At 32.9% G+C, this 69,772-nt stretch overlaps 4 protein-coding genes and 1 long non-coding RNA gene across 7 annotated transcripts; 3 read left to right on the top strand and 2 right to left on the bottom strand.

Annotated features, from left to right (window-relative positions):
- The first annotated feature begins 37,717 nt into the window (after window positions 1–37,717).
- LOC108472812 (uncharacterized) lies at window positions 37,718–39,264 on the top strand. Its single transcript, XM_017774370.2, has one exon. It carries the CDS (start codon window positions 38,050–38,052, stop codon window positions 39,073–39,075), a length of 1,026 nt encoding a protein of 341 aa, XP_017629859.1. The 5' UTR covers window positions 37,718–38,049; the 3' UTR covers window positions 39,076–39,264.
- A 9,002-nt stretch (window positions 39,265–48,266) lies between these two features.
- LOC108473563 (DNA damage-repair/toleration protein DRT102) lies at window positions 48,267–49,450 on the top strand. The gene has a single exon (XM_017775220.2). It carries the CDS (start codon window positions 48,376–48,378, stop codon window positions 49,300–49,302), a length of 927 nt encoding a protein of 308 aa, XP_017630709.1. The 5' UTR covers window positions 48,267–48,375; the 3' UTR covers window positions 49,303–49,450.
- Window positions 49,451–49,596: 146 nt separating this feature from the next.
- LOC108472101 (zeta-carotene desaturase, chloroplastic/chromoplastic) lies at window positions 49,597–55,125 on the bottom strand. 2 transcript variants are annotated; one of them, XM_053021181.1, is made up of 15 exons: window positions 55,024–55,125; window positions 54,465–54,557; window positions 53,897–54,021; window positions 53,555–53,689; window positions 53,298–53,370; window positions 53,077–53,150; window positions 52,769–52,873; window positions 52,221–52,465; window positions 52,015–52,102; window positions 51,763–51,805; window positions 51,516–51,672; window positions 51,243–51,371; window positions 50,860–50,932; window positions 50,192–50,356; window positions 49,597–49,978 (listed from the first exon to the last, which is right to left on the bottom strand). In XM_053021181.1, exons 2-15 carry the CDS (start codon window positions 54,538–54,540, stop codon window positions 49,817–49,819), a joined length of 1,650 nt encoding a protein of 549 aa, XP_052877141.1. In that variant the 5' UTR covers window positions 54,541–54,557; window positions 55,024–55,125; the 3' UTR covers window positions 49,597–49,816. The 2 variants fall into 2 exon arrangements, with proteins under 2 accessions (XP_052877141.1, XP_052877140.1); XM_053021180.1 differs by lacking the exon at window positions 55,024–55,125 and having other exon boundaries at window positions 54,465–55,003.
- A 5,441-nt stretch (window positions 55,126–60,566) lies between these two features.
- Window positions 60,567–61,300, top strand: LOC108473034 (uncharacterized). The gene is made up of 2 exons (XR_001869632.2): window positions 60,567–60,782; window positions 61,136–61,300. It is a non-coding gene; the product is annotated as an uncharacterized LOC108473034 (long non-coding RNA).
- Window positions 61,301–61,760: 460 nt separating this feature from the next.
- Window positions 61,761–64,311, bottom strand: LOC108471198 (L10-interacting MYB domain-containing protein-like). Of its 2 annotated transcripts, none has more exons than XM_017772806.2 (3): window positions 64,063–64,311; window positions 62,794–63,153; window positions 61,761–62,700 (listed from the first exon to the last, which is right to left on the bottom strand). In XM_017772806.2, the coding sequence occupies exons 2-3, from the start codon at window positions 63,151–63,153 to the stop codon at window positions 62,035–62,037; spliced, it is 1,026 nt and encodes a 341-aa protein (XP_017628295.1). In that variant the 5' UTR covers window positions 64,063–64,311; the 3' UTR covers window positions 61,761–62,034. The 2 variants fall into 2 exon arrangements, with proteins under 2 accessions (XP_017628295.1, XP_052878331.1); XM_053022371.1 differs by lacking the exon at window positions 64,063–64,311 and adding an exon at window positions 63,402–63,617.
- Window positions 64,312–69,772: the final 5,461 nt, after the last annotated feature.

Raw genomic sequence — 69,772 nt, 5'->3', positions numbered from 1 at the left:
AAATTTTTTTGGTATTTTTTGAATAAAGCTCTATCTCTAATCAGTAGGCTTTTATTTAATTGATGCTAAGTTTATAATAGAATGGGCCTATTGGTATGGTGGTTAAGTGGAGTGATAATATGATAGAGGTCTTGTGTTTGATTCTTTACTTAGGCAAAGGATTTATTTTGCTGCCGGCGGGAGGTAGGAACTTGAATTAACCAGGTTTCTGAGTAGTTTGGTGATAGTGGGATTAGTGGAGTGATTTGGGGGATTAGGCAGTATCTGAATATTTTTTTTTTGGCAAAAACTCAATCTTACTCTCTGACGCTGTTCCTTCCTCTTTTCTACATTCTCCAATTTTCTTTTCCCTATTCCTGTTGAAATCCTTATTATTTCTCCCTTAATCCATCATTTTCTCATGAATCTACATCTTTGTTGGCACTCATGCGAGTTCAATAAGTTTTCTTTTTTCTTTTCTATCGCGGAGTTCATAACAATTGATTAGTAATCTAGTTCTTTTGTTATTAATGGCATAGGAGGAGGCCTTGATCAGTGATTTTCGTATCTCTTGTGTTAGCGACTCTAATGAAAGATTTCGTCGGCGGTAAGTTGAGTCTCCATTAGTCCCTAGTTATCGAATTCGTATATTAATCCGCTAAATCAATGTTAGATTCACTGATTATAGGTACTAAAGTGCTCGGGAGTGTTTAGGCATAAAAAACGATATAGGTGTGTACCCGAAACACAGAAAACGAGAGTTGATGAAAAGTCAAAAATCCAGTTTGTCGACGCCACACGGGCGTGTGGTCGCCAGTGTCGTAGGCAGTTTGACGGTACACGGACATGTGATCAACGAGCCAGGTAGGCCGTGTGCGACACACGGGCTCGACTGGGTTGGGCCGTGTGGGCCACACAAGCGTGTGGGCCCACACGGGTCAACCACACGGGCGTGTGTGATTCTAGGCCAGGCCGTATGATCCACACGGCCAAGACCATTTTGGGCCGTGTGGGCCCACTCGGGCAGGCCACATGGGCGTGTGAGTCCATTTTTCTAAAACAGTTTTGAATGGTTGCACGGGTCGCCCGAGTCGACTGTGACCTACTATTGGGTCGATAAGCATTATTTGGACCTCTAAACTTGTGATCTATTGTATGATATCTGTACTGAGTCTGATAATACTGAACTGATTGTGTGAATGATTATTGCATATTCGCATGCCATTCATTGGATGTTGCATTGCATCGGGGTGGGTTGATGATTTATTAGAGGAAGTGTCTGAAAGGCTCTTAAGCCTGTTATCTGGCAGCTCAGCTGCAAATATCTGTTTATGTACTGCGTTTTGGTACAACATAGTGTGTAGGGATGGGTGGGTCTGTAACACCCCCTAACCCTAAACTGTCGCCGAAACAGGGTTATGAGGCATTACCGGACATATCAAACAACTTACGAATAATTCACAATTAATATAACATTCATAGTATAATTTAATAATTAAGTTCCTATATTGAACTCTCAAAGCCCAAAACATGTATTAAAAGTAGAACGAGACTTGTTCGAGTATTTTAGAAAATTTTCCGTAAATTATTTTTTTTACAAAAATTTCGACAGTATTTCTGCTTATTTTTACCTAAAACCTCCTGCAAATTCAAACCAAAAACAAACCAATACCAATGTTTCGACCAAAGAATTTTACATCTTAAACACTACTAGATCATGCTTAATCCATTGATTTATTACTTAAAATTTAAAGTGTTAACATATAAGGAACTAATTCATATCTTTCATTTCATTTCAAAATTTAATACCAAATTTACTAATTTATAACTTTAAACTTACTTATCATCCAAAGTTTCATAACTATCTATTTACAATAAGATCATTTAACCTATATATATATATACATGACTCATGTACAACCACCTAGTACATGCCACTTAAACAAAAAGAAGAAATACATCACCAAAATTTTCTTGTTGGAGTCGGGATCTTTCTGGATGTTGAACTGGATCTTGAACTCTAATGACATGCGCACGGAAACAACCGTACGCTGAGTACTTCATACTCAGTGGTATTACTATAAACCAAACTATTTAACATTAATAAATTACAACATCAACCATAAGCTTTATAAATCATTTAAACTAATTATACATAATTATATATCACTTCATAAATCTTAAATTCATATTTCATTTTTTTTTCACATACTAATTCAATTCATAATATAATTCATACATTCTTTCTCGTACTTTTTAGTAGTGCCAAATCAATCAATCTCATTTTCAAATTTTCATTTCAATTATTTACCCTATTAACAAGGCTCGGACTCTGATAGATACGCGGATTCCACCCAAACACACTAAAATATCCAACACAAACACACCTAAAATAATATAAATCCTCCATAACACACCAGTATAATATAGTCTCCCAAATACACCGGTATATCATATCCTCCCAAACACACCAATAAAGCATTAAATGCCTCTTCGGATAAACTGAAGCATATAATAACAGAATCATCTTCTTGGCCGAGCTACAAATCTCCTCATCACATCACAATCTTATGGCATGCCATTTGTATCCAATCTAATCCGACAAGTTAATAGGGTATTATTTTACTTTTCTAATTTCGAATTCATTTCCACAACAATTTCAAATATTCAATCAATTCAAAACATCTATTATCTCAATTCACATATAATTCAATATTCACACATATTCTTACTTAATTTCAAATATTATTACTTACCTTATCTTAGATGTCCCATGACTACAAATTCAATATAACATTTAATAAATAGTTTGAGTTATAGTACTACAGACCCGGAATACGCATTTACTCCTCAACGATCTTTTCTTTTTCTTTGGATGCCGATGCCTCGTTTTCCTTGTTAGCTACGAAAAAAATAATAACAATTTACATTATTAATTACAGCATTAATTTAATAATTAATTGAATTTTTATTCAATTTATTCCCTAATTCTAATTTAATCCTAATTAACTCTTTTATTTGTTTAACTTAATTTATACTTCATTTCTAGTCAATTTCCTTCCATATTCACCCTAACAATCTAATGTTCATTATAAAACCCTAATTTAAAATTTCTTTCAATTTAATTTCCTAAAACATAAAACTTATAACTTCTTTTACAATTTAATCCCTTTTTCAGTTCTAACTTAAAATTTATTCAATTAAATCCCTAATTCTTCTTTTTGTTCAACATAACCCATGCTTAAAAACCCAAGAACTTCCAAAACCTTAATTTAATTTCAACAAAACTTTGTTTTAAAGCTTCTAAAACATCAAAATTAAGAGAAAATGGCTAAATTTAGCTTACCAATTAAACTTGAAGCTTTAAAATCCCAATTTTTCCCCTTTTTTTTTTCTTTCCCTGTTTTCATTTTGTTCTCTGCTTCTTTTCTGTTCTTCTTTCTTTTACTTTCTTTTATTCTATTTACTTATTTCTTTTAGTTATTTTATGTTACTTCAATATTAAGTAAACAAATTATTTTATAACAAATGTACCAATATTTTTATTACAATTGTCATTATTCAATTTGTTTATTATAAAAAATCTTATAATATAATTATTATCATTTACTTATTATATAAGAAATTATATATATTTTACACATGTACCAATAATAATTATGCACTTGTCTTATTTCATAATATAATATCAATTTAATAATTATTAACATATATAAATATCTTTTACTTATTATTTAAGAAAATATACAAATATATATATTTATTTTTTACATGTGTATAAATACACATATCACACATGTACACTTTTATCATCATACATTTGGCACAAATTTTAATTTATTTATAATCTAATAACAAAATTTTAAATCCAATAACAATAATAATTAATAAAATCTAAGAAAAATCTTAGCTTTTTTATCCATTTTGCCCAATTATTACAAATAGCTTAATTGCCATTTTAATCCCTTTTTCTTTTATTGTTTTAGAATTAAACTTTTAACCTTTACTCAATCTAGTCCTTTTTACTAATTACTCTGAATTAAACTTTTTACTAATTACTTTGAATTAAACTAGTTTCACCTAAATAAAGCCTAATTAGACATATAACTAGACTCATAATTATTCCTAATAATTATTTACGAACCTGTTTCACTAAGACGGAGGCCTGATAATGTACTTTTTCGGTGCCCACGGATTTTGAGTTATTACAGGGTCGATTTTATCCCCACATGGTGTGTAGGATTGGATGTAGATGGTGTATAGAGGCTGAGAGGTAGGATTCTGATATTTCGTTCTGCATCTGTATCTGATTGGGCTAAAACCCTAATTTATATCTGATTCTACTTCTGAATGGGCTAAGGCCGTAACTAATTCTGTAATGGGCTCCGGCCCTAAACTGTTTATTTCTGGCTTCTGATGATTATTATGTATGTTTTCTGTGGAGATTATACACTGAGTTTGCAAAAACTCACCCTTTTCTATTTAATCTGTATAGGTAACCCCCAGTCTTGACGGATTGGTGTAGCGGAGGACATGATGGTGGCCACACGTAAAATTTTAGACTAGCTTTCCATTTACTTCCAGTTTTTATTACTTTTGGGGGGTTTTTGATGTAATTTTGGACTTGGTTTGTTTGGTTTTTATTTGGGACATTATACGATTTTATTATTATTTAAACTGCAACTCATCAAAACTCAGTTTTCCTTAAAACTAAGGTTTTCGTAAATAAAAACGGTTTTTCTTAAAATAGAATGTTCTAAAACTTCTGCGTAAAATAGATACGTTTTAATCACAACAAAGACCATGTATTTCTACTCCGTGGTAAAACAAAGATTAAGTAACTAGAATGGTTTTAACTCGTCAAATCCGATTTCAAACTCCATATCATGTGCGCTAGATTCAGTCATAATGCCTGGGTCGGGTTTGGGGTGTTATAGTATTAAATGTCAAAATTGTGTATTAGTTGAATACATGAAAAATGAGTACGATACAGAATACTGTATGGTATGCAATGTATGAAATAAATTGATGATGTGATTTAAATGTGATGTATGGTTACAATGTATATTGATTCGATGTTACCCTAATAATGGTCCCAAGTACCGTTCAATTAGTTGAAATGTCATAGGTTGAAAACTATCGTTGCCGGACTATTCTGGATGGTAGAGTGTTCATATATTGAATGCCATCATTGCCGAACAATCTGGGATGGTAGAATAAGTAAATTGTGAAAGCTATCGTTGTCAGGCCATACAGGATGGTAGATGATTGAATTAGAGACCCATAGTTGTCGGGCCATCCGAGGTGATAGAATATTGAAATAGAGAGACCATCATTGTCAGGCCACTCGGGATGGTAATATATTGTATAGTGTGAACCATTTTTGCCTGGCCACCAGGGATAGTATAGTAAGTATAGATAGAAAAAGTCATTGTTGTCGAGCCACCCGAGATGACAAGAATTGTAACGCCCCAAAGTTCTTGTCTTTGAATTGTGAAATTATGTTAAATGATTAATTTGGTTTAGTGACTAATTGTTAATTATTTGTGTTTGAGGTCCTGTGTTCAAATCTCTTCCCTTGAATTTTTAGTATTTTTCCCTAATCCCTGACTTTGAATATTAAGCTTATCTATTATTTTTGCTCAATTATTGACAATAACAAATCTATTGGTTCAACGGTAAGGTTTCAACTTACCCAGAAGTCCCAAGTTTAAATTTTTTTATGTTTAAAACGAAATTTATTTTTATTCCCTGTGGTGTCGCCCAAGTATTAGAATGTTAGTTAAGTTTAAATTCTTAATAGTTTGATAAGGGAATTTGGTTGGATTTAGTAAATATCTATATCATTATTTTAACAAAAAAAAAACTAAAAACTAACATTCCCTTAAAATTCTCCTTTTTTTTGTTTTTTCGTTTCATTATTATCTCTTTTTCTCACATTCTGATTTTGTTTTTCTTGTTCCTTTCTTTTCTCCATTTTTTGTTACAGTAATTTCTTTTCTGCTATTCCTTTGTTCATTCTTTCTTCCTCGCTTTTCCCTTATTTTTCTTCCTTCTTCTCTACTGTCGAATTGGGTTGTGCTAACTTCCACTTTTGGAGTTCATTGTTGGCCATGCATGGTAAGGGGGAATAGGTTTTGTAATAGTAGTTTCTTTCGATGATATATGTGTTATCCACTTACTTCTTGTGAATGTCATTTTTCGATTTGTCGTAACAATGGACGCCTAATCATTTTTAATGTATGATTTTGTTTACGTGAAAATCAAGTAGCATATTTTCCTTTGTTTAGTTGAGTATCAACAATCTTCTCTTCAAAAGGTAAGTTATTTAGTTTACAAGGATCAAATGTATTGTGATTTTTGGGTTGAATGCTTTAGAAATCAAGGGTCAGTTCTTGTTTTTGTCACTAATTTGTAAGTTGGGTGTCATTTTAGGTAGTGAATTTGTTGCTGTTGTGTTGGCATCGAAAAATATTCAGGTGTGTAACTTCAATCTCGAAAATCTATGAATGACACGAAGCCAAAAAGCTTACTGTCGACGTCACATGGTCGCGTGGGCCTATTTTTCAAAAAATTTTAGAGAGGGTCAGATTTTGAGTGCGTTTCGAGGTCATCAATAATTTAAGGTCTATTAGGTGATAATCATGATTATGATATATAAAAATTGTGGATTTGTTATTGTAAGATTAATTTCTGTAAGCATGTTATTCATGTAACACTATATCTGATCTGAAAATTTTAAGTGTATTGATAATCTGTTTCTTATATGTAAAGCATGTAACATCCCGAATTTTAGATTAATAAGAGAGCTGAATTATTTTTAAAATAAGGAAATAGCCTAGTGGTTAATTGATAAATAGAAAAGCATTGAATGAAATTAAGGTTCCAAGTTTGAATCTTTTCCCTTGCAAAATAATAAAATTTTGCAAAATCGCTTTTTTTTTAATGTGTGTGTCGTCATGTCCTTTAGACCTAGGTATAAATATTATTTTTATACAAATTAATCATCAATCCCATTCTCCTCACCCTAGCCGTCCCTCTATTCCTCCACTCATTCTCTCTTTTCAATTTTTTTTTTACTTTCTTTCTTGTTATCGTCGCCCAAACCCTTGCCATCTCTTTTCCTTTTTTTTTCACAAGATCTTGCACCACCTTCTCCTCAATCTTGTTTCCATTTTCCCTTAATTTTCTAACCCAAAATTTGAAATTTTGGATCTCCAAGAATGACTCTCATTGTTGCCAAGAAGTGCTATTGTTGCCCCTATCACCTAGTTTGTGTAAGTTCTTTTTTTTTTTCTCAAATTCTAGATGAATCTTGTGAGATAAAAACTCAAACTTAAAGATCTAGAATTTGGGGGATTTTAAATATTTAATGAGTATTTTTTTCAGCCTTCTAAGTGATCTTAACAGTGGTTTCAAATCAGCCTTAATTTGGCCACCGTTGGTGGTGATACCGTGCCAATGGGCAAGAAAAGAGGCTATTTTTCTTTAATTTCTTCCCATATTTTTCTAGAATTATCTTGGGTTCTTTAATCCTTCCTAATCAGCATTTAATCATGTGTAAATTAGGGAAAATCGATCTTGATCAATCGGCGACTCAGATCTGACTTTTCGGGAAGTGTAAGTATGGTTGATTGTAAACTAGTGTATAGTTTTGGTTTAGACATTGGGGAAAGATTGTTAATTGATCAAATAACTTTAGCCAAAGATTAGCTACTAGTTTTTCATTATTTAAATGTGTTAGGTGCCAACTTATACTCCCAAATCAGCAGTAAAGCAGAAAGACGTTTGCACGTGCGATTCGCATCAAATTAGGGTAAGAAACCTAAGTAGTTTAGATTTAAAAAATAAGTTATAATTATAATGACTAGATTGATTCCACAAATGGGTGTTTGGGGGCTTTTTAGGAGGCATATTGATTGATTTTAATATTGATTTTTAGTTTAGGTTAAATTTTAAAGCTTATTAGAGAAACCACAAGATTTGCAGGTGTGCTGCGGAAGAGCGTAAATTAAGGTGTGGGTCCTAAATCAAAAACTTGAATGCTAATAATGATTTTAGTGATATAATTTATGGTTTAGCTTGGTGATCAGGCTTGGATGTATGTTGAATTCTTAAATGTTTATGTAACGCCCCAATTTTCGGGAATTCTGTGAATGTTGGCAAAATTTCATGCTTTAATTTTGTCATTTGTGAGTGAAATTATGAAATAGGACCTATGTGAAAATGTTTGAAAATGCTATAGGCTAAATTGAAGTGACCAAATAAATAGGAGTGCAAAAATAGGAGGATTTGCATGACAAACCTCCCATTTTACATGAAGTGGCTAGCCATCATGTTGTTGTAGACAAAATGTACACTTGATATCCATAATTTATGGTACAAATTGATACAAATTGATAATAGGTTAGGTAAATGTTTCATGATAATGGGTTAGGTAAATGTTTCATGATAATAGGTTAGGTAAATGTTCCATGATAATGGGTTAGGTAAATGTTTCATGATAATGGGTTAGGTAAATGTTTCATGATAAGAATATCATGTCTTTTGTATTAAAGAATTAAATGGATGAAATATGAAGTTTTATTAAAAGAAAAGGGTGAAAAGAACAAAGTTTTGTCCATCTTTGTTCATCATAGCTGAAAGTTAGAAAGAGAAAGGAGAGGAGAAAGCTCTTGAGTATTCGGTCATTAGGAGGAGGAAAATTGAAGGTAAGTTCTTGGTACCTTGCTTCTTATTTTGAGGTTCATGAGTTCTTCTAAATTCTACCTTAACTCTTGAAGTATATTTTGATTTTTAGTTGTGTTGTGAGCATTTAGTCATGAATTAAAATGAAGGAAATGGTTGTTGTTTCATGTTCTTTTGATGAAAAATGGAAGATAGGTGAAGTTGAGCCAAACAAATGAGCATGCATGTGCCTTAGATGCTAAAGGGAAAAATCGGCTAACATGTTGTGCTTTAAAATGATGAAATGAAGATTATACTTAAGTAAAATCATAGATATGTGATGATTGATTGGTGATATACATGTTTAAATAACATGCATGCAAGATAGGTGTATGAAAGAGTGATTTGGTAATAAATCTGCTTGGGACAGCAGCAGTAATGTGACTTTGGAAAATCACCATAAATTGTGGGAGATGAATTAGAAGCTGAATAAATTATGTAATTAAAGCTTATTGAGTCTAGTTTCTAATGAAATAAACAAAAACATATTTTGAATTCTGTACAATGAGAAATTTGATTCATAATGAAGAGTGGTCAGATTAGTCAAACAGTGAAACATGGGAAACTTTGAGAAAAATCTGGTATTGATTGGCTAAACCAAAATTCTGAAAATTTTATGGATAAAAGATATATGAGTCTATTTTCAGGAAAATTAACGGCACTTGATTTGGAGTTTCGTAGCTCCAGTTATAAATGATTTAGTGACTGTTGCTCAGGAAGACAGCTGGCAGTGAAATTATGATTATGTGGTAAACATTGACAAAAATTTGTTAATGAGTTGCTTATTGATTTCTTATAAGCTTACTATGATCTGTAGGTGTGGTTGGCGAATATTGTAAGGGGTTAATCGTAGTTTGTATTTGAATAGTTAGATTAACGTGTTAGTAATCCAATTGTAGGCGGTTCGTGTGTGGATCTCGTCGGCATATAAATGCAAGCAGTGTGTAACTAACACCCTCTTTCTTAGTCTAGATCGGCAAAAGCCGAAAAGCCAAAATGCCGAAAATTGGTATTTTGTAGATTTGTGAGTGTGCGAATGCTCGTGAGGTAAATCGATTAATATTTTTGGTAAGCTGCAATGCTTGGACGCAAAGTGCATGATTTACGTGCCTCGATATTTTTGGGCTTAATGGGCCAAAATTGGAATGATGGGCCAGCGGGCCCAATTCGTAAGAACCCTCGATGCGTGATTACGTTAGTACGTGAAAAGTAGGAATATGCATGAAAAACCCTAAAAGCAGCTAAATTACTATAATACCCTATGTATGGAAAATTCTTGTTATACCCTAGGTGCAAAATTACGAAATACCCCTAGGGTTAAATTGACCTAAATGCATGTTTGATTGTTGTTATTTCTTGCATGCCATGTTGTTATTATCTGATGCATGGGATTGGGATATTGACGGAGGAATCTGAAAGTGGCTTGTCCACGTCTTGGAGGCTTTGCCTCAATTCTTGATAATGAGTGAAAGTAGGCAAGCAAATGTGGAGTGTTAAATTTGGGTGGGTTGAGCTATTCCCACATGGAGTGTATGGCTGATGCGGGTGGAGTGTAGTGGTTGGTGGGTTGAGTAGTCTCCCAAATGGGCTTGCATATGTTTCTTGATGTTGCATGTATTTTGAAATGGGCCTATGGGCCATCATTATCTGAATAAGGGCTAAGGCCCGTTTATTATGTCTGAAAAGGGCTCGGCCCAGTACCTGTGATGACCCAAAATTGACCCTAGTCGGAAGGTGGTCTCGGGACCACAAAACCGAGGCATAAAAATAATTAAAATTTATTTTGATGCCTATAATATGTGTGTGCTCATGTATGACATTTTATGATGATTGATTTAGTGTTATAAGGGTGAATTCCACAAGAAAGGACTTAGTAATGAACTTTGAAAGTATGATAGGAAATGTGTGATGACTAATTAAAGCATGCATGCAAAATAATGGACTTGCATGTCAAATTCCCCTTTATAGGTGGTGGCGGCCATGACAAGGAGGATGGGCTAAACATGTCATGAAACATGTTTTGTTGGTGCATTAGGGTGAAATAATAAACAAAGGTGTATGGGTGATAAAAAATGAAAAAAAATGTGTGTGAGTGTGGTAATCCCCCATTGCCGTGAGTTGTAGAGAAGGAAAGAAAAAAATTTGTTCATCCTTTCTTTGAGCCAAAACCAAGGAAGAAGGAGGATTTTGCTTCATGCTTGGTTTGGAAGAGATCTAGAAGGAGATTTGGCTAAGTTTGCATCAAGATTAAGGTATGTATGAGGTTGTGTTAGGAGTTTCATGCATGTTTTGGTTGCTAACTTGATGTGCATGTTAGCCATGGCTCAAATCTTTGTTAAGCCATGGAAATGGTATTTGGCCAAAGTTGTTATGGTGATAAAGCCATTGCATGCTAAGTGTGAAGCTTGATGATGATGCATGCAATGATGGATTGTCTACTCTTGAGTAAGATTTTGAGCTTTCTTTTGTTTTATCATGATTGAAGTTGAAAAGGAGCATGATTGTCATATTCGCCATGATGGATTCATGAGCATGGTTCATGCTTCTTGCATGTTAGTTAAAATTTGTGTTTTGGATGGCTATGGACACCTTGAAATTGACCATGCTCATATATGTATATATATGTTTGCACATGATGTTTTGGTTATGAAGGAAGTGATGAATAAGTTTATTTAAAGAAGAAGATGTTGAAGAATAATTGTGAAATTGTAAGCACATTCGACCTAGCACACATATGAGTGCTTGATGCTATATTGTAAGTTTTGAGCTACAATATGCAAAGCATTAACTAGTAAAATGCATGCTGTTTTTGTGTGGTATTAAGTGCATAATTGGCCTCAACATGGACAAGTATATTCGGCCTTGGGTAGCCTATTGAAGGCCTTAGCTTTTCCTTGATCCTCGAATAAATTGTATTGAATTGCTTGATGTAGTATAAAATGTGCATGACCATTGTGTATTCAAGCTAAAGGGTGGCCATATGACCATTTAAATTCCTTGTCATATTCGGCCATAAGCTAGCACAATGAGGTTTTGATAAATTGAATTTGTTTGAATTAGCTCAAGAGCTAAGAGGGCCACAATTGGACAAGGGGAAGGAAAAAGTAATCGAATAGCCGTAAAAGCCGTTCGACAACATCCGAGGTAAGTCCTCAAGAAGTGACCTTACTTGAATTATGTGGAATGAAATATGGATGTATTGATTATTGATTTATGTGTGTATGAGTATTGAATGATACCGGGCTAAGTCCGAAAGGCGATTATGTTAGTGATTATAATTGTGTTTGAGCCTTAGTAACGAAAATAAATATGTATGTCCAATGATTATTGATGTATGTGTGCATGAGAAATTGAATGATATCCGGGCTAAGCCCGAAGACAATTATCTGGAAATTATAACCGGGTTAAGACCGAAGGCAATTGTGCTAGTGGCTACATCCGGGCTAAGACCGAAGGCATTCGATGCGAGTCATTCTATCCGGCTAAGACCAAGGCATTTGTGCAAATCGTGATATCCGGGTTAAGTCCGTAGGCCTTGGTGCGGGTTACCATAACCGGGCTATGTCCGAAGGCGATTGATCGAGTAGCGACATCCGGTTAAACTCGAAGGTATGTGATTTGAAAATTATAAGCTTGCTGGAAAATTTCAGCTAATGCACTTGTGAAATTTCCCAATGACAAGGTAAGTGCGTGTGTGCTTTGCTGCGCTAGGAGTAGGCGTGTGAATATCCGCTCCTATGATGGAACGAGTTATCGGCCTTAATGAAGCCGTTATTTGTGTATGAACATAAGAGTTGGGATGGTGAAGTAAGTATGATTATGTGAATGTGCATTAATGAAATGATGCATTTAACTATGTGAATGTATTGCTGTAATTAGAGTTGATTATATTCCTTGAGACTTACTAAGCATAAAATGCTTACTCATTGCTTTGGCTCTCGGTTTTCTAGATTTCGCTCGATAGCAATCGGATTCGGGATCGTTGAAGTCGAAGTCATCCACACTATCAAGCCCCCATTTTGGTATAAATTCTTGGTTGAACTTGAAATGGCATGTATAGGACTACCCTTGTTGGTTTAAATATGTTATGATGTATATGTGTGCGGCCATGCGAAAATGGCTCGTAATAGTGAAGTATCAACTTAAACTATTTGCGGTTTGTATATATATATATGGTGTCATGATGTGACTATGAATTGGAAATGGGAATGTTGGTCACATGATCAGCCATTGGCATGGTTAAAATGATCATATGTGGACCTATGTAAGGCAAGACTAGTTGGTTCATGGAGACTACAAAATAGGTAAGACCTACCTTAAAACAGATGCTGCCAGCTGCAGTAACGTGAATGTGAAAAATCACCAAAATTTGTAGGAATGGTATTAAATAGTGAATCAGCTATGTAAATGAACATTGATGAGTCTATTTTCATATGGAAGAAACGAAATGGTCATAGGAGTTACATGTTAAGAGATATTAAAGCTATTGTGAGACAGGGCCAGAACGGTTTCTGGGTTCCCTATCGCAACTTTAAAAATTTACTATAAATTATCCAGAAAGAATTAGGAGACATACCTTATATGTACAGATTCCATTTTGAGTCTATTTTCATTAGAAACAAACGGCACCAGCATTAAAGCCCTTTAAAGAGAGATATTCAAGTTATACCGTGCGAAGGTCAGAGCAGTCGATCCCTGTAACATGGGTGACTTTAACTAATAAAATGTACCAATTGGCTCGACCAAAAATTCTAGAAATAAATCCATGGATGGATATATGAGTCTAAATTCAGGGAAAATTTATGAAACCAGTTTCGAGTTTTGAAACTCGAGATATGATTTTAAGGCAACAGTGACGCAGTTTTTCCAGCTGATTGGAAATGTCCAATGGATGGGCAAAACAAGTGAACTTGGCTTGCTAACCCCTCGTGTCCGACACGGCGATGGTCTCGGGTTCGGGTGTTACAATTTTATTGGTATCGAGCCACGGTTTAGTCGATTCTAGGACTACCGTGAGGTGTTTGGGGTCTAGCTATACATGCCATTAAATGATGAATCGATAGTGTGGTGATTTCGACAATTTGACTTTGAGTTTGTTTATAGCAATGGATCCCGATCCCAACCGAGCAATAGCTGATGTTGTGGAGAGTGTGGCGCTGCTCCCGCACAAGGGACAGCACCGGCGGACTCTCAACCTATGGCCAACAATCCGAATGATGAGGCTAGGCAAGCCTTTTATAGTGTGATGAACGAAAGGTTTAATCAATACATTCGAACTAACACTACTGTCCCACAACCTCCATTCCCGACAAATGCAACCCCGCACCTACAATACCTCCGTGTGACCAAATAACGTCAAGTAAGCCCCAATCGATAGGATTCGAAAACATGGGGCCACTGAATTTAAAGCTACGGATGATGATGATGCCGAACGAGCTGAATTTTGGTTGGACAACACTATCCGGTGCTCGATGAGCTATCTTGTACACCGATGAGTGCTTAAAGTGTACCATCTCCTTGCTACGTGATTCCACCTACTATTGGTGGAGTACTCGACTTCGTGGTACCTAGAGAGCAAGTGACTTAGGAATTCTTTCAAACCAAGTTCGAAAAAAAAAAAGTATATCGATCGAGATTCATCGACCAAAAGCGAAGGGAATTTCTTGATCTTAAGAAAGGTTCTATGTGGGTTCTGACTATGAACAAAAATTTGTGAGGCTTAGCGATACACGCGAGAATGCATTTCGTCCGAAGCTATTATGTGTAAATGCTTGAGGATGGGCTGAATGATGATATAAGGATGTTCGTTGGCATTCTCGAAATCGAGAGATCGTAGTACTTGTTGAGCGAGCTTGTAAAGTCGAAGAGCTTAGAAAGGAGAAACAAAAAGTGATGTGGGAACTGGAGAATTCGAAGAGGTCCTCGGAAAGTCTCTTCAACAGCAACGAAGAGATTTGAGATGATGTGAACCGGTCTAGAGCGCTTTGGGCTTTTCTAGACGAGGACGCGATCGACCCCTGTGACCACACGAGTCACTTCGATCGCCGATGGTGGAAATGATCGTAGAGAGAGGCGGAGTGTCAACATTGTGGCAAATGGCATTCGGGGAGCTGTTGGTTTCGTGATCGCTCCTGCTATAAGTGTGGATCACCGACCACTTTAGGAAGGATTGCCCGAGGATGCTTGAGCAGAATGTGAGTCGAGTGGAAACTCGGGTGCTACCTTTGCTCGAGGTAGGCCACCTAGAAATATGGGCAATGTCGTTGGCGGTCGAGAGGATCTAGAGATGCTACCATCGATCTGAGGCTCATGCTCCTGCGAGGACTTATGCCATCTGCGACGCGAGGATCTTGCCTCTCCGGATGTCATTCTGGTGCTTTCACTCTTTTCAATACTAATGTGATTGCTTTGATTGACCTGGTTCTACTCAATCTTATATATGTGAAACCTTAGCATCCATAAGACTTTGCCTATTGAGTCTCTTGAGTTTGTAATTTGGGTGTCAAACCCTTGGGTCATTACGTGCTTGTCAACAAAGTGTGCAAGAAAAGTCCCTAGTGTTCCGAGGTTCTTGTTTCGGCGGACTTGATGCTTTTGCCGTTCGATGAATTGACGTTATTCTTGGTTTGGATGGGTTGACCATGCACGATGCGATCGTAAATTGCAAAAGCAAGACTATCGATTTGAGTCTTGTGAATAACGAGATAATTCGGGTTAAGTCTACGGACTTAAAGGGTTGCCACCGTAATATCAGCAATGTTGGCCCAAAAATATGTAAGAAAAGAGTGCGAAGCGTACCTTGCTACGTGCTCGATGACAAGGAATCAGAAAAGAAACCCGAATCTATGCCCGTGGTTTGTGAATACCGGATGTTTTCCTGAAGAATTGCGGGTTTACCACTGTTCGGAAATAGAATTTGGCATCGAATTGGTACTGGTACCACTCCAATTCGATAGCTCCGTATCGTATGGCACCAACGGAATTAAAGGAGTTGGAAGCTCGATTGCAAGAATTGGTGGATAGAGGTTTTGCTCGCTCGAGTTTTTCGCCTTGGGTGCGCCGGTGTTGTTCGTGAAAAGAAGGATGGAACCATGCGGTTGTGCATCGATTATCGTCGACTTAATAAAGCGACAATAAAGAACAAATATCCGTTGCCACGTATCGATGACTTGTTCGATCAACTAAAGGAGCCTCGGTGTTCTCGAAAATAGATTTGAGATCGGGCTATTATCAATTGCGAATCCGAGATTGGACGTACCCAAGAGCGCCTTGAGCGAGATATGGTCACTATGAGTTCCTAGTGATGTCGTTTGGGCTCACTAATGCCCTGCGGTATTTATGGATTTAATGAATCGGATCTTTAGACCATATTTGGATCGATTCGTAGTCGTGTTCATTGATGACATCTTGGTCTATTCAAGAAATGAGACCGAACATCTTTGAACACCTGCGGTTAGTCTTGCAAATTTTACAGGATAAGCAATTATATGCTAAGTTCAGACAAGTGTGAGTTCGGTTAAGAGAGGTTAGCTTCTTGGGTCATGTGGTATCTCGCATCGGTATTCGAGTCGGCGAATAAAATTTCAGCCATACTTAATTAGAAGCCTCCAGAAATATTCTCGAGGTTCGACTTTTTGGGGCTTGCCGGTTATTACCGACGATTTGTAAAGGCTTCTCAACGATAGCCTACGCCGACGACGGCTTACTCCAAAAGGATGTTAAGTTCGAATGGATGGAGAAATGCCAAAAAGTTTCGATCAATGAAAACTTATTTGATGAAGCCCCAATTCTAGTGCAACCGAATCCGCAAAGAGTTTGTCATCTATAGCGACGCCTCTCTACTTGGGTTAGGTTGCGTATTAATGCAAGAAGGTCGAATTGTGGCCTATGCGTCGAGGCAATTAAAGCCACATGAGAAAAATTATCCGACTCATGATCTCGAATTGGCGCCATCGTATTCACCTTAAAGATTTGGCGACATTACTTATTTGGTGAAAGGTGCCATGTATACTCGGATCACAAAAGTCTCAAATATTTGATGATCCAAAGAGACTTAAATCTGCGACAAAGGCGTTGGCTCGAGCTGTTAAAGGATTACGAGTGGTCATTGACTATCACCGGGAAAGGCGAATGTGGTTGCGGATGCCTTGAGTCGTAAATCATTATTAAACTTCGGCGATGAGCGTGCACTTATGCATTCGATCCGATAGTGTGTTAGTAGTGAATTGAAAGCCAAACCACTATTGATACATCAAATTCGAGAAGCTCGAGAAAGTCGACGACGAGTTGGTCGCAAAAGCGGGTGAGTGTGTTTGAACAAGGATTGAGTTTCAAATCGATGATGACGATTGTTTGAGGTTCAAAAGTCGTCTGTGTGTTCCAAAGAATTGAACTCATTTCGATAATTCGAATGAAGCCCATTGTAGCCGAATGGCAATCCACCCGGGAGTACGAAGATGTACAATGATTTGAAATGTCGGTTTTGGTGGCATGGTATGAAGCGAGACATCTCCGACTTTGTTTGAGATGTTTAATATGTCAACAAGTGAAAGCGGAACATCAGTGCCTTGAGATTACTTCACCAATCACGATACCCGAGTGGAAATGGGATCGAGTCACAATGGACTTTGTATCCGGACCGCCATTGTCGACAAGTAAGAAGGATGCGGTTTGGGTCGTGGTAGATCGATTGACTAAGTCGGCCCACTTTGTCCCGTCGTCTGATGATTTTTCAATTGACAAATTATTTGAATTATGCGTTTCTCGTTGTGAGATTACACGGGTGCCTATTTCCATCGTGTCGAATAGAGATCCGAGATTTACCTCGCGATTTTGGAAAAAGTTGCAAGAAGCTTTGGGTACCAAGTTGCATTTCAGACCGCCTTTCACCCCAAACCGATGGTCAATCCGAGCGGATAATTCAGATACTTGAGGATATGTTAAGATGTTGCGTCCTCGAGTTTAGTGGTTTATGGGAGCGGTATTTGCCGTTGATTGAATTCGCTTACAACAAAACTTTCAATCAAGTATTAAGATGGCACCTACGAGGCCTTATGCGATCGTAAATGCCGTACACCATTGTTTTGGATGAGCTCGGTGAAAGCAAGATTTTCGGGTGGATTTGATTAGGGATCTTTGAGCAGAAAGTGAAAGTAATCCGTGAAAGTCGAAGATAGCCTCCGATCGTCGAAGTCGTGACGCGGACTGAAGCGTAAGGATATCGAGTATCGGTGGGTGATAAAGTGTTTCTCAAGGTATCGCCTTGGAAAAAGATACTCGACTTGCCGTAAGGGCAAGTTGAGCCGAGGTTCGTTGGGCCATATGAGATATCCGAGCGAGTCGATCCACCGGCATATCGTTTGATTTTGCCCCCGAACTCGAAAAGGTTCACGATGTCTTTCACGTTTCGATGCTTGACGCTATAGATCCGATCCATCGCACGTGATTAGTCCATCGAAATTGAAATTCAAGCTAATATGAGTTATGAGGAAGAACCAATTCGTATCCTATCACGAGAAGTGAAAGAGTTGTGAAACAAGCGGGTTCCGCTAGTAAAAGTGTTATGGCTCAAGCATGGGATAGAAGAAGCTACTTGGGAGACCGAGAACTCTATGAAAGAGCGATATCCAAACCTATTTACGGTAAGATTTTTGGGACGAAAATTTCTTAAGTGGGGAGAGTTGTGACAGCCCAAAATTGACCCTAGTCGGAAGGTGGTCTCGGGACCACAAAACCGAGGCATAAAAATAATTAAAATTTATTTTGATGCCTATAATATGTGTGTGCTCATGTATGACATTTTATGATGATTGATTTAGTGTTATAAGGGTGAATTCCACAAGAAAGGACTTAGTAATGAACTTTGAAAGTATGATAGGAAATGTGTGATGACTAATTAAAGCATGCATGCAAAATAATGGACTTGCATGTCAAATTCCCCTTTTATAGGTGGTGGCGGCCATGACAAGGAGGATGGGCTAAACATGTCATGAAACATGTTTTGTTGGTGCATTAGGGTGAAATAATAAACAAAGGTGTATGGGTGATAAAAAATGAAAAAAAATGTGTGTGAGTGTGGTAATCCCCCATTGCCGTGAGTTGTAGAGAAGGAAAGAAAAAATTTTGTTCATCCTTTCTTTGAGCCAAAACTAAGGAAGAAGGAGGATTTTTGCTTCATGCTTGGTTTGGAAGAGATCTAGAAGGAGATTTGGCTAAGTTTGCATCAAGATTAAGGTATGTATGAGGTTGTGTTAGGAGTTTCATGCGTGTTTTGGTTGCTAACTTGATGTGCATGTTAGCCATGGCTCAAATCTTTGTTAAGCCATGGAAATGGTATTTGGCCAAAGTTGTTATGGTGATAAAGCCATTGCATGCTAACTGTGAAGCTTGATGATGATGCATGCAATGATGGATTGTCTACTCTTGAGTAAGATTTTGAGCTTTCTTTTGTTTTATCATGATTGAAGTTGAAAAGGAGCATGATTGTCATATTCGCCATGATGCATTCATGAGCATGGTTCATGCTTCTTGCATGTTAGTTAAAATTTGTGTTTTGGATGGCTATGGACACCTTGAAATTCGCCATGCTCATATATGTATATATATGTTTGCACATGATGTTTTGGTTATGAAGGAAGTGATGAATAAGTTTGTTTAAAGAAGAAGATGTTGAAGAATAATTGTGAAATTGTAAGCACATTCGGCCTAGCACACATATGAGTGCTTGATGCTATATTGTAAGTTTTGAGCTACAATATGCAAAGCATTAACTAGTAAAATGCATGCTGTTTTGTGTGGTATTAAGTGCATAATTGGCCTCAACATGGACAAGTATATTCGGCCTTGGGTAGCCTATTGAAGGCCTTAGCTTTTCCTTGATCCTCGAATAAATTGTATTGAATTGCTTGATGTAGTATAAAATGTGCATGACCATTGTGTATTCAAGCTAAAGGGTGGCCATATGACCATTTAAATTCCTTGTCATATTCGCCATAAGCTAGCACAATGAGGTTTTGATAAATTGAATTTGTTTGAATTAGCTCAAGAGCTAAGAGGGCCACAATTGGACAAGGGAAGGAAAAAGTAATCGAATAGCCGTAAAAGCCGTTCGACAACATCCGAGGTAAGTCCTCAAGAAGTGACCTTACTTGAATTATGTGGAATGAAATATGGATGTATTGATTATTGATTTATGTGTGTATGAGTATTGAATGATACCGGGCTAAGTCCGAAGGCGATTATGTTAGTGATTATAATTGTGTTTGAGCCTTAGTAACGAAAATAAATATGTATGTCCAATGATTATTGATGTATGTGTGCATGAGAAATTGAATGATATCCGGGCTAAGCCGAAGACAATTATGCTGGAAATTATAACCGGGTTAAGACCGAAGGCAATTGTGCTAGTGGCTACATCCGGGCTAAGACCGAAGGCATTCGTGCGAGTCATTCTATCCGGCTAAGACCGAAGGCATTTGTGCAAATCGTGATATCCGGGTTAAGTCCGTAGGCCTTGGTGCGGGTTACCATAACCGGGCTATGTCCCGGCGATTGATCGAGTAGCGACATCCGGTTAAACTCGAAGGTATGTGATTTGAAAATTATAAGCTTGCTGGAAAATTTCAGCTAATGCACTTGTGAAATTTCCCAATGACAAGGTAAGTGCGGTGTGTGCTTTGCGCTAGGAGTAAGAGCGTGTGAATATCCGCTCCTATGATGGAACGAGTTATCGGCCTTAATGAAGCCGTTATTTGTGTATGAACATAAGAGTTGGGATGGTGAAGTAAGTATGATTATGTGAATGTGCATTAATGAAATGATGCATTTAACTATGTGAATGTATTGCTGTAATTAGAGTTGATTATATTCCTTGAGACTTACTAAGCATAAAAATGCTTACTCCGCCGCTTTGGCTCTCGGTTTTCTAGATTTCGCTCGATAGCAATCGGATTCGGGATCGTTGAAGTCGAAGTCATCCACACTATCAAGCCCCATTTTGGTATAAATTCTTGGTTGAACTTGAAATGGCATGTATAGGACTACCCTTGTTGGTTTAAATATGTTATGATGTATATGTGTACGGCCATGCGAAAATGGCTCGTAATAGTGAAGTATCAACTTAAACTATTTGCGGTTTGTATATATATATATGGTGTCATGATGTGACTATGAATTGGAAATGGGAATGTTGGTCACATGATCAGCCATTGGCATGGTTAAAATGATCATATGTGGACCTATGTAAGGCAAGACTAGTTGGTTCATGGAGACTACAAAATAGGTAAGACCTACCTTAAAAACAGATGCTGCCAGCTGCAGTAACGTGAATGTGAAAAATCACCAAAATTTGTAGGAATGGTATTAAATAGTGAATCAGCTATGTAAATGAACATTGATGAGTCTATTTTCATATGGAAGAAACGAAATGGTCATAGGAGTTACATGTTAAGAGATATTAAAGCTATTGTGAGACAGGGCCAGAACGGTTTCTGGGTTCCCTATCGCAACTTTAAAAATTTACTATAAATTATCCAGAAAGAATTAGGAGACATACCTTATATGTACAGATTCCATTTTGAGTCTATTTTCATTAGAAACAAACGGCACCAGCATTAAAGCCCTGTAAAGAGAGATATTCAAGTTATACCGCGCGAAGGTCAGAGCAGTCGATCCCTGTAACATGGGTGACTTTAACTAATAAACTGTACCAATTGGCCTGACCAAAAATTCTAGAAATAAATCCATGGATGGATATATGAGTCTAAATTCAGGGAAAATTTACGAAACCAGTTTCTGAGTTTTGAAACTCGAGATATGATTTTTAAGGCAACAGTGACGCAGTTTTTCCAGCCTGACTGGAAATGTCCAATGGATGGGCAAAACAAGTGAACTTGGCTTGCTAACCCCTCGTGTCCGACACCGGCGATGGTCTCGGGTTCGGGGTGTTACAACCACTGTTACCTGAATGGGCTTAGGCCCAATAGGCTTGAGCTGACTTGGGCTTTGAATGGGTTTTCCTTACACACTGAGTTTCCCCAAACTCACCCCTTTTATTTTCATCCACGCAAGAAATCCCCAACCATAGTGGGCTTGGAGCTGTGAGGGAATTCGAAGTGGCCACCCGTTCTGAAAGTTTGATTTTCTTCTGGTGAACTAGACATCTTTTTAATTACGTTTGAGGTTTTGGGCTTTTAAATGTAATAAAGCCGCTTATTTATTTTTGATGGTTTTTATTATGTATTACTAAGATAGGTAATACTTATTTTAACTGTTGAAATTAGATAGCTTTAGGGCGCGTTTTCAAAAACAACAGTTGATTTCAAAATAACACGACAACAAGCAAAGCTTCCGCAATGAAAGTATTTTCCAAAATTAATCACTTTTCCTAAAAATGACTTAATCGAATCGGTTTCCTAGAAATATCCATGACGTTAAGGTGTGGCAATGGCGGTATGCATGTCTAGGATTGGATCCGAAGGGAGGTTGGTACTTAGCGATCCGATGGACTCACCACCTCTTTTCCGGTTTCCTACCTGGTGCACAGCTTCCATTCACTTTAATCCTTAATGAATTAATCTTTTGAACATCAAGTACGATTTTCTAGACTTAGAATGGAATTTTTTTTTTTACGTTTTTGATGTGGCATGCTGGATCCGGCCATAACTTCTGGGCCGGGTTTGGGGTGCTACAGTTTAGACTTACACTGAGCTTGTTAAGCTCAGCCCATTACTTCAACTTCTTAGGTAATGAACGAAATTAGAATCAGATTTGGCATGCGGACGTTTGACAAACTTCGGGCTCATTTTTAAAATTTTATTTTTATTTAAAATTCCCTAAGTTTATTTGGTTTTTGAATTGTAAAGCGATTTGAACTATGGTTTGGGACTATTTCTGTTTTGTGGATTTTTCATGCATGCATAGGTTCACACATGAGAATGATTTATTATTACATACTGAAATTGAATTACGCATGTTACTTAGCTTAATTAATAATTGGGTTTTAAATCAGTTTTTTCGCTACAATCAAGATAGCCAAAGTTATTTTTCAAAAGCAATGACGTGCAAAGAGTTTTCTGAAAACCACGTTAGTGCTACAACCTTGACTTAATATAGATTGAATTTTAATAATGAACGTTTTTCTCAAAATAACAAAGGTAACCGCGATTTTTTTTTTTAAAAAAGGAGAGAGTGCATTTAAGGTTTTCGACCATCAATAGGTTAGAATTGTAGTTTAGGTGTCCCATGTGACTTGCACAATACAACCATAACGTTTAGGCCAGGTTTGGGAGGTTACAGTTTGAACTGTAAGGATATGAGAATCTGGTTAAATTATTGCATGTGCATTGGGGTGGATAATTATGTGACAGAGGAAGTGTTGGCAGTTTAATAATCTACCTTATTTGGTGGTTTAACAACATATCTTTTCTAGTGGCTTGACCACACTTATCTAGTTCGTTGGCAGATTGCCACATTATTTCTGGCAGCTTGACGCACTTTTCTGTAAAGTGACATATGCTCACTATTTTGGTTTGTGGGGTTGGATGGGTATTAATTACCCTATTCGGTGTGTTGGGTGAGACAGAGATGGTGTGTAGTGGATGGGGGTAGGATCTGTTTCTAATATGTGTAATGTGTTGCATCGCACGATATGTCATGCCATTTGCATCTGATTTGGTTATTATGTTGCATTGCATAAACATGCCACGCTATTTGTGTTTGTTCAGTTATTAAATCTATATGAATATCTGTCATATGTTTTATGCATGAGGGCCGAGTTACACATTGAGCTTTGTTAGCTCACCCTATATTTTATCTTCTTAAGTAATCAGTAAACTTAGGATCGATGGCATGCGGGAGCTCGATTTGGATTTTTTTTAATAAAATGTGACGGTTTATGTTTTTAAATTTAACTTCGGACTTTTTGAACTATGTAACTGTTTGGAAATTTGCTTTTTGCTTTTGGTTTGTTTTTGTTGGACTTGGTAATTATCATTTTTAAATGGAAAAGTTATACGCTTTTACAAACTAGAGTCACGGTTTTCAAATTTTAATACTCTGAAATTTTCGCGGCAAAACTAAGTAAACAACTAGATTGTAATAACCCAAAATTCACGGGCATAGGGGAATTGCATTATCGGGCTTCCATCTTAGTAAATCAAGTTCGTAAACAATTATTAGGAGTAATTAGGAGTCTAGTAGTGTGCTTAATTAGGTTTTAATTAGGTGAATTTAGTTTAATTTAGAGAAAATAAGAAAAAGAACTAAATTGACTAAAGGGTAAAAATTGAATTATAGATTAAAAGAAAATAAAAAGGACTAAATAGGAAATTAAGCTTATTTCAATGAAAGAGGTTACAATGTGCATAAAAATCTTAGATTTTTATGTTGGTTAAATATTAAATTATATTATTATATCATATTTTAAATTATATTATATTATATTATATTATTTTATTATAAATAAACTAAATAATTGACATATGTATGGTGTTAATAAATTATATGTGTAATAAATGTATGTGGACAATTGTAAAATACTAATGTATTTTCTTGTAATTTAAGTAAATAGATATTTATTATTTATTATTAAGTTAAAAGATATTTATTAATTAAATAATTATTTTAGAAGATTTTATAAGATTTTATATGATAAATAAATTAATTTATGACAAGTGTAAGGTATTGATTAAGTACAAATGTAAGAAAATATATGTATACATTTGTAATATATCATTAATTATATAATAGATATTTAGTATAGTTATTATATATATATATATATATATATAAGATATAAAGTAAATAAAAAGGGAATGAAATAAAGAAAAGAAAGAAACAGAAGGAAAGAAAGAACAGAGACTTTTGAAAGTAAAGAGAAAGAAAAAAGAAAAAGAAAGAAAAAGGGAAAATAGGGTTTTTAAAGTTTAGAGTTTAAATTACTAGCAAAGAACCCGAGGCATCGGCACAAAAAGGAAATGAGAAAGTTATCGATGAGTAATTATGAAATTCGGGTCTGTAGGAGTACAGAGTCTCGGTCTAGCATCCAGAGCAATCCCGACTCCAGCACAAAAAACTTGGTGATGTATTGTTCTTTTGGTACAAGTGGCATGTACACAGGTATTGTTATGGTCACTTAAAAATGCTATATGATTTTAGTTACATAGTATGGATGGTTTGTAATGTTTTGAACTAAGTTTTAAGTGAAATAGTAAAGAGTATATTATAAAATTTGGCATTAAGTTTGAATGGAAAATAAATCAAGTTATTAGTCAATTTGAATGATATTATGAATGTTTAATTATTAAATTACTATGTTAATGAATTGGTTATGATATAAGTGTATTTGAGTATAAATTGTTTTTGGTAGTGGTTTGAAAATTGCAGGGAAGGTTAGATATTTATAAAGGGGTTATATTGAGTTTGCACAAAAAATAAAAAAATAAAAAAAATTTCCCCAAGCACCCGAATTAGTCCGAATCACTCCTAACTCGTATTTTGGGCCTCGAGTGTCCATCTAAGGGACTTTAAGATTATTTTATATTATGTTTGATAATTATTTGTATATTAATTGTAAATTGTCCTATAGGTCTAGTAATGCTCCATAACCCTGTTTCAACGACGGTTTGGTGTTAGGGGTGTTACATAAACAATTTTCCGTAAAACGAACAACCATAAACACAAATTAAAAAAAAAAACTAGAAAGAGGTTTGCAAAAATTAACATTTAAAGATCACCCAATTTACAAGGATTACTTTTGAGTTTTTGAACGAGTTTATGTAATTCCTCAAGATTCAGCCATAACGTCTAGACTGGGTGTGGGGTGTTATAAGAATAGTATAAAAAATACGGAATCTTGATGAATTGGTATATTGTGCTTATATGTGTGCTAAGATAGATAAAGTGTGTAAACTATTATATGAATCAATTGAAAACAAGCCATGGGGGCCGAACGAATATGAATGAGTGGATAAACTCTAGAAAGCGATTGAATGGTGGGTTAAACAATATATATAGATGTTCAATGAAAATTAGAATTGTAGAATTGAAATTGGAAACGGTTTAAAGATAGGTAGTTGATAAATGACTTGAATTTATTTTACCATTGATATTATATACTTTGCAATAATTTACTAATACATATGTTACTTTATCTTAATTCATGGAATTATCATTGAGCATTTTCGCTCAGTGTGTGGTTTGTTTTCTCCATGCATAGGTTTAGTAGATCTTCGAGAGTGTGATAAGCAGATCCAGCATCCAAGAGGCAATCCCCCACTTAGCAAAGTTTGTATAGTTCTAATTTCTTTCAAATATGGCTTTTACCTAGGTTAAGTCAGAATTAGTATTTCGATTTGGCCATATGTTAAATAAACGAAATTACGAATGTCATAACCTTTTTATTAGGTATGTTTTGTGATATATTAATATTTTTGTAACACCCCTAACCCGTATCCGTTGCCAGAATAGGTTAAGAGGCATTACCAGACTCATAACTTAGATCAAAACAATCAAATATCAAATACTATCTCAAGTCAATAAAATACCATTCATTCATGTTCATTACTAACTTAAACCGAGCATACAAGGTCTAATTCATGCATTTAGGACTAAATAGATAACATGTGAACTTTTCTGAACTTATAAAAATTTTCAACTTTTAAAAGGTCACACGCCCGTGTGAACAGGCTGTGTACCTCACACGGCATGAGACATGCCCGTATGCCTAAGCCGTGGCGAAATAGGGCATACATACTGACTTGTACACACGGCCACAAGACACGCCCGTGTGCCAAACCGTGTGAAAATTAGGGAGGCTACTGACTTGGATCACACGGCTGACTACACGCCTTTGTGCCAAGCCGTGTGCCACACACGACCAATAAACAAGCCTGTGTGTCTAGGTCGTGTCAAAACTGGAGGGTATACTGCCTTTAATTCATAGGGTACCATAGGGGACACACGGCCATGTAACGTGATTGTGTGTCACACACGACTGAGACACACGCCCGTGTCTCTGCCCGTGTGGACAAAAATAGGCCATTTGAAAAGCCAATTTGCGACCCCAATTGGGTCAAACCTACAAGCACTAAACCAAGCATATTTGCATAATATTTTATGACCAATTTACAACCAAAACATAAGCCATTCATGACATATCATTGCCAACCAAATTTCCATCTCAATACATCAACCAAATCATAACAAATCTAAAATAAAATCGTACCAAACATAAGTTTCAACTTCATGACCAAACCTTATCAATTACCATAGCTAACACATTACAAAAGTTTACATATCTTACCATTTCTTATATTCATACACAAACACACTAAATATATCATATTGCCTCATAATTCCTATACCAAAACCATATCATAATCACATCCATACCAAGCCATATCACATGGCTAAATATATACAATCACAAAACATAATCTAAACATTTCTAGCCTATACATGCCATACATTAATATATACATTTTCAAAGTAACAATGAGATTCGATAGTGTGGTGATGATCCTTGACGATCCCCGAGCTCACAGTAGCTTCGATATCTATAAAACAATGCAAATACACAAACAAAGTAAGCTTTCAAAAGCTTAGTCAGTTCGTACCATAATCATCAGCAGTATATAAAATATGAAACATCAACAAATAAGTACTTATAAATTCTCAACTCATCTATCAATTTCATGCCAACATCATCCATATGTTCACACCAATTCAATAAACTTTATATGCATAATTCCATCTACCATATAGGTATTAAACTTACCTGAACATTCCCGTATTCATTCATTTTCATTCTCACCTCTTGTTCAGATATTTTAAGACTTTCTGAAGATTACCAATGCTTTAATCATCCGCACACTTAGTGCTTTAATGATTAGCTGAAGCTATAATAATTCCGCACACTTGTGCTTTCTCAATCAACCGAAGCTATCTCGGTATCACACACTTAGTGCCTCATATAGCCAAAGCTAGTTTAAATCGCACACTTAGTGCTAAATACCATTGATTTATCATTGTATTCATCAAAACTAAATGTATATACCACCTATGTATAAACAAAGCATCAAAACATACTTATAACATCATGTTTTACATACGAACTTACCTCGTACTCGGAGTTGTCGACTCGGATTGTTTACTCAATAACCTTTGACTTCCCTCGGTCTAAATCCGAATTCCTCTTTTCTTGATCTATATGTATTCAAAATTAACCCTTTTATTCACTAAATCATTCAAACCAATCCATATACACACAATTAAGGCATGTTGCAAACTAGCCCTACATTTTCACATTTTGACACTTTAGTCCATAATTCACCAAAACACAAAATACACAAAATTTGGTTGTACACAAGCTTAGCTAAATTTTCATAGCTCTCATACAAGTCCACACATTTCATTTATTCCACATTATAGTCCCTCAAAATAATATTTTTATAATTTAGCCCAAATTACTCAAATTCATCAAAAATCCAAAGACCAAACATGTAAACCCAACATCAAGCTTTCATATTTCAACATATAACATAAAAAATATCATGAATTCATCCATGGAATATTTCAAAATTATCAAAAAAATAAAAAATTGAGGCATGGGTTCGATAATATACGAAGCAACGATTACAAAAACGTAGAAATAATAAAAAATCGAACAAAATCCATACCTCAATCAAGAAATTCAATGACCGAACCCTAGCTATCCTTTTTTTTCTTTTATGTATGATTTTCGGTTCATGAACATGAGAAAATGAGTTTATTTTAAGCTTTGTTTTATTTAACTTATATTGTTAATCAAATTCCAAATTTACCCTTTATTAATGCATATAAAAATCATTTGTAATAAGGCCATATATGTCCATTAACCATGTAAATGGCATAATTACCACATAAGGACCTTCATAAATAAATCCAAATCAATTAGGCACTTTTAACATATAGCAGGTAACTTTTACATTTTACGCGATTAGATCCTTTTTCTAAATTAAGCACACGAACATTCAAATTTTCGTACGAGACTTTCACACTGCTAACTTACACATCATAAACATAGAAAATAATATTTAAACATTTCTCTGGCTAGGATTTGTGGTCCTGAAACCACTATTCCGATTAGGGTCTAAATCGGACTGTTACAATTTTATTTAGAAATGTGTTCATATGCATATGTATATAAATGCCAATTAGTCTAATGAAGGACTTGAATGAAATTGTTGAAATAGTTGAATGTTTGTGTGAATAAATAGAACAATTAGACATAATAGACTTATTTAGTATATAGATTTGGTAGAAATTATAATTGCAATTAAATTTGAAGAGTTTTTGGTGTTTGTAAACAAGTACCAAAATTTAACCATTTGAAAACAGTATGTCATGTCGCGATGTTAATCTATGGTCGTCATAACAAGATCACGTTGCCATGCCATGGCGTAACGCCAGGCTTTGGTCAATGTAATGAGATCTACTCAGTATGTTGCGTTGTGACGAGGAACCTGTAACGACTTGATAGTCAGGGGTGTCAGAAAATGTATTTTCGAGACTCTGTCTCTACAAATCGGACCAATAAATATTATTATTAAATATTTATGGAGATATATTAGAGGCGAATTAAATTTTGGATAAGTACTTTTCGTGATATTAGGAGTTATTAAGGTACAAGGACTAAATCGCGTAGGTGTTAAAAATTGAATTATAAATTAAAATAAATTAAAGGGGTTAATGTAGCAATTATACCATTGTTTTTTAAGTGGATAGTCAAAAGGAGCAATTATGATATATACATTATGTGAACTTAATACATATATAAGTCTTATAATAATAATAAGAATAAATAAAATGAAAACAAAATAAAAGAAAGAAGTATTGTAGTGAAATGAAGGAGAATAAAATTCTCTTGTATGCAACCATTGTTTTGAATAAGGAGAAGAAAGAATAGTACGAACGGGCATAAGAAATTTTAGAGGTTTAAGATAAAAATTGTAAATGTCGTTCTGAAATCCTCGAGCAAGAAGGGGAAAGACAAAGTCGACATCGAATAGCTCAGAATATACAGTTTGTGTCTCTATAATCCGAACTAAATTGTGAATTATTGTATATTGAGTTTTTTGTCCATGGTAAGTAATTGAGGTGAAAACTCTTGTACATTTGGGTTGAATTGAATCAAATGATGATTACAATGACCCGATTATGAATATCGAGAAATGTGGTATTTTTATGACTGTTGAATTGAATATATGTATTGACAAAATGTGGTTACTATAAAATTGAATATATGCTTATATGTGATAATGTACATATATGAAATTAAGATATTGGTTGTGTTGAAAAGTGACATGAAACCCTATTAATGGTTTCAGGCTAAGTCTGATATAGATGGCATGCCATAGGATAGGAAGAGTTCAGGGGTTTCTTCGACTTCGAGCTGATGAGGCACTCGGTGCCAATTTACTTCGATTTAACCGATGAGACACTAGGTGTCAACGTATTATAATGTTGGGCCCAGTTATTACGTCAGAATTATCCAATGAGGCACTAGGTGCCAAATTGGTATGTTGGTTAGATTCGCATATCTGTCCGAGTCCGAGTCATGTTAATAGGGAAATAAATATGAATTATGAAATTTATATTTGTGAAATGGATTGGAATGGAATGAAATTTTAGATTGACCCATAAACATAGATTGACTATGTTCAAATGGAATTTGGATCAATAATGTGGTTTGGATGGTGCCAATTCATGATTAAATATCGAATTATTTATGAGAGGCTATTGAATTAACAAGAGAATGATATGCATACTAGAAACTAAAGTGGAAATTAGGTATTTGTATAATTGAAAATGCCATGTATTGTTGTTGCAAAATGTGTAAAATAAAGTAGTATTGCCATGAAAATTGCATGATTTAAACTTATAGTGAATTTTAGTTTGAGCATTTCATGTAATTATATCTTGTTTTAATATTTGGATTATAGAAATACCACTGAGTTATACTTAGCTTACAGTTTTGTTTCATAAACGTAGGTTAGTTACTTTTTAGTTTATCGATGACTCGGCATCCAACAACGATCTCAGACTCAAGTGTGGTGATGTTTTATTTTGTAATGACATGTACCTAGGAGGTCTTTTGAATGATAGTTGTTATGAAATGTGATGATTTTAAAAGTCCTATGTGTAATGGTATTTATGTGTTCATATGGTTGATGTTTTACTAATGTGTTTGAAAATATAAAATGTGGTACCAGTGGGGGTTACATTGGTTAGACACTTAAGATGGATGTTTAGGCATGCTTTAAGCGTGTTTAATCTGATTTTGAATAGGTTAAAGGGCTGGCAATTGGGTTGCTTAATGTCTAAGTAAACATGATTTGGTAAACTTGAGTTTTAAGGTGCATTTAGGTACATACGGCCTAAGACACAATCTGTCACACGGCTGTGTAACCCAAGTCAGTGAGTTAAACGAGTAGAGACACGGGCTGGGACACGACTGTATGTCTTAAGTCAATGAGTTACACGGGTAGAGACACGGGCTGGGGCACGACCGTGTGCCCCAACTTCGAGAGCCACACGGTTTGGCCACATGGCCGTGTAACCCCTGTTTCTAAGGTTTTTTTTTTTTTGAAAATTTCCCTAAGCTTTCAGAATTGTTTCAAATTAGACCCTGTCTATTTTAGACTATTTTTAAGGTATCGTAAACTCGTATTAAGGACTGTAAGAGTATTTTTACTCTGATTTTGAATGAAGGTCATTCTACTAATCTTATCAAAGGTAATAGTCGGAGTATAGTTCAATACTTTGATGTTAATAATTGGAATAGTCTTGCTATGTATCCAACTTCTAGCTTTCAAGAGAGGATAAATAGTGATAAGAGTATAGACAGTGGAAGACCAAATTTACCATTTCATAGCTTATCTCATCATTCGGTTGTTTAAGATAATAGTATGGAAACATTAAATTAGCATGTTCTGCTCCCTGTATCATATGATGTTAATGGTCAGTTTGCACATTTGCTTATGTTGTAATTAAATGTTCTGATTGGTTAGTAATGCCCATGACACTAATTTCACGACAGAGAGGGGTTAGGGGTGTTACAGAAACCCCTGACATCGCAACGTTAACCTGATATTTTGAAATTATTACAATTTAGTCCTATTTCAATCTCGAGTTAGTTTTAAAGCTTTCGTAAGCTCATATAAAATCGAAAACTATTGTATATTGTATTGTATGCATGATTGGGTTGAAATTGAACATTTAATAGTATTAATTGAATGTAGTTGATCGTACTTACTGTGGCAACGAGTGGACACCTTGGCTCTGATGATCGGGTCAGGCATGGGGTGTTACATAATATATTAATAAATGTAAAAGAAGAAGAAGAATAAGCTATTGCCTCCTTCCTTCTTCCTGCTATACTTGATTTTTTCTATTACTTCAACAGATTCTTCGCAGGTAAATGTTTTCCTTGATTTTATTTTTTCCCTAGCTACAAGATTGATTTAGCAGTTGTATTTGTATGAAATACTTAATTTATTTTTGTAGGAAATGGATCAAATTGTTCCATTTAAGTTGTGTAGGAATTGTATGTTAGAGAAAGCCTATGGTTTTTCATTGATATGATTTAATTATTTGTAATTTTGCTAAGAGTAGTACTTGGAATCAACTATTTTTCTTATATTTCTATGAATTAGCCTTTAGCTAAAATAAAACGTAATTTCAAGTTTTTTTAATTTATTCCAAAACAGGTTTTATATGTTCATGATTCTACATTGCATTATTATATTTAAAAAATATATGCAAAACAAATTTGAAATAATTTTTTCAATTAAAATTATAATTTTTTACCATGAATTAAAATTATAAATTAAAAATAATAATTTAAGAATGACCAATTAAATTTTGTTATTAAATATTTATTAAGAATAAAGTTCATTATAAAAATTAAGTAAATGAATATCATATTTGATTGAGGAAAAGTAAATTCATAAATTATCATTACATTCTTAAGAATGTATTTAGTTAACCAAACGTGATAATGTAATTTTCCGATATTTTAATTAATTTACTTCAATGTATACCAAATGTTGTAAAGTAACATTCCGACAATCACATTGTAAGGAATCATATTCCATTGAAATTATAACATGAGAAAGCATCAAATGCTACCTTAAATTTACCAAACATATGTCATTTTTAGGTGATTACTAGATTATATCACACCTATGATTTAGAAAGCGATAAAGAATTTGTAAATTGAAAGATAAAACACACTTAAGTGTACTCGAACTCGCATCCACCTACTGCAACTGTGCTAAGGCTCAATCAACATTGGATATGTGATTGTTAATTGTTTTATTTAAAGATTATATAAAACTATGAAAAGATAAAAGTATCATCATCATCAAAATAATATTAATCATCAATTTTTAAAAAAATTATTTGGTAGATGAGGGGTAAATAAATATTTTATAAAGATATAATAAAATATACTGTAAATTAAGTATATATATAAACCAAATTGGTGAGATATTGGATCTAAATGTGTTGATTTTTGGGTTAGCTAGAAAAATGGGATTTGTTGGATAAATGGAGAACAAGCACCAGTTGAAGCAAACAACATTGGGATGGGGGAAAAGTAAGCATATTTCACCAAATCATAGTTAAATATTTGCTTTGAATTTTGTCCATTTCACTTCAACAAAAATGAGGCATCCCAACGTATATACAACCAAATCTTTCTCAACCAAACAAAATAGATCGTGTCTATTCTTTCAAAATACGAGGACAAAACACATTACTCTTGGAATAAATTCCCTTGCATTCAAAATGTCCCCTACATTGCACTTTCCTTCATATATTGTTTGGAAATCAACACAAAATCTATAGTAGATGTAATAATTTCCTTATCTTCCTTTTTTTTTTAAGAAAAAAAAAACAGGATTTAAAAGAATATAAGGAAAGATAAACTAGATGTGCTCATGGATTGGGTTGTCCTGGATTCGGGTGGGGTCTAAATATGATATTAACATACTTTATGCTTACCTAAAATTGATCCGGCCCGAAATATGGGCCTAAAATTTTATCCAAACTCACTCATATTTGCAAAAGATTAACCCATGCCCATTTTATATTATTTTTTTTAAAATATTTATATTATATTATTTTAATATTTATAATTTTATACATTTTTTATTTATTGATTTTTTTATATAGTCATCTTAACATTATTTTAATGTTTACATTAGAGTAGTATTGTTGTGTAACTTTCCGTCGTGTCTCGTTAAAGGGGACAATCAAATATTTATATACATAGCTACTGTTCATAAAATTGACGTTTTTAGTAGACTCTATGCATGTTGGACACGTGTACTGCTTTGGGTTACCTGTTGGACACTCATTGGGCATATGCAAGTCGAGACCGCGAGCTCCCATTGCAAGCTTCGTACTATAAGGCTTGCACGTATCCATCATGTGTGCCCTAGTCGAGTCGTAGGTAGGCGACCTGGACCTTATTTGATTTTCGAGTTGATGATCATAAGTACATAACAAGTATTATATATTTAGTATAAGTTTATTTTTTAATGTGTTTTAAATTACATAATATATAAAAATAACAATATAAAGTATTATAAACTTAAAAATGGGTTGATCTCAAGTCTTTAATGTTCAAGCCCGAGTTTGGCTCATATTTTAAACAGGCATAATATTTTTGCCTAAACCTATTTTTTGAGTTTAATATTTTGCCCAAACCCTTCTAAATTTTGGACGAGTCTTTGGGCTTAAGTGAATAACTCGACCTATGAATATATCTAAGATAAACTTACAAGTTTCTTAGCTATCAAAGATTAAAGTATGATTCCATAAAAATTAATAATTTCAAAATTTTTAATTATTCCTCGATGTAAATGATTTAATTAAAAGTTATTGAATATGAATTGAGGTTGCTAAATCTTGACCGCACTAATAGTTTATGATTCACTTTGGGATGGTAGGATTCCTTTTAGCATGTTTACAAGCTCTCCCATTTTTAAACTATATTTTTCCTCATATCACTATAAACAAGTGTTCATATTCATGATTAGATCAACAGCTTTACAGCTTCTTTTTTTTCTTCTGGGTATCAGAAAAAATGTTAGAGAACTTGTAACGTGATGGTATGATGATAATATATAGACTGCATATCTCTTTTTTATTTAAAAAAAAAACAAAAAAACAAAGCAATTTCTAATTTGCAGCTGCAGATATTTGATTAAATTTTTTAACTAAATTTCAAATAGATGAAAGTGCAGGGGGTTAAAACATATATTGACGGTATAAATATTTCTACTTTTATGCCGGACCTGATTCTAGATTTTACTGCTCCTTTCCCACTGCATTACATGCTTTTCAAATGGTAAATGGTAAAAGGTGAAAGAAAATTTGACCAATAGGTGTCGGTTGAATGCTTTTGAAAATTTGGTATGGGTAACATAGAATAAAATTTCTCAATAGAACCCAAAGTTGTTAATACATTTTGGACCTAATCTACATTTGTAGATAGAATAATATTATAATTTAAGCTTAATTTATCTTAATCTTCATATGATTACGTCATCATTCAATTAGATTTGGTATGAATTTTGTCCCGATAAAAAACATATGAAATTTGGTTCATAATATTAACTCAATTATGCCTTTAACCTCTCTTTCAATCTTACAGCTAGATTATCTATAAATCTCTAAGTAAGAGATAAGTGAGATAATGATATGATATATATCCTTCAATTTATACCAGATATAATCTTTAAATTAACCATCAAATTATTTCAATATGCTTTTCATGAGGAGGCTTTACCCACAAACCATATATTCAACCTTTTATTACCAAGAATACAAATTAAAATATTCACTTCAAACTTCTTAGGAATAACTCTACATTTTTCAATATTTGTTTCATCAAAATTTACTTACTTTTATGAAAAAGCTTAAGTCTTTTTCTAAAAAGAAAGCTCATTTATGATTACTTTTAATTTTATATAAAAATTAACTTGAATGAAGACTTATACTATTATATTAGTAATAAATTTTTAAAATAATTTATAATATTAAAATTTTAATATAAAATATTATAATTTTTAATATTATTAAATATACCAATGTAATTATTTATATTTAATAATATAACAAATTATTAAAATATTAAAATAATTTATTAATTTACTTTCCACACGTTTAGTAACGAAGGCTAGATGACAAGTCCAACACGTTAGCATCGTCTTACACGGACCCTCGTCTATAAATACCTCCAGGAACGATAAAGAAGAGACCGATTCTCCTAAGATACTAAGTCGATATTCTGCCAACTTACCTTTAACTCTTAACCTTAACACTCTCTTTACCTCCAATCCTTTCTTATTTCAATTCTTCGCCCCACTTGAATGAACCAATCTCCGTTATAACCACCGTACTCTCCTCCTTATTATATCAACAAAAATAAATATGAATTTTTGTACTACTTTAACTCAAGTCCATACCTTCTTATTATGTTAATATATTTATTTGTTAGGGCAACAACAACTCACATGTTTGGTAGATACTCTTAATATAAATATATATATTCTATAAATTAAGCTACTATGTTTTACATGTGACTTGTTGTTACTCTCTATGTTATCCATCAAACTACTAAGATGGGTTTTATTTATATATATAAATTACATAAAATAATAATAAAGAAAGAGAATTATAAATATAGGGATTCAAATTCAGACATTTAAAATGCAATATCTTAAAAATGATATAAATTAGATGCTTCCTCAATAACTCATACATGTGTATATGCACAGCCAGGAAAATTTGTTTATCCTTTAATAATTAAAAAAAAATGAAAAAGGTTGAAAAACATGACTTCATCCAAGTTTAGATGTTTATGTATTGTATGTATATTAAACAGAAGAAATTGGTGTTTGTAAATAAATTAGTGAAGAGCAATGGTTATCCAAGAAGCATTCAAACCCAACATGGATGACTCAAAATGTGTATCAAAACCATACAAAAGTGGTTGAACCCTATTCTCTCCCCTTTTCCCAAGGCCCCATCCCTCCTTTGATTCAAAGACCAACATAAAAAATTTATTTGGTAAATTAATAGATATTGAATATAATTTTATTGTTTGATAAAAGTAAATATTTATTTTAAAATATTATATTTTTAATTTTAATTTTATTAATCTAGTATTTATATTATTTTGGATAAATATGATAATTTGAATATTTCAATTTAAAAAAGATAATTTATTTTAATTTTAATAAAATAAAATCAACTTGATATGTATTAAGTTAAATGAGAAGTAACTATCTACCTACTTGTTGTTGAAAATTTTATATTAAATAAAAGATTAAAATGATTATTAAACACATTTAAAATATTAAATGATAGAAATTTTTATTTTTATTTTAATGATTTATCAAACATACCCTTGAGGAAAAAGTCCGCTACCATTTCTTTTTAACTGCATTATGGTTTCAAACTTTAAAATGTTCTAATTGAGTCTTCAAACTATCATACCGTATTAATTAAGTCTTTCTGGCAACTTAACCCTTAATTTGGGTACTAAATGCTTACTTAAATATGACATGAAACTTATTAAAACAAGTGAATTAAATTGTAAATATGTGTAATACTTGTTGCATGAACATATTAGATATGACATGTTTATAAGAATAAATAACCCTTTAAAATTTATCAATAATATTTTTTTTAACATGTCAAATTCAAATCGTTTATGCAATAGGTATAACCATGCTTACAATTTGACCAATGTGTTTTAAGTATAATTTATGCCAAGTTTAAACTGATAACATTAGGATGATAGAAGGACCAAATTGAAACAATTCTAATAGCTTTAAAGACTAAATTAAAATATTTTAAAAATAAAAAATGAATTTAAAAATTGGATTCGGTGAAATTAACCAAAAAGAGAAAAAGGGAAAGGGTTCAAAGTTCAAAGTCACCTCTAAATTGTGACTGACTGAGAGAGAAGTAGTACAAAGTGCAAACCAGCTAATGAGAGAGGGGGCGGATTGAGAATAATAGATCATAAAGAAAGTTAGAAAGGGCCCTGTCTCAGGCGCAAATCAAGGAGAGAACTGGCCAATATGAAATCAAAGCTTTAAGTTATATATATAGCTAGCTCTAGCCTTCGCAACTGCTCCTCATGATTGCGCTAATGGGAACCCCAAAAAGAAAAACCCTTTACTTCCAATTTTCATTCAAAACATTTAAACCTTAATATTCACTCCCATCTCATCACCTCTCATAAGCTTCCATGGTTTGATAAACAACTGGGAAAACCCAAACACCATGATCCCAGCATGTTTTAGCCAACCTAGCAACTTGTCCGGTACCTCTCAAGTGCCTCAAAATCTCATCACCTGCATTTACCATACTCAGCTATGGGACTCACCTACGTATCTCACGCTTACATGGTCCAAAACCCATTTCTCCCATTCCTTAACAGTCTATGCTGCTGATTCCTTTTCTATTACCATTTCCCTTTTTCCTTCCACCTTCTCCTTCTTCAGAAACCGACCAGGCTCCAAATCTGTCTACTTGACTCACCACCATCGTCAAAGAATCAAGCTGTATTGGGATTTCACCAGGGCTGACTTTGCTGAAAACTCAGCTGAGCCTGAGTCTTCCTTCTACATTGCCATTTCATGCAATGGGAAGCTAGAATTCATCCTTGGTGATCTCATGGATGAACTCGCCAAGAGGTGTTCTGGGTTGTCTATGGCTCGACAGGTACTCCTTGAACCAACGCTCTTGTCTAGGAGAGAACATGTTTTTGGGCATAAGAGTTATGTTTCGAGGGCTAAGTTCTTGGGGTCTAAACATGAGATAGGGATAGATTGTAATGGAGGGGTTCTGAAGGTGAAAGTTGATGGCCAAACAAGCCTTGTCATAAAGCGATTGGCTTGGAAATTTAGAGGGAATGAAAGGATTTATGTTAATGGAATCGAGGTGGATTTTTTTTGGGATGTTTTCAATTGGGTCAATAGTGAGAATAATAATAATAATAATAATAATAATAATACCAATGGCCATGGTGTGTTTATTTTTCAAGTTGGTGATGGTGGTGTGTGGCCTGAAATGGTTGGACCGGAGAAAAGGTTGATGAGGAAGAGTTTGTCATCGTTGGCCGCCGGGGGGTCGTCTTCGGCGCCGATGGCATCTGCAAGTCTGTCGCCGTCTCCGTCGTGCTCGAGTGTGCTGCAATGGGCGGAGGAGAGCAATGATGGTGGAAGAAGCTCATGTTCTTCTTCTACTAGGTCATGTGGGAGCAATGGAGGATTCTCTTTGTTGTTGTATGCTTGGAAGAAGGATTGAATTCATAGCTTTTTTGAATTTCAATGCCAAAATGCTTATTATGTTAAAATTTGTGAAATATTGTTTGATTTTTATTTGAGGAAAGTATTTCAATTTGGAAATTATTTTTTTTCTTCATCAGTTGTGTTACAATATAATATATATATTATCAATAAATAACATATATATATATATTCTTTATGTTGTAAATTCAATCCATTTCTTGGTTGTCATCTTGTATGATATCAACTCTTGATTTCTACATACTTTCTCCTTTGTTTTCACCTTGGAATTTGAAGCTGGTTTCATTTACTTCAATTTACAAAATTAAAATAATGATTTGGCCAAATTATAAAAGGAAAAAAACCATAATAATAAATATATCCTTAAAGTTTATTCCTTTTGTCATTTTAACCATATTTTTTAAAATTATTTTAGTTTTCAATGCTATTAAAATTTTAATAGTTTAACCTAGGACTAAAATGATAAAATAATGAAAACATTAGGGCAAAATTTGTCTTTATGGAAAAAGAAAACAACCTTTGCATTAGCATTGGTGGACCCTCTCTAGTAGTGTTGTTAACCATAAGATTTTGATAATAACATTCTACCAAATGTAGGATTTCAATTCAAATGAAAATTATTGTGATTCTATTTTTGTAAAATTACAAAAAAAAAAAAATTCTCCAACATCAACACCATATATATAAATGAAATCCAAATAATTAAAAACTTATTTGAGGAAAAAATTAGACCAAATGTTTTCTTTCCAACATTGAGAAATAATTTATTTTAATATTATTTTATACGAAAGTATCTGATTTTGATTATTTATATCCTTTTACTACTTATTTTTTTAAAATTTAATTGATACTGAACTTAAAAATCATAAATCAATTTAACATATTTTTTTAAATAAAATTTAGTAACATCACACTATCAATTAATCTCATAATTACTAAATTCAAATATCTCCTTGTATATTAACCTTACTTTTATCTCTTAAAAAACTACAATCTTGAAATGATTATACAAGAAGAGTTCAAAAGCCTATCATTTAGGCCCACAAAGGCACTTGAGCAGCTCAATTCATAGCAATGTAAAAGCGATGGTAATTATGGTTTTAAATTTAATATATTTATTTTAATTTTATATAATTTGATTTAAACATGTAGTTAGGTTCAAATGCAAAACTAATTAATTATGTTTAATTAATAAGAATTTTTATATATCATTTGAATGTTTAAAATTGATTTTAAGTCGATTGAGTTTTAGCTCGATTGATATAAATAATATTGTCAATGCAGAAAAATATAAGTTCGAGTGTCTTTGAAACACATTAATTTTTTATATATGGGTTGAGAAAAGACTATTAATAGTTTTAAACATTATGTAAAAAAAAAAACTAAACACCATCAGAATTTATAATGAAATTATTGAAAAAATTAACAATTAAAATTATAAAAATAACATCTGAAAATGAAAATTAAAAACTCAAATTTGAGATTAGAAGCATAACCCAAAAGCAAAGCAGTGAGATTGTGGATTAAAACCATCACTTCAAACCCCAAGACTAGAATTTGGGAACCCCTCTTTTTTGCAGCATAAAGTATGAACTTTCTGCGCCACAACATGAGGAGCTCTGCTTCCCACTTTATAAATGTAAAGTTTTGAATTGATGTTGATGCCAATGTTGAGTGTTAACACTATATATCATCATTATCAGCAAATCATATACACTACTTTCTTATCTCTTTTTTTTTTCTTTGATGATTAATGTAAAGCCAATTTACTATTCTAGTTTTTCTTTTTTTATTTAATGATTCAAGCATTATTTTATGAGAAAAATTGAATTCATCGTGGTTTTGTCAGGGCAAAACCCTCACACAATCTGTTAAAAGATATATTGAGAAGGATACTCTACAATATTCGTCAGTTCATCAAATTCGATAAATACCTCGTTCAATTTTTTCAAGTTGATTTCAATAGTATCCTAAATTAATATATGCCATCCTATGATGGTATCAACAAATTAAATAAATCAATGGTTGGACGTTTGTAAATACTCATTCAACACTAGAGTAAAAGACAAAAGAGACATATAAACTTTACTCAAAACTCCGTCTCCTAAACTCCTTAGAATACCACAAATATAGCAACTCTACACACCTTTTATAGATTGAACTGCCCTCATCTTAGCATCTCTTTACACTTATTATAGTGTGAACTACTATAACAAGCCATCCTCAACTTGATATACAATGTAAGTTTATGTTATCTCGACATTAGTTGATAGATGATTGTTGGATATTTAATTTTTTTAACAAAATTAAAAGATTATTATATTATTATTTTAAGTTATGTCTTGATTACTTAAAGCGGATTTTATCAATAATTTGATGAATGTGCTAATGCATTGATAAAGAAACTATGAGTTGTGGTGTGATGGTTGTTTATCTCATTTCTTAACCATAAAGTTAGAGGGTACGGTCTTTATTAATGGGAATAGAGCACACTTTATGGTCAATCATCGCTCATATTACTAAATGTTATACATGAAAAAAACAAAAAAAAAGAGAAAAAAAAAATTTGATTACAGGCACAAAGTCAAATTATATGATACCCCTAAAACATGAAGCATCGACAAAATTAAAAGATAACAATATTAAAATTATATATAAATTTTAGTTTCATCGTAATTTGATATATGAATTTTGATTTAGTGTAATTTTACCCATAAAGCTTTTATTATGGTTTATATCAAATAAAATTTTGATTTTGATTCAATTATATGTATTTAAAGAAATATACACATCAATTTATTTCCATATTAGATTAATATAATTAATTGTCGTAAATGGTTCTACGTTGATAATATTGTTAGTAATTTTAAAAATTAAATCAAATTAAAATTTATTGTATAAAATTGCAAAAAATTAAAATTCATATATGACATTGCACATTGGACCAATGTTCATATATACTTTTGATATTTATCTCAAATAAAAGTCTTTGAAATGACACCTAACTAAAAATTCATGAAAGTATTATATTAAAGGTCCAATTTTACTATCAACCCCTTTATTATATGTAAGTTGTAAATTTAGTCTTTATACTTTAATTTGATCAATTTTAGTTTATGTAATTTTTATTTTTAAAATTTCAATAATAACCTAAACAGTAGTAGTTAAATCCATTAGGTTGTATTCAAATATCAGTCCTAACTAGGCATAAGTGTGGATTTCGTGTTTGTTTTCCAAATTTATTATTTTTTGAAGTCCAATCCTAACTCAAATAGTAGCCGTTAAATCAATTAATTTAAACAATGTGATTTTTTTATGAGTATTATGAAAATAACAAGTCGTCGTGACTATTGTTTTAATTAGGTTAGAATTTTAACATTAAAAAATACATAAATTAAAAATAACTATATTAAAATAGAAAGACTAAATTTAAAACTAGGATTCGGGTAACATGTGAAGGAAAAATGATATTTTAAAAAATATAAGTAAAAATAGAAAACAAGTTATTCTATAATTTTTTTTAATATATCTTTTTTTTAATAACTTCGTATAGTGATTTTTTTAAATAATTTTATTATAGGTTTTGATCATATATATTCTTTTTGACACAATACTTAGAACTACTTATAGTCTTGCCTCAACCTATAAATAATAAGATAATATGCTTCAAAGACTCAAACTCATGTTCTTTTGCAATGACAACAATGTCTATGCCAATCGAGTTAAAGACTCAATCTATAGTGATTTTTAAAAAAAAGAAAAAAATGACAAATTTATGTTTATTTGTTCAGAAAAAAGTTATAGAACCGTGTGAATAAATTACTTTATTTTAAACTATTATATCTTATTATCTTGTATTAATTTAATTGAAATAATGTGTGATTGGTTTGTAACACTAAATCAATTAAAAATTCAAAATTGGTATAGAATTGAAATAAGAGATGGCAAAAGTTTCTCTTACCTTAACAAGTGGTTGAGGATTCGACCCTTGCTCTAGGCATGGAGCAGCTTTAAAACTTGTGATTAGCTTCTACCCTATTAATAAACCTATAGAATGTGAATGATTAGTTATTAGGCTCGCTTTAATATAAACATTAAGAAAGCAAAAAATAAAAGATATTATGTTTTCGTGTTTTTATAAAACATAATTGGCACTCATTGCCTACTTTTATATAACTTAAAACGGAAGCCTATTAAAAATTTTGAAACATATTTCATGGTGGTTGTGTATATATATATGATTCCATATTTATTTTATTATATGATTACTAATGCCTTTTGTCTTGTATCATGTTCGCGTTTATTAATAATTAGTTTGATTAGATTAAATTAGGGTAAATTGGAGCTAAAAGTGTTATGGAAGTTCATCTAAGAGTCAAATTGTTTTTATTTTTTTATTAAAAAATGAGTAAATTAGTCCCTGTATATTCAATCAAAGAACAATTTAGTCCTTTTGTTAAAAATTTTATCTATTTTTTATGTTAAAAATTGGTTATTGTACGTCAGTATGAGGTACACGTGGTATGTCACATGTCATTGTCTGGTTATTCCGTCAACCACACCAATTTTTAATACTGCAAATGGATGATTTTAAAAGAAAAGATTAATTTGTTCTTTAATATAATATAAGAGGATTAGTTTGCCAATTTTTTTAGTAGAGAAAGCAAAATGTAATTTGACTCCTTGTAAAGGGTATTTATGCTATTTTTACCTAAATTGGATTAAATTAAATTAGTTTAGGTTAGGTTAATTGAGATTTGATAAATTCATTAGATTGCAATAGTTAAATTAACTATGATTAAGTTGGAATTAGTTTAGGGTTATCTTAATTTTAATCAAATAAATAAAATTTGGGTTTGGTTTAGTTTACTTTAGTTTGGATTTGACTTAAATTAATTAATTTGAGATTAATCACGAGAATTTGTATATTTTTGTGTGATTTTTTAGAGGTAAGACATTTTTAAATTATCGATGTTATATCAATCATGTCATTTTATTATTGAAATTGTTAATTTAACTATTAAATAGCATATAAAATTTTATTTGACATAATTTAAAATGAAACTTTTAAAGAAAAATAATATATTGTCGATAACTTTTAAAAAATTTAAAACTAAAATTAAAGTAAAATTGAGAAAAAGAGAGTGAACGATAGTTTCTATAAAATTTTAAAATCAAGATTTTTACGATATCTACTTTTACAATATTTTTTTTCCTTTAAATTTTTATTTTAAATTATGTCACTTAAGATCGATGTATCATTTAATGGTTAAATTAACAATTTAGCAATAAAAGACTTCATTGATATAATATTAATATTTGATAATGTAATTATAATATTTTAAAGTTTGAAGATGTTTGGTACAATTATTATTATTTTTGATATTTTATTTTATTTTATTTTTCTAAAAGCAAGAAATTTATTCTGTTAATTAAACTACCATGATACAAAGGCACTGGTTATGTCTCCCGTCACAAAACATTTTCTCAGAGTCGATCTCCATTATAAGTTTTTGCGTACCTTTGTTGCATTGCCATTCTTGTTCCTAAGCTCAGCCACAACAAAACTCCCCTCATCATGTTGGGACCATTAATTGCACCATGGATTCCTCAGTCTTCTCATTGTTTGGTTTTGATCGAAACACATTGCCCATTGCATCATCATCCCATGTTTTTCCTACACATGCAGTAGCCAATCATCAAAAGTTGATACTTTTTCAGGGACTCTCAGAACCCCCAACTTACCATTCTTTTTCTGGCTATTGTGACACTAGTCCAACTCTTCAATGTACCCTTACCCCACCACCACAAGTTGGCCACAAACTCAACTACTCTCTCTACACGTTTGCTTTGCAAGTTTAATATAAGTATTGTTGTCAATGCAGAAAAACGTAAGTTCAAGCGCGTTGAAATGCATTATTCTCCTATTTATGAATTGGGGAGGAGTCATAGGTAGTAAAAAAAGAACATATATAATCAAAACATATAATGAGATTGTTTAAAAAAAACCAAAACTAACGAGAACTTACCATTACTCTCTTATGTGGCCAGCTAAACAATTACCTAATAGTACATGGGTCACTTTTAACCCACATTTTGAACTTTAATTATTTTGATTGAAAAAATAAAATTAATTATTTAAATAAATAATTTACACAAACTCTATTTTAATTTATTAAAATCATGACAGTTTTAGCATATTGGAATGCATGTTTAATTTTCATTCTAAATAATTAACTAACATGAACTCCTAATTTAATTTAATTTCATATTCATTATGTAATCCAATTAAATAAATATTTGAAGTGATTAGATTAATGCTAGATCAAACTAATCATTAAATCAAGAAAGCATCTATTACTCCCATAAATAAATCTAGTGAATTGTTTTTCCTTATTCAATCTTTTATGATTTGAACAATTGTTAAAATTAAATGTAAGGTTGTTAAGAGTTATATTGAATTAGTGAAAAATTTGGATGGACATATATAAGTTGGGTTACAATAACATGTAATTAAGTGATGATTTTTCTTCTATTAATGACATAATTATTAGTCATGGAGTCCAATTTACTTGAAGTATTATGACAAAACTCTAAATTATATACCATTACGAAAATTAACAAGTAAAGATTATCTTGTCATATATGTATTAAATTATTTGTGATCCCTTTATGTTTTATCCGTTCAAAAGTTATAATTTTTTCTTAAACTTGTATTATATATACCATGGTGTAAATAATATATTACTGATTAAATAATTTAAGTGACTTCCATATGACCCTTAGTTAACTTCCATTTACCTCAATCATATAACACCTTTATGATGATACTCTTGACTTCTTAGTCATAACTCCAATGTACTAACCTTTTGCTTACTACTTTGTCACGCATTGGTTATCAATATATTTTAGCTTGAATGCCTTTCTGTCCACTTGCTAGGTGGAGTCCTTTTGTAACTTGATTTCCACAAATTTTCACTTCTTTATATTTTCATAAGTCAGCCATAATTCAGATTATAGAACTTCAATTGACATAATTCAAGATGCGCTTGAAAGCTAACAAAAAGATTTACCAATATATTAAATTACTTGACCTGAATCCTATTGAAATATCTCCAAAACTCAACAAATGAATTTTTTTCTCTCAAAAAGCTTGCAATCTTTGCTTTCAACAATTTTATCTTCTTCACTATCTTCAAACACCAGCACAAGTGCTCATTCAAAAATCCATAAAAAAAATTTTCAATCGCCAAAAATAATAATTATGTTGATTCTCAATCAACAATAATAATAGGCTAAAAAAAATATGGTAAAAAAGATGGATAAAGAGAAATAAGTAAAGGATGAACGTAGAACTTGAAAGGTAAATGGTAAGATGCAATTGATAATATTATAAGGTAATAGAAATTACATAATCTGGTGTTATGTTTTAATCATGTTGTCGGGGTTTGATCTTTACTCATGGGAATAGAGCATATTTCATGAGCAATCATTTATTTATTTGGAAAGTCTCGCAACAAGAGAATTAGTCCTTGCTGTCGGTGATGAATGCCCTAGTTACGAACAAAAAAGAAACAGCGGTGGCTTCCTTTCTCCAGGCTTTATGAGCCGATTCTTTTATGACTTCCCCTCGGCTTCTTCGTGCTTTGTTGTCGACCTGTCACCGATTGAGGCTCGCCGAATTTTGCTGAGGGTCTACCTCATCTGTTTGGACAGGGTTTTTATCGCCGCCTTCAGTGTCTACCATTATGGTGGTTTTATTTACTATTTCTATGTGTTTTTGGTGGTTTGTTGTTTGCATCTGTTGTTTTTTGCCGATCAGGGAAAGTCCGTCCAGTCAGGAGAGTATGTGATCTGCTGCTGGAATCATTGCGTTGTCGTGGAGTTGTTTAGCTTCAGTAGTCGACACCTTTGCCTTTGGGCGGCCCGGTTTCCTGATGATACGAGGAAGGTCTTTGCTTCTAATATGTATCTGTTTTGCTTCGAAATAGTGGTTCTGGTTGTTGTTCATGACTGTGCTTATGGCGTTACTCAATTGGCCCTCATTCGTCTAATCCACTTGATGTGCGGATGGTGTTGCTCGCTTCAGAATTATTTCCTAAGGTTAAAGTTTTGGTTTGTTCTGCCTTTGAGCTTTTTCTCTGGGGTTGAGCCTATTGGCTCATCGAGTTGAGGTGGTACACTTTTGATTTGTTGTAACCTCTTTGTATAAAGCTCTTCATAGATTGATTCTTTAACCTAATTAATTTGGAGATTGTTATTAATGTAAGAGTATGTGAGTTTGAGAATGATAAAATATATTATTTCTTTATTTATTTGTTGAGAACTCTTCATAGAAAATATTTTTACATTATCCAATTCCTTCATTTTTCTTGGTTTTAAAAAAAACTCATTTTCTTTTAACTTTAGTATATTTAAAATAGGTTTAATTATTAAAATAGTCACTTTTATTTACCTCAAGTTACATTTTAATTATTTATATTAAAATATTACATTTTAGTTACTTATGTTATCGTATTATAACATTTTAATCACTGAGCCGTTGATTACCGTTAACGGTGTAACGGTAAGCTAACATGGCACGTTAAATCATCATTTCAAACAAAAATTTTAAGTTAATTTGTACAATCGATCCCTATATTTTTTGTTTTGAGCAATTTATTTTTTTTATATTCTTTTAACTTTTTTTTTCATTTTCTTCCGCTTCTTCCTCTGTTTTCCTCCATCCTATATATTTTTTAACGTAGTTTTTCTATATTTTTTATTTGTTTAAAATCAGTCCTTATATTTTTATTTTTTGAACAATTTAATTTTTTTTGAGTGAGGCAAGCTTGTGAACTAGTTTTAAACAAATAGAAAATATAGAAAAATTACATTAAAAAAAAAGAGAAGGAGAAAAAAAAAGAGAAGAAGAGAATAAAAAAAGAAAAAATTAAAAGAATATAAGAAAAATTAAATTACTCAAAATAAAAAAAATATAAGGACCAATTATAAAATTTAATCTAAAATTTTCGTTTAAAATTATGATTTCACGCACAAATAAAAATAACTATTTTAATAATTTATCGAAAATTATTATTTTGTAGAATAGATATTTTATAGATTTGTTTCTTGTACACGTGGATATTTAATATTTGTAGCTGAATATGAATCAGATAAATTATATTTTAAGAAAATGTCATAAATTCATTTAAGGTTCTATCTATTTGAAGTGAGATCTATTGGCAATAGCCCCTTAATTTCCTCAACTTTCTTCTTAAGCTCACTTTAGTTACTCTCTACCTCCCACAGCCGCATCATGGCCGATTCCGCCACCGCGTCTTCCCCCCTAAAAGTCATCGCCGGAGCTGATTCTTTTGGCGCCGAGCTAAAAGACGCCATGGTATCCCACCTCCGCTCCCTCAACATAGAAGTCGAAGATCTCGGAATCACCTCCTACTACAACATCGGTGCTGAAGTCGGCCGTCGAGTATCTTCCGCCACCACCTCGCCCTCCTTGGAGACCCGTGGCCTCCTTGCTTGCGGAACGGGCGTCGGAGTCGGGATCTTCGCCAACAAATTCCCCGGCGTGTTCGCCACCACATGTCTCACTCCGGACGAAGCTCGCAACAATCGCTCCATCAATAACTGCAACGTCTTGGCACTCTCCGGCATGTCAACGTCCGCCGATACCGCTAAGGAAATCGTCGACACTTGGCTCAACACTCCTTTTAAAGCGCCGTGTCCGGCCTCTAAGTCCCAGCCTTGGCCGGAGGAAATCTCAAATTTTTTCGATGAATCGATGAATGAAATGCCTAAAATCGGTGCTTCTGAGAACACCCAAGCAGAAACCTGTGCTGTTTGTTGCTTGGTTAAGAACAGAGAACTGAATCCAATCGATATAATCCCTGGTGGGTCAATGAAGATATTGAGAGAAAGTCCCACATCGGCTATTATTAAATTTAAGGCTGGGAGTGTCGAACCAGCCCATCACCATACTTTCGGGCATTGCTTGCTGGTGATGAAAGGGAAAAAAAGTGTTTGGAATTTGAGTAAAAAGGAAAGATATGATTTGGGTGACGGGGACTACTTGTTCACTCCAGCTGGGGATGTTCATAGGGTGAAATACTACGAAGATACTGAGTTTTTCCTCAAATGGGATGGGAAGTGGGATATGTTCTTTGATGAAGATCTTGAAACTGCTAAAATTGCCATTGAGAAGGAATTGGCTAATGGCTCTGCTTGAAAGAATATTTTGACGTATGCAATCTGTGTCATGTATCTCATAGTGTGTATGTGTCTTGTGTAAAAGATGTGGTTTCTGTTGTTGTGTGTGATAACTGAGCTTGTGTTTCAGTAATAAAGTTGATGGTGTTAAATTACAATTACATAAATGTTTTGGTATTAAATTGTTGCATGCTGATTCTCTGTTTTATGCTTGTCCGAGGCCAAATTAAGGTCAAGGTCTGCTAGAGGCAAATGACTTTTGTGGTTGCTATAAAGTTTATCTCTATACCATAGTTTTGATCTTATTCCTGAATTTCTTTTGCTTCCCAATGATTTGAAAATTAAACTAATTTCAACTCTAAAATCATTGCAGTCAGTGTCACAGATAAAGATAGGAGTCTTTTTTTTCTATATTTTTCTTGTAGCTTTGGTTACATAAATGTTACAATAATTAAAAAACATATTCCAGCCATAACCACCAGTCAGCCATTTGAGGAGGTTTGGGTATACTAGTGTATATATAAATGAACTATTTATACAAGGCTTAATTCATCAGAAGAAGTTTCCAACTGTTGATGAGATTCAATTGCAGCCAGCTTCTTTTGCAGGGCCACTAACTCTTCCCCAGCATCACATATGTAGGCTGATGCTTGCCTGCCAGACAAAGTTGCTCCTTCCATACTATCTATATAATCCTGCACACCAGTCATACCATGGAAAATTTATACTATTCCCCTTTTCAAAAGGTTTAAATCATTGTCAACTACTGTGTTGTAATTTGAAACAAAACTAACAAAGGGTCTTAATTTCATACATTTGGATATTTCCAGATCGGGTGAAGGGAAAAGATGTAATTGGTGTTTGGTAACCGAACATTTCTAAGATGGAAAAAGAAAAGTAGAAGTTACCTGCTTTGTATAAGATCCAGCAAGAAAGAAGTTCTTTATTGGTGTCTTCTGATCAGGTCTGAATGGATCTTTTCCAGGTCCTTCGCGATATAGAGATTGCCCGATTTTGACAACAGATGACCAAGTAATTTCTAAACCTTGGGATGATGGGAATAAAGCCAAAACCTGTCAAGAAAACAGGGTTATTAAAGATGTGATGATCATGAGAGTGACATTTCAATAAACTTAATTAAAAATAACAGTAATCACAAGCCATTAAACCCGCACAAGATTCATCACCTAGTCCCTGACCGTATTTGTTAATACATGAATACTTCACTAAACTTGCTGATATTGATGGTAAAAAAAAAATGTGACTACATGAGCAATGCTAAATTCTTTTCTCAATTCTCCATGTCTGCAATTACTTTAATATTATAGTGACTTGGTCACGGCTAATCAAACAATAGGCCCTAATGCACATATGAGCAAGTCACAGCTTTTGACACCAACATCAATTTGTGTGCCTATGAAGATGAGTTTAAGCATTCAACCAAAAGCATGTTATAGAAACTAGTGGACCCAAAGACATCTGAGCTGTTCAGAAAGTGGAAACGGACTCAGACAAGCATTTTGCTCCACTGAAAATTGCAATGAAGTTAAGAAGAAGGGTTCCTAAGAAGTCTAACCTGCTTCGCTACTCTCTTTATGATTTCATCATTCGGCAATGGCATGTAAGGGTCACCTGGTGTCAAGACACATCTGAAAGACACCATCCAAACAAGCAATAACTCGGTCAAAACAGAAGCAGGTGAAATCTCAACAGAATTATAGAAATACAGAAGCTCCTATGTACAGGTCATCAAATTTCTGTCCAAATCCAAATCCAACAATCAACATAATATAAATTATCAAAATAGTATATAGATATTGAAGACTGAAATCATATTTTTTTTTCCCCTTCTTTTAAGTCCAAAACAGCAAAACATGGCAATATGCAGCGAAAAGAGAAAAATCCTTGCACGATGTAAAATATACACAGCGATAACACTAAGAAAAAGCATGTCCTCACTGGAGCAATGAACCTTGTCCCTCGATGTAGTAATCTTCTGGAGAAGTGAGAGCTAAGTCTGCAAAGCAGGAGAAATCTGCATCCGGAGTGTACAGGAGATTATCAAGGCCAACAGCTTGCCTCAGTTTCCTTTTAATGAGTTTAAGGACAACCGTTGAAGTGAAGCAAAATAAGCAACTTGTTAGTTCTAAAGAAACAAAGCGGGATGCTTTTATTAGGTTGTTAAACTCGCTTTATTCACAACCACAGTAAAGAATAAGATAAAAGAAATACCTTGACTGCTCCAGATCCCGCAACTCTGTCACCCAGCCGTTGTATCTAAGTTGCACGGTAACAACCGGCACTCCTACTAACTCGTAAATGTTATTAAAAAATTGCAATTCCCTCCACTCTGATGGAAGCAACCTTTTTATTCCGGGGACATCACATGCTGCCATCAATAGAGAAACAATGATAAAGGATCATTTTTGGTAAAACAAAAAGTTAAAAGTGGAAACTTTCTGAAGATCCGACTACAGACCAGCAACGTAAGCATCAGCTTTTACAATTTTCTGGTTTGTAGCCTGCAATAAAATGAAAAGGAAAATGAGAAATCAAAATCTTAATATTTTTAAGAAATTCAGTTTGCATTTAAACTTTTTTGCATATCATACAACCGATACTAACATGCCAATCCTTACACAAGCTCATTCTATGTAACTGTTCTAATCAAAAGCATGAATTGCAACTAAATTTACAATATTTAGATGAAGCAACATTAGAGGTGATTTACTTTAGACATGGCAAGTCCCGTGACATATATCTCTCCATCAGCGAATTTATCATAAAGTATCTCTCTGCATCCCCACCTCATATGGAACCTGTTTTAGCAAATAAAGTTATTAAACAAGAGAACTAAGTCAATTCTTCATAGAAGAAACCTATAAGTGAACCATTATCTACCCCTGAATAGTTTGCATGCCTATATTAATAACATACCTGCCTCCTCTTTCTGTGATATAATTTCTGATGGGACCACTCAAGTAAACATCCGGAGAACCCTTCAGCATTCGCAGAAGAGAAGCCTCTGTCTTGGTGGCAAACAATGAGAAAATAGTGAGCATGCAACGAGCACTTATGTTATCACAGTCGATAAAACCCAAGGCATAAGCAACAGGATCCCACATTCTCTGGATACTCATGCGTGTACCACCTTTAGACAAAAACCAATCAGAGAAGCTTATCTGCAAGAAGCAAATGAGTTTTAATTATATGAGAAATGCGTAGCTAAAAAAATAAAAGAAAATGCCAAGAAAAGTTGTTTCCTGGAAAAGAAGAATACAGAGAAGAGCAATCATGATTGACGGATAAGAAAAGCAAGAGAATTATGATGGCGGATCAAAGTAAAGACACTTCATTTGAGTTCAATTACCTTCAAAACAAGAATGAAAGAACGAAAGAAAAAGGATCACATATGGTGTAGGACAACTTCATGCTAATTGTATGTTAATTGTTAAGAAAGTATCTATTAAAGTAATCTTACATACACTATCCAAATCTCTTATATCCCTCATCGCTCCATCTGGATCGACAAGAGCCTTCACAACTGGACTTAGGGCAAGTGCCACAGCATTTCTTGCTTTATCATACGTCTGAAATTGAAAAAAAAAAAATTGAGTAGCTTAAGCACCATCTACTTTAGCTTAGGAAATGAAAATAGAACTTATATTAACAGAGAAGGTATATTGTAGACAATATAACTTAAGAATTCAACAATACATGTCTTAGAAATGCCATTGATGATATGACTGAGTCAGTATCCATAATTATTGCTAAGAAAAGGATAGTAGAAAACCTTCAGTTGATTTGTAGATAAAAAGGCACTAATTCCATGGATGGGAGCTCCAACTGGAAATCTAAAATCAAGTTCTGCATCCGAACTCAAAGTCATAAAATTGAACAAAGGAAAGCATGAGTAAAAGAATAACATTTTTAGTTCAATTTTTCGAAGTACGATCCTAACATAAAAAGTATCATCTTAGAATTTGTTTAAACACGATTCAATGTAAATCATACCACCAATTTCACCCCCTTTGTTTACAAATGTGTGAGTATGATCCTTCACAAGTAGATTTTGATCTGCACCCACCTAGGATCAAGTAGGGATCAAGAGAAAACTATCAGAGGCCAGATAAACAGTTGAGAGTTGAGACTACATTAAAAGGATGATACTATGCTACTGGAACTTGAGTATGAGTGTCAGATACGATATAATGGCATGAACAATAGTGTCCCATGACCATGAAAAACTATTATAAGGCCTTCTGCTTCACCTTTTTCATCAACCGGAATAGATTGTTGTAGCAACCAAAAAAAACATGCAGCCCCATCTCAATGTGGTTTCCTTTTCTATCAACAAAAGAACCTACTTTGCCTCCGATGAAAGGCCTAGACTCGAATATATCAACCTGAAGAAATCAAAGTAATCATCAAATTACAGGTACTATATCGAGAGATCACTAAACTATGTATATTTAAGGAAAAAAGTTAGCAGAAATAGGTTTTCAGTTACTGAAAGTTGCAAAAATATGATCCTGCTTTGAAATTCTTATTCCTACTGAAATGCCAATCCAATTAAGATATTGTAGAAACAGGCAACTAGAGATAAGAAAAACCTCATGGCCTTGATCCAATAGCTCAACAGCTGTTGACATGCCAGCAAGACCAGCTCCAATAATAGCCACCTTCAGCTTTGGTCCTCTATAATGTTCAGGTTCAGGTGGAAACAATCCCTTTGGAGCTGCCAAGTAAACAATCCAAGAATCTACCATGATGATATGGAACTTTAATTCAAACTAAAACTATAATTTATCTAACATGATTAGCAGCATTCAATGCCATTGATCTTTAAAGGATAGGAATCAAGAACTCTTAAGTCATCTCCCTACAGAATAACTTCAATTCATTATACAGCATTTCCTTTTATTCCAAGATGATAGGCAAAATTAAGCTACTAAATAATTTACGACACAGTACTCTCCAAGTATGATAAAGCAAACCCCATTTTCAAATTCCAAAATCCCATCTCCGAGCTATGGCGTCCTTGTAAATTTAGCTAAACTATATACAATTCACTATGTTATCTACCAAATAAAAACACAAAAATATCAGAAAAACAAGAATACCCAGAATCCAAAAGAGCCCCCCCCCCCCCCCAAAAAATAAAAAAGGAGAAAAGATTACCATTAACACTCATATCAGAAACATTGGTATCCAAAGAAGACTTCACAAAGAGCCTTGTAGACTTGACCCGAACCATTGAACCCAAACCAGTGGCTGCAAACAGAACAGAAGCAGAAGCCATAGGTGACCCAAAAAAATATGGAACTTTAACTTTCCTCCGAAAAACAGCAAGAAGTGACAATTATCTTTCTTTGATTAACCAAGAAATAAAACAGTGGAAGTTTTGAGAATTAAGATGCAGTAAAAGAATCCATTGAAGAATTCAACTGCAAAGCTTCTCTTTTTTTCTTAATACTGCAACATTAAAAAGCAAGCCTTTTTGAGCTTGGAAAGTGAGACGAATGTGGAAGAAATGAAAGAAATAATGGGTTACAAGTGACTTTGTCACTAACTTATAATGGACCAACCAAAACCAAATAGTTTTGTTATCAGTTCACAATACAAAAAGATTTAATCTTCTGTGGAGTTTGATGATGATGAAGTTGAGATTAACATTTTTAATGGAGGGTGCCATTTTTTCCCTTATCTTTTGTTGTTTTTTGTTTATAAGTGAAATTACCTATAAGGAAGAGGAAGGACCACGATAGTCCTCTTATTGTTGCCTAATTTCTGGCATACTGACATCATATTAGACAAATATAGTTGAGGGGTTTATAATTTCATTTTTTTATCATCTCTTTTCTTTTTGGATAAACTACACTCTGAAAAGTTATAAATAAATTTATATTTTATTCACTCAATTTTAAAAATTATAAAATAATTATTAAATTATTCAAAAAATTATTTAAGTCATACAATTATTTTAAAGTTTTTTATGTCACAAGGAGTATATTTTTTTAAAAAAAAGTTTAGTTAGTGAGTTTTAAGCGATAATTCGATGATCAATACCCATCAACAAGTAGAAAAATACACTTTAAATTCAAGTCGATCTGATAGTCAATGTCTAAGATCGGAGAAGAAAACTATTTAGATTTTTATTCGCAAATTCGTGACATTCAAAGTTGTTCATAAAAAAAAAACTAAATTATAGAAAAGAAAGGGAATGAGAGCTTTTGATTGGTGCAAACGATGCAAACAAAGAATGTCATTTTACAACGGTTTTAATAATCTGGTAACTTAAATGAAAAATTTTAAATTATTCAATAATCACTTTATAATTTTTAAAGTTAGATGATCAAAACATAAACTTACTAATAATTTAATAACTTTATATATAATTTATCTTTTTCTTTTTACATACTGAAGAGAGAACAATAGAATTTGAAATTTTATCCTGGAAGTACAAATAAAAGGTTTATTTAATGTTCACTCAGCACATAAGTTGTAAAAATTATTTCGATAAAATTTAAACTATAAAAATGTAAATTAAATTGAACTCGAATAAATTTTTAGGTTTGGACTTAAATTTATATTATAATATGTATTTTCAACTATATAATATATTGATTACGTCACATAATTTATTTAAAGATATTATGTAATAGTATTAAAAGATGAAAATATTATTAGAATAATATTTAGGATAAACTATTAAAATAGTTAATTTTGTTTACCTCAAATTATATTTTAATTACTTATATTTGAAATATTACATTTTAGTCACTTATGTTATCGCGTTGTAACATTTTAGTCTTTGAGCCGTTAATTGCGATAAATGGTGTAACTGTAAAGTGACTAAAACGTAACATTTCAAACATAAATAACTAAAATGTAATCTGAGACAAATAAAATGGTTATTTTAATAGTTTACCCTAATGTTTATTATCTTTAAAAAAATGCTTCCAAGTCATTTTCTAACTAAATTGATGCCATAATAATTTGTAACTATGACTTAATCAATAATTTTATAATAATTAGTTTTGAAAATATTTTAGAAATAAAATAGTACAAAATTATAAAATTATAAATCACTTCATATTAAAATATTTTATTATAAAATAATAATTTCTAAAATTACTTAATTATAAAATATATTTGCAATAATAAATAAATTATAAATATAATTATGATTAGGTATAACTATTGTATTAAAATATACATAATTTTTTTATTCTTTAAGAATAGTTATATGAAGACAAATTAATCTTATTGTAAGAGATTAAGAGCTGATTGAAAGTGGAGTAAAAAATTAAAAAAACGTTTGACACACACATAAATCCTATTATAGCTCAGGTTTGTTTTCTAGGCTCGTGTTCGACCTAAATATGCGCCTAAAACTCTGCTCAAGTTCAATCCAAATTAAAAATATTAAACTTGAGCCCAATCAGCCTAGGCGTATTAATTTTTTAGATTATTATTTTATATAAAAATAAATTTAAAAAATATAATACATTAAATATACTAAAATATTAATATAAATATTTCTCAACAAATTAAAAATACATTAAAAAATATTTATACTTAAATAACTAAGTTAGTTGGAACTTAGAAAACAAATGCTTCAAAATAGTAGCAAAATTAACATTAAAACAATAGTTATACAATATCTAACCAATAACAACAAAATAGCAATAATATAATAGCTAAATGATAGCAAAACAACAACAAAATGGTAGCAAAATAGTAAGAAAACAATAGCAAAAAAGAAGAAGGGTAAACTACAAAAATAGTAACTTTTGTTTGCCTCAAATTACATTTTACTCACTTATGTTTAAAATGTTACGTTTTAGTCACTTACGATATATTTTTGTTGCAAAGTAGTCACTCTACCGTTAAGCTTCGTTACCTTACAAGTAGCGGTCCTACGCGGTAATCTAAATGGGTTTTAAATGCCAACTTGGATATCCTACGTGGCAATCTAAAATTAAATTTATTTAATTAAAAACCTATTTTCATCCCAATAACTAAACATCCAAGCTGGCATTTAAAACCCATTTGAACTGCCACGTAGGACCGCCGTTAGGGAGGTAACGGAGTTTAACTGTAAAGTGACACTTCGTAATAAAAATAATAATGTAAGTGGCTAAAACGGAACATTTTAAACATAAGTGACTAAAATATAATCTGAGGCAAATAAAAGTGACTATTTTTGTAATTGACCAACAAAAAAAGTATAGACTAATTCAAGACGGATCAAACTAGGCTTGTGCTAAAAAATCCTATCCAGGGCCCGAACCACTTAGAAAACAAATCTTATTTTTTTTATCCAAATCTATTTTTCAGAATTATATTTCTCCCACATAAGAAGATAATAATGGTAAGATGAAAAATTTAACCAATTTGAGCAAATCAACATAGGAGACAAAACAGTGCATATTAATTCTAATAAAATAGAGGTCATTTAAACCCCACCACATAAACCATATGAACACCAGCGTAAGCAACTACTTCTATATAGCAGCTAGTCGATGTTAATAAAATGTTTATCCCCTATGATTATAAATCCCTTGGCTATGTTATTTGCTGCCAAAGCATCAACTTCAAATATCATCTTCTATATCTTTTCAAACAAAATGCATTTCTTTAACAACACTTTACTATGAGGGGCGAAATCAAAAATTAATTTTAGGGTTCGAATTAAATGTAACTTTTATGATAGAAAATATAATTTTATTATTTTAATAGATTATATTTTATAATTTTAAAAGATTAAATTAAATTTTTATATTTTTAAGAGGGCCAAAATGTATTTTTTTTACTAATTTAAAATTCTAAAAATTTTAAAAGTGCCATGTAAAAATTTTTTCATTTTAAGAGGTCGGCCCAACCCCCTAATTTCACAACTGTTCACTATTCAAACCTCAATCTTAGCTAATTTTTCTATTATTTCATCAGTATTGTTGTCAACTAGCAATCCCAACAATTTATTCAATACCCATACTTTCTCGACTTATCCTAAGATTACTTTATATTTATTTTTGAACTTAAAAATTTTTTATATTTTAAATTTTAATTTATAATTTACTTTTGAAGCACTTTTCCTGCCTTAATTTAATGTTTTTTTTTCAAAATTTTGCATAGCATGACCTCGTTGATGTCTTCATGGACTTTCATCTCTCTTTTTCAGTCCCATCATTTAGAACTTGTTCTATCCCATTGAAATTGTGATCCTCATTTTGAGAAAAAATGACATGAGCTTGCTCTGACAATGAGCACATCCACTTATCTTTCTTGTAAACATGGGGGCACTAAACTACCTTCTCCATTATCACATGAATAACCCCAAGGCATCTCATCTCCAATACATCATTTTACGACTCTCTAAAGCTATTATCTTTAAAATCAACTGACCTACATCCCATTTCACTAAATGTTTTAGGTTTAAGATTTGAGTGAAGGATGAAACACCCTCGTCAAAAAATCAACTTAATTTCATTTTTTTATGCCTTTAATGTTTAATGAGAGCATCACATGATTTTGTAATTAAACATTAAAACATTAACTTTAAAAAATATGTTTACAGCCAAAAAACCAACTACTACTTATACCCCAATTCTATTTTTGATTTCAAGATTAATCGGTTCATTGATAATTACTTAATCCTTACAACTAATTGATAATTTTATGAATTTGTCGACTCTTTATGTTGCCCAAGTGTTTTTGCACAAATTTCTCATACAATTTTAATTATCGAAATCAATAAGAGATTCATTTGTGTATCCACTTCTGTTAACCGATAATTGCACCTCTTTCCTCCATCTACTATGTCCATTTTTTCCTCATGTTTTTGGCAGTCACTTTTTATCAAAACGCCCCTCCTCAATCTTTTCAAGAGTTCACTTTTCTTGTTCTTAATTATCGATCTTTACTCTCTTTAATTTTATTTTTGTTTATGTTCTCTTTGATTGTATTGGTTTCAAAAGAATTTGTACCGCGTTAATTAAAAAACACCATTCATTTTCATGATCCAATGTTAGTGTACAAAGCTCTCGTTCATCACAATTGACTGTTTTACTAATCATTGTTTCTTAGACAACACATACAATACAATTCGAACTCAGACAATTCTTAAGAAAGATTAACATACGACCAATGGATTGCAACTTAGAATTCAATACATTGCCCTTTTGTCATGATTCAATTAGATTATTCAAAATGTTTTCATTCTTTTTGCAGCTCTTTATACTATTTCTTTGTTATGATTAGGAAAGTATTTTTCAATTTGAATTCTAAATATTGATTTAAAATAACAAATATATCTAAATAAAATTTTAAATTCAATTTAATAATTACCATGCTAAGTTTAAACTTGAGCTTAATAATACTTAACTCGAATAGTTCGCAATGTTTCTAATATTTTATATTATAGAATTACATTACCCCCTCAATATATTTAATTGACCCTAAGCTTAATATCAAGCCGAGTTTGAGCTTGAATATGTACAACTCGAGCTTGAATATGAAAATTGAAAATGAATTTAAAAATAGATGTTTGATCAAGCAAGAATCGAATATTAAACTCTAAATTTCGCATCAAATTCGATATTACTAGTATTCAGGCTCAGCTCAACTTGAATCGATTACACCCTAAGCTGCACCTGTAATCTAATACTTAGCAATATGTCATGAATATTTCAGTGATATATATTACTTGAAGGTCAAGCAATTGTTGAGCAACATGAAAAGTAATGTTTGTCCAGAAGAAGTTTCCAAACTGCGGCTATGGCATAAATGAAAAAAAAGAGCATGCCCAATGCCTGGAGAAGCTTCGTCAGGTGGCCTGTAACCTCTATCAATTCAAAACTCTCTCCCTAAATGCCAACACAACAAGATATTGTCATAGTCAAATACCAACCCAGTTTTTGACTGTAGTATTCACTACCCATGACCAAATCTCAGGATCATTACATGCAACCTATTTTGTATTATTTATTTCTGATAAACTTGTCTTAAAACGCAGATTGAAAGAAAGTGGCTTTAGAATTTGACTGCATTTATGAGTCACTGGTCAACTGTCCCTCGGAGACATGACACTGACATAGCACTAATGGGGTTTGCCTTGGTCTAAACTCTGACTTGAGGTATAAGGTAGGGAATCTGAGACAAAAGATTGAATATATCACACATTGAGTCTTGTTCCTCATGCTACAAGGTGGAAAGGTTTGTGAAAAGACACATCACCAAACATTAAATTCGTTTGCCATTTCTGTACCTTTTGCCTGCAACAAAAAAGATGAAATATGGTGCTAGATACTGTAATCAATAATTCACCATTGTCTAAGCAAAGCAACATTCTCTCTCTGGATTTCCCCCCCTCTAAATGCTCCATTTGTTTCACCTACCATGAATCACTCCATTTTTCCAAAATGGGGTGGCTCAGATCCCTCCTCTTCCCCTTGAAGAAGCTCTGGTTTCGCATGCACTCTGCTCCAACAAAGAGTACTTGCTATTTTTCATTGCCTGTTCTGCTAGTGCACTGTTTCATTTTTTACTATATGCATTCTTCATTCATTCACCATTAAGGATCTTCATAACTTCTTAGCTACATTGATCTGAATCTTCACCTTCTTAAAGTATTCTTATCTGATATCTATGTTCGACATATACCTAGACATGAATACAGAATATATACACGTATTTGATACTTACACTCAAGCCATAGTAACATGGCTCTCTACGGTGGTTATAACTTATAATTCTTCATGGCTGTCTCTTCTTTTTTATATGATTGAGCATATTTTTATAGTTGTTTTTTTTTCTTTTTTCTTTTTTTTTTTGCGGGTGAATTTCAGGTAGAGGGATATATATTTTATATGAAGATGTGAAGTCATGCACAGATGAGGATGTTCATGTCCTCTGGTCCATACTGGTAGAATCTCATTCACCCCAAATTAAACCAAAACAATGAAGCATTTCAAGTTTATATGAAGCCCCTTTAGTATCAACATATCAGAAAAGAAATAAAAGCTAGTGGAAGTAAAAAAAAATTTCCATCTATTTCTCTTTGTTAGGAGCTCTGTGTTAGCTTGAAAAAAGAAAGTGGATCAAAAAACTGTAAATTAACAGGTTTTTTATAAGATTCTATGTTTGGACCTTTAATGCTTTTCCCATTGTAACCAAAAAGAGAAAACAACAGTTCTTTTTCTTTTCTTCTGCTTGTGTTCTGTTTGGTCATGACATTGAAGCCAATTGCTTAGTCTTCAAACTTATTTAACGGCATTCTTAAATTAAAAATGTGATCATTTACTAACTACTACTTTTTATATATTTCATGCACTTACAATGTATTAAATGATATCAACTCATTATAATTTTGTTAAAAATAAGTAGTTTTGATTTTAATGGGATTATATATAAATCCTTTTATAAAACCATATTTTCAGCTTAGTTCAGTATCCTTCACAAAACCAAAATGAATACCCCTTAATCAACATATCAAACTCACTGATTACTGCCAATAAACATAAAAAGTGAACATACATTTAACTAATCTATCTACATCAAAATGGAGATTGTTAGCCATTTCCCACAAACCTTAAGGCAAGAAGGGTCCCACAACATAATTAAGCTAGATGAGATATCATCCAACTGTTAGGTTCCTAGCTTCATCACGATCATCATCTTGATCAAATACATTGAAATTAAGTTATAAAATGTTGGTAGTACTCACCATTGTGGTCATTTTATACCTTTAAGCAGCCTTGGAGCTCTCCTCCATCTCCATTTTAAGCCACCAAGCTCTGATATCACTTGACAATGACATAAATACCGTCCGCTTATCCTTGTCAATGAACAGCTTCGTGGCAAAAAAATACAATTGGCTCATCTTCGGAACTTCTTCCTCCATGTTATCAAGCATTCGAATTGCCTCCGGAATGTTGTATGGCTCAAAAGTTATCTTGGCTGAAGTTGCCGTACTCATACTTTCGGCTGCACTACACAATCTATCTATCTGCCTAGATAGTTTTGAAACCCTCCCAACTAGTTTTGGTACTTTCTCTTTACCCTTGTTGAGATGAGAAGAATCTGACTCTGGAGATCTCTTTTTCTGGTTCGGTGGCTCTGACTGGTGCTCGGATTCGGAGTGAGCCTGAGGATTCTGTTCCATGCAATGGTTATCCATCTCATTGAAATGTTCACCCATTGCCTTTTTCGACATTTGAATATCTTCTACAGCGACAACCTCCTCAACCTCTACTTTAGGCGGTTCATCATCATCAGTTCCATCAATCGACGGTAGACCAAATGTGGGTGTGAAAGTTACGTCGTCATTGATACCCTGAAACATCCAATCTAATTTGTTTTCTAATTCTGGATCAATACCACCATTTTTGAACTTTGTAGCCTCAGGCATTAGCTGCACATTTATACATGAGTGTTATTGATCTTATATACGAGAAAATAGAAAAAAGGATTAATAAAATCTTCGTTATGAAAATCAATCATGTACCTTTAACTTTTTTTCCCACCATGCCTCTGAAGTATCGATATTGTTCTTATTAGGATCCCAACCCAAACAGGTATCATTCCCTTTGAGCTGTTTCCATAGCTTCCATTCTTTTTTCAGTAGATCCCATCGATTCTTCAGCTGCGACTTTTCATATTCTTTACCAGTTTCTTTGTTAAAATTCGCAACCAACCTCGACCACCCTTCCTTTTTAAAGTAAGTTCCTCGCCTACAATTATGATCTTTTTCCTTTATGCAAAGATCACAGAATATCATCGTTAAGTTCCTGTCCCATACTGCCTTGATTTTTTCATTACTCCTACCTCGAGGAACCTCTACCGTAAGAATTCGAGCATTCTTCATCTATAACAAAGTTTTTCAAAATTAAAAGAGAAAAAGAATCATACAAACAAGCCAGTTATAGAAACACAAAAGAAATAGAAAAAAAAAATCATCTATTAAGAACTTAAGATCATCAAAGTATAAGCCATTTCCGTTTCCGAACAAAAATATACTTTAATCAGAGAATCACAGTTCAACCAACCAAACATATCCGATAGTGACCAAGCCAATAAGATTCCAGATTCGTTTATATACAGCCACATACTCACAGTAGCATCAATCGCTCACATTCGCATGCAAAAGTTGTAGGTTTGCAGATACACATATGGTTCCCAATACTAGGTGCATCCATGTCCTCGAATCAAAGAGTTGAACTTGGTTCAATACTCTTACAAAATAGTAACACTCCTCTATACATACATACATACATACATACATTAATGTATGTATGTATGTATGTATGTATAACAGACCCAGAGGCATTTACTTACATACAAAAGACACGTTTATGCATAAATAAATACACTAATTCGTACATGAAGACATAAAAAAGGCACATTCATACATAAATATACTCTCATTCTTACATACATGCTGAAACACAGATAGACACGCAACAAGGGAAAAAAAAATAAGTGAATATAATAGTCACTCTTGAAACCCTAAAATAATACATTAATAATTAGATAAATAAAATAATTAGCTCTTCATTGTTCAAGCCATGAAAAAATAACACGGAAAAAAACAAACCCATTGGAGGAAAATTGCAGAGCAACACAACATAACCAAAATCCATTAATCAAAAAGCATTAAAATAAAAAACCCAGAAATGAAAAACACAAAAGAATCTATTTTTATCATCACGGACGAAATTTAAACCCCAAATTGGTGGGTTGATAAAGAAGAAACAAACGAAAAGAAAAATGGTACCTTGGGTCAAAATGAGGATGAAAAATCTATGGTTTAATGCATGAAATAAAGGGAAGAGAATTGAGATTTTTGTTGGAGAGAAAGTGATGAATCTGGGAAAGAGAACTTTGTTGCGGTTGCCCAAACGCGTGCGTTGATGGACGTTTTGGTCCCAAACGCGGTCACGAGATGGAATTGCGAATTTCGTTTGGGATTGCGTTTGAACGCAATGCCCGATTATGCCACGTGGAGCTGTTAACGTCTCGTTTGGCTGAAAATTGAGAAAGAAAAGAAAGGAAATTGGTTTTTTACGTATAATATCATATTTACTCTTCTATGTTTACATCTTTTATCATTGGCTTTTTTTTTTTAAACTAAATTTGACCCTTAATCTCTTAAAAAAATCATTTTATCTTTGAAAAGTGTTGAATTGCTGTTTCTTAATAGAAAAATTGACTAAAATGTTATTTTTTTAAATGACAACTCACATGGCAATCTACATATAATTCAAGTTAATTTTTACGAATTTTTATATATTTTTAAATATTTTTATAATTTTAAATTATTTGTTAACATGGTATATAAAATAATATGTGTTATATCACCTGAAGTATACATGGATTGCCATGCCAACATAGTTAAAATTTTAATATTTTAGTTATCATTTCTATTTCAAAAACGATTTAACCTTTTTGAAGGTTTAATTGTCAAATTTAGCTAAAAGAAAGAATGAAGGTCAAATTAACAAAATATGTAAACTTTAAGGTCTAAATTTAATATTATATCTTTTTTACTTAAACACCATAATTTTTTTTCTAAAATAGAAATGTTTTAAGATTATGTAAGGTAGTGTTTGGAAAGCTACCTGATAATTAAATTTTGGTGTAATTGCTTATAATTACACGATGATGACATGTTTGGGTAACTATTATAATTGATGGGCCCTATCGAATTGAATGTAATTGGAGTACTCTAATTACACTTTTCAATTCTTAAGGGGAGAGTAAGAATTGGAGTAATTACTACACTCAAAGTGTTGTAAATTCATTAATAAATGGATGTCCATAACCCCTTCAAATTTATCCTATTGTAACCTCTAAAGAATGTGTCACATCCCAAAAAGCATGTTTGAAGAAATTGGGTTAGTAAGACCAAGAGTGGTCACATCATGTTTTTGAGTAAAGGTTGTGAGAATTATGACAAATGAAGTGATCTAGTTCATTAGTTAAGTGTTATACCTGTGTGAGTGAAGTTCTAAGTGTGAATCATTTGACTTGCATTTTTGCTAATTTTTACCTAAACCCTTATCTTTGAACATCTAGTTTATAAATTATTTTCGCTTAATTGTTGACAATAATGAGGTTGCTGGTTCATTGATAAAACTTCAGCTTACCCTTTGATTTTGTGTTTAAGTCCTCATGTGTGCAAAGTGAAAATTGTTTTTATTTTGAACTCTGAGAGAATCTGATTGGTGATTAGTTAATGTGATTTAATGGGATGTCGGTAGTTCTGAATTAATCCAAAAATCTCTCTTACGTTCCTCTCTCTCCCATTCCCCCACTCCTTTTGTCCAAAGTTTTCCACTTTATCCACATCTTTTCTTCTTTCTTTTTTTTACTGTAAACTTTGGTTAATAAGGAAAAATTGTTTTTGTTCTTTTCACTTTCTCTTACTGCCATCTCTTCTATTTTTCTTTTATCATTTTGGTGTGTCATACTTTTGCATTCTCAATCTTTTAATCATCTTATGGGTAAGTGTTGGTTGTTATTCTACTGTAGTAATGTAGTATTTTTCTTTAGTTCGCATGGAGTTAGAAAGATTCATTTTCTTTATCTTAATAGTTTTTATGTTGAGTCTGCTCATTTTAGTACTGATAAGAGTGTGTTGTGAGACGAACAACGATCCTCTAGCAAGTTAAGTACTGATAAAGGCTGCCATTAAATCACCGTTTTCTTCAGGGTAAGTATTCAAATACCAGTTTTGGGGGTTGTTTTTAGTAAAGAGAAAGTTAATTATTAGTCTAATTCATGGTTGTTAATTAGTATGATTTAATGTCGTATGTAGGATTCAGGAGTGCTCTGTTCTGTGGCTAATCAGAAATAACATCAGGTGTGTGAATCTAACCCGAAACTTCGATTAGAACTCAGAAAAGCTCAAAAATAAAGGTTGTTTTTGGAACTACTCTGCGTCACATGGCCGTGTGGCTGGCCGTGTATTAGCCCTTGTGCACCACACGGGTGTGTGGTTGGCCGTGTACCAGGAGGTGTGATCGACCGTGTGCCAAGCTGTGTGGAGCACACGAGCATGTATGATTGCATGAGCAATTTTGGTAAGTCGTGTAGGACATATAGGTAGGTCAGGTAGGCTATGTTCGCCCATTTTTTTGAAATTTTCATTTAGGCCCATTTTGTAACACCCCTAACCATATCCGTCGCCGGAATAAGGTTCGGAGCATTATCGGAGTTTAAATTTCAAAACTATCAAAAATTTAATCATTTAATAATTCAACATCAATCATAGAAAAGTCAATCAATATCATACATATTGTCCCTTATATGAGCCCTCGAGACCTTAAAAACACATTAGAATCAAGTTGGGACTAAATTGGAAACATATAGAATTTTTAGAAAAAGATGAAAATTTTCAAACTACAAGGATCACACAGCTGAGACACATGCTCATGTCTCAGGCCGTGTGGCGTTCGAAGTAGGGACACACGGTCGTGTCCCAGCCCATTTAATTCTCTAACTTGGGTCATACGGCCAAGTCGCACGCTCGTGTGCCTGGTTGTGTACCCTCAAACTGCAACCTTTAAAAACCTACAGGGGACACACAACCGTGTCGTGTAGCTGTGTGTCACACATGGCTGAGGCACATGCAATTGTCTTAGGCTGCATTGATGAGAAAGAGGTCATTTTCAAACCATTTTTTTCACCCTAAACATGCTCACACATACAAAACATTTGCACTTACAATCAAGCTCTCAAACATACCTAAAATATGTATAATAAGATCAATTCAATAGGTCATTTATCCATACAACCAATATGCCAAAATGCACCCCAAACATAATTATCAAATTAATCTAAATATGTGCACATTTACCATTTATCATCTATTTTGTCTCCATGCTAAAACATAGCATAATTGACATATTCCAAAACACAACCAAACATATTAAATTGGTCATTCAAAGTATACTTTCATTTGATCATTCCAACACCAACCATTTAAGCATCAAAACCATCTAAATAACACCCGTAATAGCCCATTTTCAATGAAATCGAAATAGTAGTTTTGGGACCACAAATTCAAGCCCGAAAGAAAATTTATTTTAATATTATTGCAGGTCTGCATTATGATAGGAATATGAAAATTTCATTATGAAAATTTTATCGATTACATGTTTAATTATGGAAAGGACCAAATTGTATAAAATGCAAAAGTTGAGTTCTAGTAGCTATAAGTATCAAATAGCTATGGAATTCAAAACTTGAAGTCCTTATTTGGCAAATAGACCATTAAGGGGAGTTAGTAGATAAATAAGATGAGTCATCCATGGAAAATTAAATAAAAAAAGAACTAAATTGGAAATTGAAAAAAAATAAAGATGATAATAAACTAATATCATCTTATTTTCACCATCTTCCCCAAATTAAAAATACATAAAAACCCTAGCTAAGAGAAAAGAATTCAAGCAAGCTTATTTGGCTTAATTAGGTAAGCAATATTGTCTCGTTTTTAGTAATTTTTATATTTTCAAGATCGTAATAACCTAATCTAGCTATTTTGGGGATTAATTTGCTAATTTATTAAAGTATTAAAGTTTTTCCATGGATGATTATGCATGAATTATGAAATTTATGATAGAAAAATGAAAGATTATTGATAGATAAACAACTTTTGTAAAATGAATTTTGATGAAATTATGATTTTAAGACTAAATTGTAAACATGGAAAAGTCATGGAAAATTTCTAAATTTTGTGAAATACATGGGCTATAAATGTTATATGTAAAAATCAGCTAAGCTTGGAACAAGGATTAAATTGCATGAATTTCATTTTCTGAGCCTAAGGACGAAATCGTAACTAATCAAAAGTATAGGGGAAAAATGGTAATTTTTCCTAAGATGTGAAATGAATGGAATTGAATGTGAATTGTATTGAATTGATGCTAATTTCATTCGTATAGATTCGGATAACTCAAATACGAAGATAGATCGAGAAAAAGAAAAAATGTCGAATTAGTAGATTTTTGTACACGAACAAGTGTCAAGGTAAGTTCGTGTAACCAAATTGTGTATATTTAAATGTTTGATTTGAATGTTGTATATGTGAGTTGTGTAATTGCTATTTATATGAAATTGATTGCATGTCCGACAAAGCCCGATAAATATTAAGTCTCGTTTGAATAAATGAAATTTGATTGGATACAGGGTTCTAGTATTGGTTGTGGTCCTGCATATGTTGTGAACACACCACAGCTTAAAAGAGCGTCCAGTAATTATCCCTCTCGAGCTTCCCGTTATATGGTTCTTGCGAGCTTCCTGTTATAGCTCTTCGAAGCATCCTGATATGTTGTGACCCTGCATGTGTTGTGGGCACACCTTAGCTCTTTGTGAGCTTTTCGTTTAAAGGCTCTTTCATGAGCTTCCTGATTAAAGGCTCTTTGTGAGCTTCCCGATATGGCTCGCTTGAACTTCCTGAAATATGGCTATCCGGAGCTTCCCAATTAATGGCTCTTCGGAGCTACTCGTTAATGGCTCACACGAGCTTCCTGATTATGGCTCTTATGAGCTTCCCGTTATATAGCCCGAATGAGCTTCCCATTACATGGATCACATGAGCTTCCCGTTATATGGCTCAAAAGAGTGCTTCCCTTTTATGTGCTCCTATGAGTACTCTCGAATATGCGTTGACAGATTTACTGTATTGTACAATTTGTGTATACTACTCATGTATTCATCAAGATTTCAAATGATTCAATGGGAGAAATGCTAATATAAGTTAAGATGAATTATGAATGAATCATTACCCGTAGATACCTAAAAACACATGAAAATATGAGATTTGATGAACTCATCCTTATTCTTGTTATTTACATGAAATATAGGACTAACATGTTTGATGAGGATATGTGTTTAGTTTATTGATTAAATTGATTTAGATGTACTTTGTATGCAAATTTTAAATGTAAATGAATGATAAGTTATGTAACGACCCGATAGTCATGGGTATCGAAAAGTGTTATTTCGAGTCTTCGTTTTCGTAAAATAGACTCATAAATATTTATTAAAAATATTTACGAAACTAGTTGTGTAGTTAATTAGGTTTTGGTTGGTGAATTTGCATGAATTAAGGGTAATTAGGTATAAGGACTAATTTGCATAAAGGGTGAAAGTTTAATTATAGATTAAAGAAAAAATAAAGGGGCTAAATAAGCAATTAAGCCTTATTCCAACAAGTGGATGGTGTTGGTGAATACATGTGTAAAATTTATATACATATATTCATTAATAAATTATACTTACTTAATATTTAAGCATATATATTATATTATTATAATAATAAGTAAATGAAATAATAATAAAACAAAAAAATAAAATGAAAAGAAATAGAAAAAGAAACAAATGTAGAAATGAAACAGAAAAGGAAAGAAAGAAAAGAAAATGAAAAAGAAAGAAGGAGAAAAGCTAGGGTTTCAATTGTTCAAAGCTTGATTGGTTAGTCA

The sequence above is a fragment of the Gossypium arboreum genome, chromosome 11, assembly GCF_025698485.1.
Source record: "Gossypium arboreum isolate Shixiya-1 chromosome 11, ASM2569848v2, whole genome shotgun sequence".
NCBI classification, from domain to species: domain Eukaryota; kingdom Viridiplantae; phylum Streptophyta; class Magnoliopsida; order Malvales; family Malvaceae; genus Gossypium; species Gossypium arboreum.
Note: the sequence above shows the minus strand (reverse complement) of the source record. Positions and strands in the feature narration are given on the sequence as shown.

Bases quoted from the DNA above. Each gene is read 5' to 3' on its own strand.
- LOC108472812 (XM_017774370.2), top strand. From the start codon at position 38,050: ATGATCCCAGCATGTTTTAGCCAACCTAGCAACTTGTCCGGTACCTCT.
- LOC108473563 (XM_017775220.2), top strand. From the start codon at position 48,376: ATGGCCGATTCCGCCACCGCGTCTTCCCCCCTAAAAGTCATCGCCGGA.
- LOC108472101 (XM_053021180.1), bottom strand. From the start codon at position 54,585: ATGGCTTCTGCTTCTGTTCTGTTTGCAGCCACTGGTTTGGGTTCAATG. The intron at 53,690-53,896 runs GTTTTTCTTATC...TGATTTCTTCAG, and splicing joins TATTGGATCAAGGCCATGAG to GTTGATATATTCGAGTCTAG. The intron at 51,806-52,014 runs GTAAATCACCTC...ATTTTATTGCAG, and splicing joins CGGGACTTGCCATGTCTAAA to GCTACAAACCAGAAAATTGT.
- LOC108471198 (XM_017772806.2), bottom strand. From the start codon at position 63,153: ATGAAGAATGCTCGAATTCTTACGGTAGAGGTTCCTCGAGGTAGGAGT. The intron at 62,701-62,793 runs GTACATGATTGA...ATAAATGTGCAG, and splicing joins GGTGGGAAAAAAAGTTAAAG to CTAATGCCTGAGGCTACAAA.